The following is a 72,089-nucleotide window of genomic DNA, read 5'->3' on the forward strand; positions in this document are numbered from 1 at the left end:
AGGTTCCAATACACATGGGTTTCCATTATTATGATATCATGCAAAAGGAAGGATTGCTTTATATTAAAAATATTTGGGATCATATGGCCTTTCTGCTCTATATCTCTCAGTTAGTCAATTATCCTTAAGTTTTCAGGATGCTCCCCAAATCTTTCTTGATAGTGTACATAAACAATTTTGCACTAGTTTTATGAACATTCAGAACATTGATAATACCAATAATAAGTGAAGCAACTTAAAATATGCTGATTTTATCATTTTCATAGAATCATTCCACACTCTCAACATGTATTATGTCATTTAATGTTTACAGAACTTTTAGAAGTAGTAACTTTTAGTATGCTCATTATACAGTCAAAGGAAAAGTTTTACTTGCTCATATTCACAGTCCTAGTCGCTGGCAAAATAGACACTTGAAACCACGTTTCACTTCAAAAGCTAAATGCCAGAGCCTTTTTATACAGTTATTGTGATTTCCTCCATGTGGAAATTGCCATGGAAAGCATAAAGCATGAATTTTTAAATCACTTTATCCTAAATTGAATCCCACGTTTGAAATTTACTACCCAATCAAAAAAAAAAGCAGTTAAACTTTTTGAGAGAATTGTTTCTCCTAGTGATTCTCTAAGAAAAGCTTCCAGTATAATGCACATTGCAGTCTAATATTCACTTTTCCCCCTCTTACCCTACAATGAAAAAAATGAATTTTTAAGAATACTTGTGGAAATAATAGATTGAAATCTCCATAATTCAGAAGTGGGAAGTAATTATTGAGTTAACAAGTTCTTTCTTAATGTATTTGTATAGTTTGAAGATATAATTTGAGCTAGGCAGCAAAAGTGTCCTACTAGTAGGAAATTTTTAGATATGCTACCAAATCAGCACAATATTTCCATATAGATAAATCACTCACAGATATGAATAACACTTGGATTTAACTTTTATAGTGGAGATGATTAATATTCTACATGTATTATACAGTTGTTTATTATATACTGTTCTTCAACAGTCTACAGGTAAAGCATATCTAAGTTCTTTAACTATTTTTAAAAGTACATGAAATTCCAGTACATTACTTTTTCTATAAAAGAAATATAATGTTGATCTCTGTATCTTCAATTCATTAATCCTTCTATGTGCTAAATTGTACACAGGATATAGAAAATATAATGTTTTCATGTTAGAAGCATTTATACTTATGGTGTAGAAATCAATCTTTTGTTAATCAAGTAATTCTGCTTGGTAACAAAGATTATTACTGAATGGCTAATGTATCTCTGGGAACATCACAATGAATTTGAATAGGTTTCTGTATCTCAGATCCTAAGTGGGGAAAATGGTCAATTTTGTGGGAGAAACAGGTATTTTCAAAAAATGTAGTAGATTTATGAGAGTTACAACAGCAAAAAGAATTCTTTAAGGCCCAGAGCAGAGTCATTTCCTTCAGGAAGATCAGATTATTGAGGGATATTTATGTCTATGTTTTAAGCCAAAGACTATGGAACAAGGGGTTCCATCCAGAATTAGATAGTCCCATTGCTGCTGAAGCCTGATGTGGACTCTTAGAATATGAAACAAAAGTATTTGAAAACAATATTTACATTATAATCAAGTAAACTAAATTAATTGTACATAAATGCAGGGGTTATCTCTGGAAGGCATGGCTTGTCACTGCCTCCTGCTGTTTAACGTTTGCAGTTTTTCTCCTGGCAGCTTTTCTTTTTACAATTTTTCTTCACTCTGTGCTGCGGGACGCTTGGTGCTGTTAGCATGCTCCCTTCTTCCTTTGGATTATATTCTAAGTCCTACAATGTACAGTCTTTCTCTTCTTTCTAGATCCCATTTTATCATTTTCCCTATTTCCCATTTCTGACTCCCTATCTCCACTGACTCACTTTGGTCTAGGCAAAGTGTTATGAGCAATAGCTTCTTTTCTAAACTTCCAGTTTCTATTCTAAACCATTTTAGTATCATCATCCATACTTTTTTCCAAAATGTAATTCCATTCACACTGTTTCCTCATTAAAATTGTTCAGTGGCTCTTCAGGGCTTTCAGGGATGAAGCTCAAACATCTTTTTTTGTTAATTCCAAACATTCTATGTAACCAATTCCTATTTTAACTCCTCTTTATTTATCTCTTCTATTTTGCTCAATCATTTATGGACAAAACTGGCTCCTTACGCTTCCCTCAGTAAGTGCACTTTTGTGCCTGTGTGGTTTTCTTCAAGTTATTTCTTATGCCTGGACTGACCTCAATCACCTTGCTTTCATTATTCACTTGAATACCTTCTCTTTCAATCTACATCTCAAGTATCTTTTTTTCTAAGAAAGCTTTATCATCCCAAGTCTTATTTGGATGCTTCACACCAGTCTTTGTTATCAGATGCATGAGGCACTGCTGTGACTAAGAATATCCACATGTTACTAAAAGATATGAGACATTTGAAGGTCCATTGTATGTATGTATGTATGCGTGTGTGTGTGTGTGTGTGTGTGTATGTATGTATGTATTTATTTTTTTAATGTGTATTTCTTCTTGATAAAGGGACAGCTCTTGTGAAGGATAGAGAGGGAAACAAAGGTTCAGAAACAGGCTCTGTGCTGATAGCAGAGGGCCCAATGTGGGGCTAGACTTCATGAACTGTAAGAGATCGTGACTTGATTCCAGGATGGAATGCCCAACCAACTGAGCCACCCAGGTGCCCCATCAACTTCTTTATGATTAATTAATCATTTTACTCTGAAATAACTGAAGATCCACGGGGTGTTGCAAAAATTAATATGGAGAGATCCCATGTACAGTTTTTCAAATACCTTTGATGATAAGTTCTTGCAAATGATAAGAGAATATAACAATTAGGAAACTGACATTGATCTTGTTCACATTTCTGCAATTTTACAAGTACTTTTCTAAGGGTGTGTGCACAAGAACAGATGTATGTATTTAATTCTGAGTAATTTTATTACATCTTTACATTTGTGTATCCACCACCACAGAAAATAATTCCATCACCATAAAAGATCCCTCATGTTATCTTTTCTTAAGTGCATCCACTTCCTCCCCCATTCCTAGCTCTAGCTCTAGCAATTAAAAACAAATAGGGTGCCTGAGTGGCTCAGTTGGTTAAGTGTCTGACTCTTGATTTTGGTTCAAATCAGATCTCATGGTTTGTGAATTCAAGCTCTGCATCAGTCTATGTGCTGATGGCATGGAACCTGCTTAGGATTTTACGCATATATATAATATATATATATATTATTATTATATATTATATATATTATATTATTATATGTATATATATAATATATATACATATATGTATGTATTTATATATATAATATATATAAATATGTGTATATATATGTAGAATATAATATATATAAATATATGTATATGTGTAGAATATAATATATATATATATACATGTATATATATATTATATTTTCTTTTTTATTTCCATAGTTTTCTCTCTTTTAAATTGAGGTATAATGGACATACAACCTTATATTAGTTTCAGGTACACAAAATAACATTTTGATATTTGCATATATTATGAAATAATCACAATAAGTCTAGTTAACTAGACTTATGCACCATCATAAGCAGATAAGAATTTCTTTCTTGTGATGAGAACTTTTCAGATTATATTCTTTGCAACTTTCAGCTATGCAATACTGTATTACCAACTATAGTTGCCAGGCTGTATCTCATATCCCCATGACTTATTTAGTTTATAACTAGAAGCTTGTTCTTTGTGACCCCTTTCACTGATTTTGTTTACTACCACCTCATTGCTCCTGCTGCTGACAACCACTGTTCTCTGTACCTATGAGCTTGTTTTTCTTTTTTCTATTTTAGAATCTATACATAAGTAAGTTCATATGGTAGTTGCCTTTCTCTAACTTATTTACTTAACATACTGCCCTCAAGGTCCCTGCTATCACAAATGGCAAGATTTCATTCCTTTTATGGCTGAATAATATTCCACTGAATAATATTCCATATATATATACACATATATCCATTGCATATATATGTGTGTGTGTGTGTGTGTGTGTGTGTGTGTGTGTATACTATATTGTATTCATCCATTTATTCATTGATGAACATTTAGCTTGTTTCCATATATTGGATATTACAAATAATGTTGCAACTACAATAAACATGAGGGTGCATATATCTTCTTGAATTAATGTTTTCATTGTCTTCAGATGAATACCCAGAAGTGAATTGCTACATCATATGGTAGTTCTATTTTTAATTTTTTGAAGAACATCCATACTGTTTTCCATAGTGGCCATACCAATTTATACTCTCACCAACAGTGCACAAAGGTTCTCTTCTCTTCACATCTTTGCCAACATTTATTTCCTATCAAAAAGATAGTCATTCTAATAGGTGTGAGGTCATATTTCATTGTGGTTTTGATTTGCCTTTTCTGGATGAATGACGATGTTAAACACCTTTTCCTATACCCCTTGGACATGTATATGTCTTCTTTGGAAAATTTCTATTTAGATCTTCTACCCATGTTTTAATCAGATCTTTTTTTTTTTTTTTCTGGCTACTGAACTGTATGCATTCTTTATACATTTTGAATATTGACCTTTTTTCATATACATGATTTGCAAGTATTTTCTCCCATTCTGTAGGTTGCCTTTTCATTTTACTGATGATTTCCTTTGCTTCCCAAATTTTTAATTTGGTTAAATTAAAACCAAATTATGCTATTTTTAATTTGGCTAAATTAAAACCAAATTAGATGCTGTCGGTTGAGCATCTAACTTTGGCTCAGGTCATGATCCCACTGTTTGTGAGTTCGAGCTCTGCATCAGGCTCTGTGCTGACAGCTCAGAGCCTAGAGTTTGCTTCAGATTCTGTGTCTCCTTCTCTCTCTGCTTCTCCCTGCTCAAAGTCTCTCTCTCAAAAATAAATAAAGATTTTAAAAAATTAAAAAAAATTGAAGTAGTCCAACTTTTTCTTTTTTTTAATTTTTCCTTTCAGGGGCAAATTTTTAAAACTTAGGGCCATGAGCAATGTTAAGGATCTTATTGCCTTAGTTGTCTTCAAGGAGTTTTATTGTTTCAGGTCTTACAATTAAGTCTTTAATTCATTTGGAGTTATTATTTACTTATAGTTTAAGATAATGGTACAGCTTCATTCTTTTGCATATTGAAGCCCAGTTTTTCCAACCCATTTATTGAAGAAACTGTCCTTTTACCATTGTATATTTTTCATCCCTTTGTTATAAATTAATTAACCATACATTTGGGGGTTTATTTCTGGGGTCTCTATTCTATTCTATTGATTTATGTATCTGTTTTTATACCACTGTCATATTGTTTTGATTATTATAGTTTTTTTGGAATTTTTTTAATGTTTATTTATTTTTGAGACAAAGAGAGACAGAGTGTAAGCGGGGGAGGGTCAGAGAGAGAGGGAGACACAGAATCCAAAGCAGTATCCAGGCTCTGAACTGTCAGCACAGAGTCCAACACAGGGCTCAAACTCATGAACCATGAGATCATGACCTGAACCAAAGTCAGACGCTTAACTGACTGAGCGACCCAAAAACTTCTGATTACTATAGCTTTTTAATATAGTTTGAGTCATGCACAGAGGCCTGTCTTCTACCTTTTCTGATGTGATGGAGTGGATTGGCCTGTCCAGGTGCTGCTGTTGCTTCTTCCATGGGAAGATTGTGTCACTGCAACCAGAAGCTGTAGAACAAAGAATGATTTTGTCCCCTGAGCTCTGTTGATCACATTGCTGCAGGTACGTTGGATCTATTGTTTTCACAGAGAATGGGTCTTCTCCCTAAGTTCAGCTGAGATGTACCTTTCCTAGTTCTCTAGCCAGATAAACCATACTCTTTTTTTTCTTTTTTCTTTAATTTCTCCATCTCTTTCTCTCTCCCTTCCTCTCTCTCGCTCTCTTTGTCTCTCTCTGTCTGTGTCTCTGTGGATGTGTGTGTGTGTGTGTGTGTTGGCATTTCTAAGTTGTACAGCATACGTCCACCCAACCTAGAATTACCCTTGCATTTCTCTTTAAGTCTTGATGTCTCTACCTAGTTCGTCTCCATCTTTTCAACCTTCAGGGTCCTTTTATGGTTGTGTTAGATTATTTCTAGTGTGTTTAATTGTATATAGAGGGGAGGAAAAAGGAAAAACGAATCTCTGCCATCTTTTCTTAGGACCAGAAGTTATTAATTGCCTTTAATAAGCTCAAAGTGATAGAGGGTTATTTATTTTTCAAAGGAATTGGCTTCTGGACTGAGTGTCGAAAGAAAAACTATTCAAAAGGTGTTCTTACATTTTTACTTTTGATCCTCATCTGGTTAAAAAAAAAGTCTCAGGACAACAAACCATATAGGACTTAATAGTTATGATAGCTTTTGAAGTATTTAATCTTTTTTCTATTTTAAGTTGCACAGTTTTGACAAAAGTGAAATTGTTATAGATAGGATCAGATTGCAAAGCAACATAGAAATAGATACTGTGGAGAAATGGGCACAAAACATGAATAGACACTTCTCTAAAGAAGACATCCAGATGGCCAACAGGCACATGAAACGACGCTCAACGTCGCTCCTCATCAGGGAAATATAAATCAAAACCACACTCAGATACCACCTCATGCCAGTCAGAGTGGCTAAAATGAACAAATCAGGAGACTATAGATGCTGGTGAGGATGTGGAGAAACAGGAACCCTCTTGCACTGTTGGTGGGAATGGAAACTGTTGCAGCCACTCTGGAAAACAGTGTGGAGGTTCCTCAAAAAATGAAAAATAGATCTACCCTATGACCCAGCAATAACACTGCTAGGAATTGACCCAAGGGATACAGGAGTGCTGATGCACAGGGCTCTTGTACCCCAATGTTTATAGCAACACTTTCAACAATAGCTAAATTATGGAAAGAGCCTAAATGTCCATCAACTGATGAATGGATAAAGAAATTGTGGTTTATATACACAATGGAATACTACCTGGCAATAAGAAAGAATGAAATATGGGCTTTTGTAGCAACATGGATGGAAATGGAGAGTTTTATACTAAGTGAAATAAGTCATACAGAGAAATACAGATACCATATGATTTTACTCCTATGTGGATCCTGAGAAACTTAACAGAAGACGATGGGGGAGGGGAAGGAAAAAAAAAGTTAGGGAGGGAGGGATCCAAACCATAAAAGACCCTTAAAAACTGAGAACAATCTGAGGGTTGATGGGGAGTGGGAGGGAGGAGAGGGAGGGTGATGGGTATTGAGGAGGGCACCTGTTGGGATGAGCACTGGGTGTTGTATGGAAACCAATTTGACAATAAATTTCATATTTAAAAAAAAAGGAATAGATACTGTGAGACAAGCTCTGTGAACTGTGTTTGTTCCAGATTTTACCAAAATTGAACAAACATAGATACGCATTGATGGTGGATGAACACAGAAGTGGAAAATCTGTTTTTCATGGTAAGGAATTCACTCATTCTGTGGCCACCACTGGAATTTTGAGAGTGGGAACACTGGAATTTTGAGAGTGGGAATTATGTGATTGAATCTGTTTCTTCTTATAAATGTGATAATGCAGTTAGTATCATCCAGGCAACAAGTGGGCTGTCTTATACAAAATAGGTCAATAAATATTTGGTGACCTGCCACAGTTATGGAAGAAGTACAGAATATAGAAGACTAGGAGACTAGAAAGTTGTAGTGATCAATATTATGCTGTGATGTTCCTCTGATACCAAAAATACTTTTATGTATTTATATTTTTCCCTATAATTGAACATCACATTAAAAAGTGTTTATTCTTGTCAGAATTTAAGCATGAAGGAAGAATGTGTTTATTTAGGTGGAGCTGTGAGTAGTGGCCTGGGTAACATTTTCAGTTTTATTTGTTGTCACTTTGTGCCCTCAATTTATATGGAGTCTTTCATCTTCTCTTGGAAACTTTTTTCCCTTGAATTGTGAGCCAGGTTTTATTGTGCTCGATATAATGTCTGTCTTTCATGCAGACATCATGGAAATTAGTAAAGAAATACAACAGAAAAAATATTCTTTCGACATATGCAAAGTCTTCTGAAGTACAGTGAAAATTTGAATTTTAAAGAATATTAAAATAAGATAAATAAACACAGACAAATTCTAATAGAACTTGCATCAACTAAATTCAATGCAAAATCCTGTTTGTAATGCATGTTGAATTAACCCAATCAAAATGTGATTCCTTCTTGTCTTCTGACCCCATTGCAGCAACATTTATGAAACTAGAGTGCATTATGCTGAGCGAAGTAAGTCAGTGAGAGAAAGACAAATATTGTATGATTTCACTCATAGGTGGAATTTAAGAAACAAAACCGATGAACATAGAAGGAAAACTAAGATAAAAATGGAGAGAGAGGCAAACCATAAGAGACTCTTAAATACAGAGAAAAAACTGAGGGTTGCTGGAGGAGAGGTGGGTGGGGGGTTGGGCTAAATGGTGATGAGCATTAAGGAGGGCACTTGTTGGGAAGGAGCCCTGGGTGTTATATGTAAGTGATGAATCACTGGGCTCTACTCCTGAAGCCAATACTATACCGTATGTTAACTAATTTGAATTTAAATAAATGTTTTTTTAAATGCAATTCCTTCTGAATAGTGTAAAATTAAGTATAGATAAACTATACTGTATGATTTTGAATAAATGTACTTTCCCAGTTTTCAAACAGATAGGTCTTTTTTTTAAGTGTGAATATGTTATTTTTATGTTCCTCCTTTTAAAGGATATTTATTACATTATTTTTACTAGTTACTAGTAGAGTTATTAGTAGCTTTAACAGTGATTTCAGACACTTCTGAAATCAATGATGCCTCTTAAAATTTGTGTCTTAAAAATGTTACACGTTTTGTGTACAATATTTATATCAAAATTATAGTATATAGCTAAATAAATAACTGACCTATTGTCTAATCTATGCCTTCTATGTGGTCACTGCCCTCAGAGCTTCTCACTCCCACTGTTGTATACTAGGATTCTATGGAGTTGCCAATTGAGAAATCTTATCATTCTTCCCAGAAGGAAGTGTAAAGGTCTTACCAAATCTGAGACTACTCACCTCTACCAAAGACAACAATCTCTCCCCTTCCAGTTCATAAACCATCTGATTCAGTCATTCTAGACATTTTGAATAAAAGCAGCTCTTGCTACTAAAGATAGCCAAAGATGTATGCAGGCTGCATACCTACAAAACTTATCATCACACAAGAACATAATGTTTTGATTGGTATCATATTATAGTCACTCAAAATATACCTTCAGTCCTCATACCTGCTCATCTTCCTAATATATTCCAACTCATTTTGGTCTGGATATAAGCTCTGCTCTATCAGTCAATGCTTACATTCTTTTACTCTTCTATTTTTTAATGTTGTTCAGCTAGTTACTAGATTTTTTTGAGGCTATAGTACAATTGAATTGCTAATAAGTTTACTTTCTGCATCAAGCCTGTGCTTTGTTGTTTCTCATTTGAATTAGCTAGAGTCTACCAGACTATATTGCTATACGGTGTATAATGCATTTAGTACTGCTTTTGTGCAAACATCAATTATGAAACCAAATTACTTTTGTTTTTAATTTGGTTTCAAAGAACAGAATATCAATATGTAGATCATGAAATCATTATTTTATGAATATCAATATGTAGATCATAAAATCCTTATTATCCTTTGATTTTAGATGCTTATAATATATTTATTATAATTAAACTTATATTACCCCAATGATATCAAAGCAGAACTTGTTGAAAAACAAAATTTTGATAAATACCTTGTAGGAAGAGAAAGTAACTAATTATACGAAGCAATTTGGATCTATGAATGAAATGCATAATCCCAGAAATCCCCATAGCATCTTCACAATAAAATAAGCAAATTGTAGCCAAAATATATCTACATTAATTCTTGACCAAATGACTAATTAAAATTAATGAAAGTGGGAGGAAATAATTTATTCTTCCTTGTAAGCAAACTCTTTGATATTGTTTCCAAACCAAGCTGGGATATATTCCATCATAACATGTTGTTACTAATAGCTATAAACAGTAAAATAATATTTCAAGATTTTGAGGATCAAAGATGATTCACACAAATATAGTAATGGCTAAAAATTAGTATTAATAAGAACAAATTTATAGTAAGTTAATTTTTAATGCATGCTTTATCAAATAGTTATTAATCATCCATTACCTCATAACAAATTACCCCATAGCTTTGTTGCTTAAAAAAATATACATTTATTATTTCAGAGATTCTGTGAGCCCATAAACTGAGTATAGTTTAGTTAGATGCCCCTAACTCGGTGTCTCTACCATTCACTAAAAGAAAGGGAGAGACATAGAAACAGAGCAGAGACAGGGCAGGAGAGGAGACAAACAAGACGAAGGTTGCAGTCTTTTTGCAGTCTAATCTCAAAGGTGACATTCAATCACTTTTATCATATTTAGTTCCTTAGAAGAGAGATAGGTGGTTAGCTCACGGTCTAACGGAAGGGAATACTGAAGGGCGTGAATACCAGGAGGCAGAGACCCGTGGGGGCCACTTTAGATGCCATCTACCACAACCTATTTGTGTATGTACATGTGCATAATTATCTATCGTTAAAAATTACTATTGAAAAATCTCTCCTTAAAGCCACATGCATTTGGTTGTTTTATATATAGAAAATAACTTCTCAGGATGGATATGGTTTCATTTCACAGTAAAATAATGTTGTGGACAAAATGATCACCTAATAAATGTCCACTAAAGTTAAATTAATTAAATCTCAACTCATACCTAAGGTGACCCAAAATCTTTCAGAAGTTTGCCTAAGTGGCAAAATAGTGTCTTTTTTTTCTCTTCATGCTTTACCAACTGGCTTGACTTTCATAGTCAACCAGGGAAAAACTAACACCACAAGTAATCGCTGTGTGTGACTTATTCTTTAATAAAAGGTTTCTATACACACACTTGAAAATTTTTCGAAAAGTTTCTAATTATGCTATTTTGCCACTTATGTTGCCACTTATGTTCCCTTATGGGCAAGAAAAACTTCAGAGTGCCAACTGTGCATATTTAAATGCTCCTACTAACTTACTAAAATGAGAAGCATCCACACTGATGCCCTAAACATGGGAATTTGACCCAGATTGCATCAGTTAGTGTTGAAGTATCTTTTCTGGATATAGTACATGTTTGTCTGGAGTTCGGCCCACATTAAGAAAAAAAAAAACCCACCAAATTAAAAGAGGCTATTAGTCAAGTAGAATTAAATACTAATCAAAGATCAATGCAGATAGTCTACATAATGTTAAAACTCCATAGAACCTCAAAATTAAAAATAAAATAAATAATAAATATTCTCCCTTCCACTGAAGGACCAGATAGATATTCTGTGGAGATGACAAGCTGGACACACATTTATGACTCCTCCCTCTCATAACTTCCTCTCGTGAATAATAACCATAAAAACATGTGGATGATGCATTGAATCTGAATCTTGACATGTGAGAGTTATTGACTAATCCGAGAGTTCTACATAAGTTAGCATTCAGCTGGTACTGTGAAATATTTTCAGGTTTCACAGTTGGTAACAATCATTATGGTTATTCAGGGAAATGCTTAGAGTCCATTTAACAATTTGTCAGGTGAATTAGAAAAAAGAACCCAGAATTAGGGTAAAAAATGACAAGAAATAGAATCTTCAATCTTGAAATATATAAGTAGGTTGAGGATGACATAACTGAAAATCAATAATGTAAATATTCAGGAAAGCTGTTACAATAGGAATAATATGTAAGACAAAAGAAAATATTAACCTGGATCTAAAATTACCTATAGAGAGGGATGCCTGGGTGGTTCAGTGGGTTAAGCATCCGATTTCCGCTCAGGTTATGGTCTCATACTTCATGAGTTTGAGCCCATTGGGCTCCGTGCTGACAGCTCAGAACCTGGAGTCTGCTTCCAATACTGTGTCTCCCTCTCTCTCTGCCCCTCCCCTGCTCATACTCACTCTCTCTCTCTCTCTCTCTCTCTCAAAAATAAACAAACATTTAAAAAATTAGCATAGAGATAAAAAAAAAAGCTAGAAACAGTTTGGGGAGAAGAAAGAATAATTTCTGAATATTCCAAAGAGTAAACAAGCAAACAAATCTATATTTGTAGAGGCAAGGAATACCATAGATAAGGAGAAAATCATAAAAATTGACTCAAATGTTATTATCTGCAAAGAACTGCACTTAAGCTAATATTTGAATTGTCATCAGCAATGATAGAAAACAGTAGAGTAATTTAATATTAGCTGTTTGAAAAAAAGTAAATTTCAACTTACATTCATGCATTTACTTTTTACCATTCAACTAAATGTTTTTTCCCTTACAAACAAATTTCCATCCAATAAAAAGGACTTAATACAAATAAACCCTTAGTAAGAAAACTACTAAAAGATGTATTTCAGGAAGAAGTTCTGAAATCCAAAAGAAATGATAATATAAGAAGGTTTGATATGCAAGAAAAAAGTGTAAAACAGTTAAATTGATTGCTTAAAATAAAAATGCATTTTAAAAATTTGAATGACTAGTAATCAGCAAAAACAACATTGACCATTTTCAATTTCTCTCATCAGTGTTTTATTCTTTTCAGAGCACAGTTCTTTCACCTCTTTGGCTAAGTTCATTCACGGGTATTTTATTCTTTTTGGTGCAATTGTAACTGGAATTGTCTTCTTAATTTCTCTTTCTGCTACTTTAGTATTAATGTATAGAAATGCTACTGATTTCTGAGTATTAATTTTGTATCCTGTAAGTTCACTAAATTCACTTATTACTTCTAGAGGGTTTTTGGTGGAGTCTTTAGGGTTTTGTTATTTATAGTGTCATGTCATCTGCAAATAGTGACAGTTTAATTTCTTTACCAAAATTGTTATTTCTAATTTCTTTTTCTTACAAAAGTAAAGGTCCATAGATTGGCCTAGAGAATATTATGCTAAATGAAATAAGTGAGACTGAGAAAGACATACACCATATGATTTCACTAATATGTGGAATCTTAAAAAAAAAAAAAGAAGTCAAAAGAATAAAGAAGCAAAAAGTACAATATAAATACAGAGAACTGGTGGTTCCAGAAGGGCAGGGGATGGGAGATGTGCAAAATGGATGAAGATGAGAAGGAGATACAGGTTTTCAGTTAAGAAATGAGTAAGTCATGGGAATAAAAGGCACAACATAGAGAATGCAGTCAATGATATCGTAAGAGTGTTGTATAGTAACAGATGGTAGCTACACCTGTGGTGAGCACAGCATAACGTATAAACTTGTCAAATCACTCTGTTGTACATCTGAAACTAATGTAACATTGTGTATAAACTTCACTCAAACAAAAAATAATAATTTTAAATGAAAACAAAAAAACCCCATAACATTAACCAAAAATCATCTGAATTAAAAAGAGAATATTGGAAATAAAATAATCTAAGATTCTAATTTTACAAAAAATGAATAAATATGTTTAAGTTTGTGCTTTTATGATTTTTGTATTTTAAAATTCTCAAAATAATCACTGAAAAGTGGCATTCTAAATAGTAAAAAAAAAAGTGAAGAAAGAATTAATTCATTTAAAGGCAGGAAAAAAGATAAAAGAAAACATTTTTAATTAAGACTAATAGCAGAAAATATACCAGTAGATACAGTGCAAATAATATTTATATTCAGGTTCAATGTTAGCAGAATAAATTTGCCAACTAAAAGACAACAGATGCCAAACTAGATTAAAACCAAATGGTAAACTTTTGAAAAAGGCCCAAGAAAAATTATAGGAACACTAATAAATGACAAGTCAAAGTCGAAAAATATCCCAGTCAATTAATATATCAGATAAAATAATAGCAGACAAGAAGAGAGTATCCATATTTGTTTCCTGTGACTCCACTATAAAATTACCACAAATAAATGATTTTTTTTAAGTTTATTTATTTTGAGAGAGAGAAAGAGAGCACAGAGGCAGTCAGAGAGAGAGAGAGAGAGAGAGAGAGAGAGAAAGAGAGAGAATTCCAAGCAGGCTCCGCACTGTCAGTGCAGAGCCTGATATGGAGCTTGAACTCACAAACCATGAGATCATGACCTGAGCCGAATCAAAAGACAGATGCTTAACCAACTGAGCCACACAAGTGCCTCCAAATTACCACAGATTTAGTGGCTTAAAATTACAGAAATTCATTATCTCACAGCTCTGGAGGCAAGAAGTCTTTAATGAGTTTGGACTGAAATTAAGGTGACAGGGCCCTCCTTCCTGGAAGCTCTAAGGAAGCATCAGTTCCTGGACTCTTTGAGCTCCTGGTGGCCATCAGGATGCTTTGGCTTGTGGCCATGTCACTCCAATCTTCAAGGCCAACATCTTCAAATCTCTCTCTGCTTTGTCTTCACATCACCATTTCCTCTGCATCTTGTCAAATCATCCACTCCCTCCTACCCAAAAGGATCCATCCAGTTACATTTATGGCTCATACAGATAATCTAGGATAATATCCCCATCTCAATATCTTTAAGTTTATTGCATCTACAAGGATCTTTGTGGGGTGTTGTTGTTGTTGTTGTTAACTTTCATTTTGTTTTCCATATAAGGCAACATTCATAGTTTCTACAGATTGGAACACAGATATTTTTAGAGGATGTCAAAAGCATTTTTCAGGCTAACACAGAATCACTAATTATGAAAAATGAATGCACTTAAAATATAGTCTAAACATGCCTACAAATGACTAGTTGGCTTCAAAATGTCTAAAAGTGCACTTGACAGAATTGCAAAGATGAAAAATCCCCTATAATAGATCTTTATCTAAATACATTGTTCTCAGTAACTGATTAACCTAGCATTCAAAACAAATAAGAAAGTATATACAAGTTTTAATAGCATAATTAACAAGCTTGATTTTACAGAGATAAAGTTTATGCAGATAAATAGGAAAGGAAACACTCTATTTAAACAGAAAATGGAACATTAACCCAGACTTATCATGTATCATGCATAAACCATAGACCACATCTTCAGTCCATAAGATATTTAAGTAAGATATAAATAACAAAAGAACTTTAAAATCTTTTGTACAGATTGGAAAATATGTTATTAATAAAGTGTGTTATGATGTTAAAAGTATTTAACTTGATAAATAAAAAAAACACATTTCAAACCTTGTTGCAATTACAGGAACACAACAGATTTTTGTTTCCTCATTTTATTTTACTTTTCTAAGGCTTATTAAGATAGTTACATATAGTAAAACAGTATACAGTTCTATAGATTTTGACAAATATATGCAATCATATAATCACCACTGAAATCAAAATATAGAAAGTTACCAGTAAACCAAAATGTGAACCACATCCCTCATAACCCCAGCCACATGTATTTGTTGCCCCTATAGTTTTGCTTTTTAGATCTCGTTTGTCCTTTCTATTATTCTGAGCTCTACCCTGAAATTATCCAGAATGCACATTCTATTTATTAGATCTAGTTCATTATTTAGTCTATAACTGTCATAATACTTTGCATATTTTTTATTAAAAAGTGATTACTGAAATGGGAGATTTATAATCTACACTTGAGCCAGCAAATATTTCTTGTGACTTACATTAATCACTATTTATTAACATTTTATTCACTATGTTATTTTTGTACCCTTCCATGATCACTAATCAATACTCATTCATTCACTCAACAAATCTATGCAGAGCTCTTAGGAGACATAGTTACCTTGATAAACAAAGGAAATTTCCCTCATATATTTAATAGGTTTATGGGAGAAGCTGATGTGATTTTTGAATTACAACAGAAATGAATGCATCAAATAAGGTGTACAGAGTTCTTTGAATGGGAAGTAAGATTAATATTGTTGACCATTGTGTGCCTATTCATTGTACTTGGGTTTTGATGAGCTACTTGCCTCTGTGAGTTGGTTTTCATTAAACTTAGAAAATTTTCCTTTTCTCCCCAATTTTTCCTACACATACTCTCTCTCCTCCTGGGAGTCCAATTACATGTATGTTAGACTGTTTGATATTACCCATCAAATCCTTCATGTTAATTTTGTTTACCTACTTTTAATCCCTCTGCTCTTAAACTTCATGATAGCATCATGAGAAGAACCCCTTCTTGAATTTGAGATATTAGGTGTTATTTGAGGAATGTGCCTGGGAATTTGCTGCTTCTGCTTCTTCTTCTTCTTCTTCTTCTTCTTCTTCTTCTTCTTCTTCTTCTTCTTTTAGCAATTACCAAATGATTTTGTAAATTATCAAAAACTCTGAAATGATTCCTCTTAAATTTACACTACTTATAGCAGATTCAGTTTTTCTGGAGCTAAATATTGATCCGTATATAAAAGTGACTGAACCATAATTACGTGTGTGTGTGTGTGGGTGTGTGTGGGTGTGTGTGCATATGAATGCATGATTATTCTGGAGATCTGATTTTGACTTAAATATAAAATGCTTTAAGGAGTTAAAGAAATATTTTGCAGGTTGTATGCTTAAAATATGTTCTTCTTTAAAAAAAATATTTGATGTTCATAGTGATTGTTGATAAGACCCAATCAGGCATCATAATATCCAAACACCCCATTAATAATTTTTTTTCTATATGCTCTCAAAAGGGAGTCATCACAACAGAAAAAATGTACCATTTTTTAAATAAAAATCAGTAATTAAAAAATATGCTTACAATAAAAATGTCTTGCTTTGAAAATTAAATATAAATTTTATCAGGTTGGATTTTATTTTAAACTCTTCTTACTTAAATAGAGTTTTGGTGATAATGCATTAAGTTAGACAAATGTGCAATCTCAACCTTTGAAGTTTAACCATGTGTAAAAAAATATGGTATTGTTGATAATACTCTAACATTGTTTCTGTGGTCTTTAGAAGTAAAAAAAAAAGGTATTTATAAAATTTCATTAAGCAATGTTTGGTATAACAGAAACATTTTATTATTCACAAATAATTAGGGGAAATTTGAATTTTTCATTTGAAGTATCTCCTTTCAATGGCTAGATGATATATATATATATATGTATATATGTATACATATATATGTATGTATGTATGTGTACATATACATGTATACATATATGTATGTATGTATACATATATATACATATATATGTATATATATGTATATGTATATATATATATATATATATATATATGGGTAGATACATAGATAATGATAACAGATGATAGATAGTTCATACATAAATAGATCACTGGATGGAGCATGGTAAATATTAAAATTGGAGTTAATACTGAATTTAGAATCATACACATTGATGTAATATTTAGTATGTTTGTTTTTTGCAGTATTGGTGATGGAGTTAGTATAAAATAGGGAAAGAAATCACAGTTTTTATTAACATCACTAAGAATGAGATCACTCCACTGACATAACTATAAAATAAAGATTAAAAAAATAAGCATATCTAATTTATACATATATTTCTTGGACAGAGTAATCTTGAATAGATGGGTATTCTCCATATAACTATTAAAGAGTCTTAAAGATTATTTAAGTAATAATAGAAACTTGGATTTATTTTGTTGAATATGATAATGTTTGAAGCCATTTAAAATGATTGACATTGATTTATATATTTATAAGCTACTCTGCTTTGTCACTGTCAGATAATGAGAAAACTAAGCATCAGAAATACTCCAGTACAAACAAAAACACAGGTTTTACAATGAGAATCAGTGAATCTCCAAGTTCTGACCTCCTGCTGCCTTTATGAAAGATTCAAGTGAGGTTAACAAGGGGTAGTCTAAGTAGGCTAATTAATATCACACCCTGCAGAAGGAAACTTAAACAAAGCATTTCCTCGAGAATAGGACTAGACAAAAAGGGATAGTGGCACATTCCTGCAACTAATTCTTCCTTTTTTTCTGTTTGTTTACTAGTTGTAATAAATAAGCCAAGTTGCTATACATCCTCATCTTCAGCATATGAGCTCAGGTTTTCAATTTGGAATTATTACATTTTCTTTACTTCTTATTTCTGACATTTTAAACTTTAATATAAATTAGTATAACTTAAAATTCTTAGTGGTCCTTACTGAAATATAAAGCAAGGAGAAGAGATGGCTCCATTTTAGATTTTCTTTTTTTGTATTTTCAAATTTGTTTATATTAAATTAACAATGCATATGGATTATTTTGGTTATTAAAACAAAATCTTGACAGTTAAATTTCACCATTGATATAACTAAGTACACATACAGAAAATTTCTTACATTTTAATATTAAATATTAATCTGCATTTCCATTTATAATTGATTACTCACAGAGTTATATTTGATTGAAGTAAACAGTTTGAGGGGAACCTGGGTGGCTCAGTCATTTAAGCATCTGACTCTTGATTTCAGCTCAGGTCATGATCTCATGGTTCATGAGTTCGAGCCCTGCATTGGGCTCTGTGCTGACTGCAGAGCCTACTTTAGAATCTCTCTCTCTCTCTCTCTCTCTCTCTCTCTCTCTCTCTCTCTTTCTCTCTCTCTCCTCCCCCCTCCACTACCTGCTCATGCACTCTCTCTTTCAAAATAAATAAACTTCTAAAAAATAAAAAATAAAAGTTTGAATCAATTTCTAAATCTCCTGTAAGATTATTGTCTTCTTGAATATATCTAGACTTCTCAAGACAAGTATTTTTTCCAAGTTTTTATTTAAAGTCCAGCTGGTTAGGGGCGCCTGGGTGGCTCAGTCGGTTAAGCGTCCGACTTCAACTCAGGTCACCATCTCGCAGTCCGTGAGTTCGAGCCCCGCGTCAGGCTCTGGGCTGATGGCTCAGAGCCTGGAGACTGCTTCCGATTCTGTGTCTCCCTCTCTCTCTGCCCCTCCCCCGTTCATGCTCTGTCTCTCTCTGTCTCAAAAATAAATAAATGTTAAAAAAAAATTTAAATTCCAGCTGGTTAACATACAGTGCAACATTAGTTTCAGGTGTAGAATTTAGTGAGTCATCGCTTTGTATGTAAGTTGTATGTAACAACTGGGTGTTGTATGTACACCCGGTGCTCTTCACAAGTACCCTCCTTAATGCCCATCACCTGTTTAACCCATCCCGATACCTACCTCCCCCCAGTAGCCATCAGTTTGTTCTCTATAGTTAAGAGTCTGTTTCAGGACAAGTATTTTAGTCATAACTACGTAATATGATTAGGTTAACAAAGGTGATTTTATGATTATTGACAGAGTAACTGATTAAATCCACCATTTTATGATCCAGGTTTTATTTTTTCCAACACATTTCAGGAAAAAAATTCTCCTTTTGTAATCTTTGGGTTATTTTATGGTATTACATATTGCATCAGTTGGGTAGTAAGCATTAGTCAACAAAACGAATGATTCTGGATATTCTGAAAAGAGAGCATTTAACTGGATAAAAAAGTGTTGAGATAATTAAGTGGATAAAAAAGAAATGAAGTCACCCAGAGCTTAGTAAAAGCAGGAAAATCGACTCCCCTTTCTTCTGGTGAGTGTCTCACTTGTCGCTGCTCTTCTAATATCATGTGGGATGATTTAATATCAAGGTGAGCAAGGCAGGAACTTGTCAGACATGTGTTCCCTAGAACTGTGATGCAAACACAGAAGAAACATCATTTGAATGATGCTGGAGCAAACAGGGACACACTAATGCCTGGTAAAATGTTTTAAGCTGGGGATGCTAGAACTGACCAGTCTCCTAGACTCCATTGTTGTCCGATGTTGCTGGACAGACACTGCCAGACAATAAATTGAAACAGAAAGAACACTATTTCTCCTTCCTCTTAACTTTCAGCACTCCAAGACTACCTCCCTTAGGCAAAGCTAGCCAGAAGCCAAATGGAAAGAGTGTGTGAATAGAAGATTATAAGGGTTATTGTTTCCATAAATCATACAGTATTAAAGAAGAACAGAAATGGGGTTTCTGAATTCACAATCATAAGAAATATCTGCTCAAACATTACACAAAACATTTGGAGAACATGGTGTTTCTTAACAGCTTCACAAACTAGAATTCCAACTGTATACTTTTCCATTTGTTATTGTTACAGAAATCCAAGGCACTTAATACCATTACTTTTTAAAAGTTATAATTTGATTTCTGGCTTGTTATTATACTATTTTTTGAACAATGATGTAATTCTGAAAGCTACTGAAATGTATTTTCTTTGAAAAGTATTTAAATATTGATGGGAAATTAGGAAAATTGCTTTCACAAACATTTTATGAAATCCTACTTCATAATCTATAAAATCCTGCTCTATATGATACTTTGTGACAGGATCTATAAAGACATGCTTTTAACTGTAATGCTTCAGGCTATTACTACCCAAGAAAAATGTAGTAACATTTACAGTAAAACATATTTTATTCTTTTTTACTTGCTCATGAAAAATTAAATGTGTCATTCTTTAAATTATTGATACAAATAATATTGGATATTTTGTACTAATTTATTTATTTCTGCATTCTTAGGAAAAAAAGTACCAAAATACCAGTTGAAATTGAGCAATATTAATAGAATAAATAAACCATAAATTCACTTTAATTTGTATATGTATTGAATGGACTAGATGTTCATGTAAATCTATCTTGTAGGACTATTGTTCTCAGTAAATGTTAGTTACACACAGAACATGAAAACTCTGACGAGCACTGTTTGAAGAAAGTTTAATGATGCTGGTCAATAGGGGACCCTTTTTTCAAATATGAGTACATGAAGGAGATGACCTACTCAGTTTTCTAATGTTTTCCTCATTGTTCAACATACAAAACACAGACACAGCACAGTTAGGCTACAGAGATCCAGAAGGCAGTAGCATCATGGGGCTATGGTCATTAACCAGTAACATGGGCAGCCAGAATTTCAGAATGCATGCTGGAGAGAACAATTTCCTATAGAAGTCAATGAGTGAAAACATTGAGCATCAAGATTCTGTTTGTTATCATTACAAAATATCAGTGACTTCCAGCAATTAGGAAAAAGAGCCAGGCAAAGGGGTACCAAGTAAATATCATTCAAAATAGAAAAAACCCAAGACTTCACTGTAAGAGGATATTTTTCCTGGGCTACTAGGAAAATTCTACTTAGTGTTCCTTAATACAGGAACATTGTAGGAAATACAGATTTGTATCAGAATCAACTGTGTTTTCATTATAGGAACTGATAAAAGAGAATTCACAGTTCTCACGAATGCTACTATTAGATGTAATCCCAAATTAAATAATCATCTAGTTTCCTTACATACGCAGATTTATATTGGCTCTGATATTTTTTTTAACTTGAACTTATTTCTATATAAATGTGTCCAATATATAAATAAAATGGTTAACTTAATTTTTACAGGTATCTACATTTTGTACAGCTTCATGGCAAATGATGGAAACAAAATAGTTTTACTTAACAAATCTTTATCACTTATGCTTAAATTATTCAAGTTTCTGTTGTGTTTTGTATCAACAGTGTTTCTTACTATAAGAATTATAAGGTAAAAATTCAACATGTACTAACAGAGGAGAGATTACAGATGATTTTAAATTAGTATCATTACCAGATATGATTACCCTAATCATACCCAAGTCCTTGAGGGAAGTGAGTCCTTACCTCAACTTAACCTTACCTATTCATAAAATTAAATCCAGTAATATATTCTTTTACAAAAAAATAGACTAAAATGACAATTTTTTGTATCAAACTTATTGAGGAGATGGGGTGAAACATACCAGGAAATGGAAGCAGACACAGGAAGAATAGAGATAATAATAATGTCAGGTGATGAGAGTTTAAATAAAAAACAATAATAAAAATAAAAAGAATATTATATAGCATATTATATATACAATGTATATATAATAAATACAATGATGAGAAAATGTATGATAAAAATATATGATAATAAACCACAATGCTCATAGGGTATGAGTTAACACATAAATTAAAAATAATTAGAAATGTAGGGATATCTTGATAAAATATATATTTATGTAAAGTACATGTCACTATATCTCTCTCAAAACTATGCTGATTTCAAAATGATGGCAAACATACTACTACCAATAATTAGGGTGAAAAATAATTGTGCAAAGCATTTAAGAAAGTGATCAAATGACACACAGAGAACCTTACGATATTTGAATTCAGTATAAACTTAGTATCAAAATGAAACAAAATTTTCACATAAAAGGAATGTTTTCTAGTTTTGATACTAAATTTATACTGAATTCAAATATCATTATTGAGTTTTTCTGGCTAAAACTTCAGTTTTTTGCATTGTTTATTCATGGATGTGATTTATTTTTATATAAGAATTTTATTTTTATGTGAAAAAGTTTCTTGATTATATACTAAATGTACACTGATAGGGTTTCAAATATTGTAATGTCTTGTGTATTTTAATGTCTTGTGTAATGTCTTGAGAGGAATGTCTTATTCCTCTCCTAAATGCTTTGTCCTTGGTTGGAAAGACAATATTATAAATACATACATTCTCAGAAAACTTCTATTCATTAAATTAAACTACAGTGAAGATACCCTAAGAGTTATCATTGTTATTTTTATTTTTCTGAATTCTGTAAAATAATTTTAAATTTCTTCTGAAAGAACTAATTTTTTAAAGTAGTCAAGAAAAGAATGCTAAAATATAACAATGATGGGGGAATAGCTCATCAGAGGAACATTCTATGGACTCACTGTAATTAAATCAATGTAGTGCTGGAATGGCATAGAAGGAGATTAATAATGTAGTAGATACCAATATATAGGAGATTAATTAAAATATGATAAATTGAAGTGAGATATATTATTTAATTAATGTTTCTAGCATATTTTGGTATCCATTTGAGTGTTTAAAAAGAGAGACAGTCACCTATGTAATGAACAAAAGTCAGATAGGATTAGTCTTAAAAATATATGCATACCTTAACGAATATGAATAAAAGTACATATACATTCTAGAATTAGAAGATACATACCTTATAAAGATTTTAAACTCAGGAACTCTAAAAGAAGAGCCATTTATGTTTGAATAGGCACCAAAGACTCCATTCATAAATGTAATTATAAAAAATAATAAAATATTTAGCAGATGTTATTGAAACATATTTCTAATAGGCAAAGATCTCCTATAATAGGTAAGCATAGAAAGAAATCTCTTGCACTTCAATATAAAAATGACTAAAAATTATGGTACATACAAGGCATGTAGAATTTAATAGACATTAAAAAATATGACAAAGAGTATTAATACATATTATGTAGGGATGTCCATCTTATGCTGTTGTGTGAGAATAAAAAATTTCAAGATGCTTGGAATTATGCAAAATGTGTTATTTTTTAAAAGAAATCATAACAGGGGAGCCTGGGTGGCTCAGTTGGTTAAGCGTCCGACTTCAGCTCAGGTCATGATCTCACGGTATATGAGTTCGAGCCCTGCGTCAGACTCTGCTCTGACAGCTCAGAGCCTGGAGCCTGTTTCAGTCCTGTGTTTCCCTCTCTTTCTACCCCTTTCTTGCTCATGCTCTGTCTCTCTTTCAAAAGTAGACATTTAAAAAATTTAAAGTAAATAAAAGAAATCATAACAGAAATTTGTTTCATATATACCTATGCCTGTATACCTATTTATAAGAGTTTATGTATCGGGGCGCCTGGGTGGCTCAGTCGGTTGAGCATCCGACATCGGCTCAGGTCATGATCTCATGGCTGGTGAGTTCCAGCCCTGAGTCGGGCTCTGTGATGACAGCTCAGAGCCTGGAGCCTGCTTCCGATTCTGTGTCTCCCTCTCTCTCTGCCCCTAACACACTTGCATTCTGTCTCTGTCTCTCTCAAAAATAAATAAAACATTTTAAAAAAAGAGTTTATGTATCTATAGGGTTATTTGAGTATAAAAATAAAATACCAAAAGATATACATTATGTTGTTAGAATAGGTGAGATGCTGTGATATTAAGTAATAATGAGGATGGAGAGGGGCCAAGAGAAAAATGAAAGTGGGGATGTAGAAATAAAAAAAAAATCATTAAAAATAAATAACTGTTTAAAGAAAGAATACAATTACACATAGGTAGATTCTTTATGTAAAACTAATTACAATGTAGATCATTGGAAAAAAAGACAAGGAGGCTATGCTTTAAGAGATATGTATATCGATATTCACACTGATATTGATCTGTTTAACTTTGAAAAAAATCGAGACTTGGATGGGAAATGCATGGTGATCATGCCACCGAAATCACCCCTCCACATGCATCATGACTGTCCTCTTCCAGAGAGGTTCTCTGGCCTGCTGAATTCAGAAGTAGCCCCAAATCCTTCTCCGCATAAAGCTTCAGGTAACCATTAACAATCTACAGTTTTCACTCCTCTCAGACCTTTTAGATCCAGGCAGTTCTGCCCCAACTAGCTCAGTTCTCTGAAGCAATCTGATATGATGAGTGTCAAGAGATAAATTGGCACAAAACCTAAGTTTACATCTCAAATCTATGATTTTTATGATTATTGTTAAATTTTAATAAAAATGGTACATCTAACCTTGGAAGCAATATTCCTCTTCCATATACTTTGTTACTCAGATCTGTACTATCTCACTCTGCCTTACAGATGTAAAAGTTAACTATTTGACATAGAATATATGCTTATTTATGGCCATTATCTAAGAGCACATTGCAAATACTCGGTGGGATTCTCATATTTAACTAGAGATCTGTAGCACTTTCTCTACCTTGATCATTTTATTTATGTGACTCATCACATCATCTTTTTCCCTCCTAATAGGCGTATTTGTCTTGTAGCCATTCTACAAAATTCACTGTGTGTTCATTATAGCACTTGATTAAAAGTATACAAACCTCCATTAATCCTACTGAGCCCTGTAGAACTGTGCAGTGTTCTACATCATTAGTTTAGGTCACAATCTCAAATTTTTATGACTCAAGGTAAACTCCAGGCTGTGAGAACCTGATGTGAGGAAGACAGTAAAAATTGAAGCAGCAATATAACAAGGAACATTAAAAGCATTAATGAACAAACATAACCCTAGAAACTTTTAAGAACCAGAAGTAGATCTCCATAAAGCAAAATGAAGAACCATTACAGTTAAAGACAAAGAATTTCCAGTGAATCTAGAATAGTATAAGTACCAGTAAACTCCTCTTTCAAAAGATTATTTGAGATTTTTTTTCAGCCTTAATAACTTCATGATAAAAAAGAAAATTATCTCACTTAATACCTCTTAAGGTCAGAAAGCTTTTTATTGTGGTTCATTTAAGTTTCAATATATGTCGTTTTTGAATCTGGATATCTAGGTACATGTGAAATATTTAACAGAACACATTTTAGTATTTGAATAATTTGATAGATAAAAACCAGAACTGCATTTTTGAGTTCTGACTTGATATTTCTTCAACTATAATGTAAACCATGTAAACAGCAGGCAAAGCAAGTAAATACATAATTGTAATCCTACAAAACTGACTAAATCTTGACTTGCTAAACCTTAAGTTGAAACACAAATAAAATGCAGAAGTCTCCAGGATTGAACACCTATAAAACTAGTATTTTCTGAAGAAAAATCAGAATAAGCATAACTTAAAAATCAGAATCAGCATAACTTACTGAGAAGCTGTTAAATTCAAGAGTTTTTGGAGCTTTGTTTTGTTTTGTTTTGTTTTGTGTTATAAGTAAGATGACCTGGGACATTTTATTTTTTGAAATAATTATTTATTGGTCAAAAATTGGTTTTACTAAATTGGCTAACTTTGCTTCCTTTAGAAATACAGTTTTAAAACATATTCTTCTAAAACTAAAATGGCATATATCCCATCATTGAAAGCCAAAAAAATTATTTTTTAATTTTGATTATCTGAACATTGAAAAACAACATCAAACAAGAAGTAATATTTGGAACTATTCATATATCTTATCAGATTCTTAACTATCACTAATACTATCACTGGAGTTTTCTAAGAAATATATATACTTTTTCAATATTGCTTAATTTTTATTTTTGTATAAAAATTGCCTGAAATTTTCTTTGAGAATTGTAAGATAAATCTATTAACTTATGAAGTTAATCTATTAATCCTAATTTATTTAATAATTTATTAAGGTTAATATATTAACTACTAAACTATTTTATTTTTAATTGAAAAAACACACTCTTACACTGAGACACCTAGTAGATTAGCAAATTCAACTAACTCAAGGATTTTTGAGAGAGAGAGAGAGAGAGAGAGAGAGAGAGAGAATCCTAAACAGCCTCAACACTGTCAGCACAGAGCCTGATGTGGGCTAGATCTCACAAACTGTGAGATCATGAACTGAGCCAAAATCAAGAGTTGGATGCTTAAGCAACTGAGCCATCCAAATGCCCCAGATCAAGGATGTTTTAATTATAATTTATTTTATATATTAAAACCTAAATTTATAGGTTTCAGCCCAAGTAGTTTCATTAACCCTGTCTTTAGGCTTCCACTGAAGATATCTGACTTTGATATGCATTTTTATAAGCTACATATAATAAAACAAGTTGATTTCTTTTGAATGAGATAATAAAGCAACTTAGGCTTCTGAATTCCATCTCATTCCATTATTACATAGAAATTTAAATACAACTAAAAGTTGAAATTTCTATCAATAGATTCTTCCTACAATTTAAGATATTTCAAAGTACAATTATGAAATTCAAAAGTAAATCTTGAAGATAATTTTGAAGCTCTCATCTTAGTTTTTTTCTTCCATTTCTCCCTTTCTTTTAAAGAAACATAATTCACTTTCAACCTGCTTATGACTTTATTGTCAGTAAATATTGTCTGTTACATATTGTTTCTTGACTACTCTGGTTGATAGCTTTCAACTGACTTTTTTTTAATCACAATAAGTATTAGAAAGCGTATTTACAAAATTATTTTAGAACTTTGTAGAATATTTAAACTTGTTTTTAAAAGTTTAGAATCTTAAGAATCAAAGATTCTAAAATTTTTTAATTCAATTGGTATCAGGCAAGAAAGAACATGACCACAGAGCTTCTATTTCATTGCTATACATCACAGCTTAGATGGATTTTAAATATATATATTTCATACCAGTTTCAAGAGTATATATTTTTTAATTTAGTAAGAATATTGTTTATATCATGATGTTGTGTTCCACTGAAATTTGTTTTCATATTATGATTATAAGCATAAATAATTCATCTTCACTTTTTTAAATTTAGAATTTACTACAATAGTCATTTGATCTATTAAGAAAGTCATATGTTGATGTTTCTTCAGAAAATTTGCATCTTATGATTTCCATATAGTCAATAAAACTACTATGCCCTCAGATTGGGTGTCAAATGAATAGTTTGCACAAGTTACACAATCATATCTCTCACTTACAAAAGCAGAAATTCAATACTCATGTTTCCACTGACATACAATTTATGTATTTTTTGAGCCTATAGCTGTAAAATGTTTCATTTTAATTTTTGTTAATGTTTATTTATTTTTGAGAGAGAGAGAGAGAGAGAGAGAGAGAGAGAGAGAGAGAGAGAAAAGGGAAGAAAGACAGGGAGACACATAATCTGAAGCAGGCTCTAGGCTATGAGCTGTCAGCACAGAGCCTGATGTGGGCTCGGATTCATAACTACAACATCATGACCTGAGCTGAAGTTAAATGCTCAACTGACTGAGCCACTCAGGACCCCCAGGATGTTTCATTTTAAAATTAAAAAGAAAAAGAACCTCTTGGTTTTGGCTCAGTTCATGGTCTCACGGTTGGTGAGATCGAGTCCCCCATCTGCTCTCAGTGCAGAGTCTGCTTAGGATTCTCTCTCTCCCTCTCAATCTGCCCCTCCTCCACTCATGCTCATGTATGAACATGCACCCTCACTTTCTCTCTTTCTCAAAATAAATAAACATTGGAAAAAAGATTCTCTCTCTCTCCCTCTACCCCTCCCCCACTCACGCTCTCTCAAAAAAAAAGAAAAAGAATATCACAAATGATAAAAATACATTGTATAAATTTATGTGATGCTATAAATTATGCTATTACCATAACGAGAGTATCCAGACCACTCTGTACAATCTAGACTAAGACAACTCATGTTCTATTTCCAATACATGTTTTACATGCACTGGACCTGTAATCTCACCTATTTCCCTCCAACTTCTATATCTGCTGGCCTGGCTTTATATAAGATATGGGTTGTCCTGTGACATGAGCTGTACGACTCAATGGCTGATAGAGCATGTGTCACGCAGAGCAGCATTAAATACTTCCTTGAAAGCGAGATAATTCATTATGTTGCATCTCACAGAATGTGAGTATGCTGAAGTGAAAATGCTGTCACATGCATCTCAGTCACTGCTAAAGGAGAGTCTGACAGAAGCCAAAGTATAAAAAGGAAGCTTAAGAAGCTCATCCCGGCTTTATTCATGCAAATAAAAATTATAATGATAGAGATAATATGAAAAATCTGGGACTGAATATAAAACAAATGGAATTTAAAGACAACATATGTAAAACATAATTGTTCCAGACTAATAAGAATATGTAATCACCCTGATTATAAGCAATATGCTGATAAACACACGAAACAAAAAGTATATTTCCCAACTCCCAGAAGTATGTATCCTACCTTTGGAAACAGCACACTAACTATACAAACTGACCAAAAAACACATAAAACACATAGCAATTAGAATTAAGAATGTAATTAGTAACACCCATCTAACAGAATACACCAGAGTGAAAATCAACTGTTTTTAGAAATTTCACTATATTAAAATTACTTCAAAAACTATCAAATAATTAATAAAAATGTGATAGTTCAGTATGGAAGAAGTACATTTGATGTAATCTGTATTATTGGTGAGATTTTTACAATTTCACGTGTTTCTAAGCACAAAATAACTGTGTCCTCATGGATGTATTTATCCTCTGCAGTGTTACTGACAAAACAGAGTGGGAATCTTAGCTGCAACCAGAAAATCAGTATCATTTTTATATAGAAACTTAAGTGAAAAAAGTGTCTTTAAAATAAAGTGAATGAAAATGTTAAACCATAATTTGATTGTCATCTAAATATTTTCCCTTTTATTTTGAGCCTGAAAGAATTGAACGGGCTTTCTGAGAAGAGAGCCATATATATTTCAGTGATCTTCAATTCTTCTTCCCTTTAGAGGAAATTTAAGTTAAGAACTGAAAACTAGGTCTAAAGAAAAACCCTATCCGTGTATCATTTTTGTCACTTTTACATTTCCTTTATGTCATTATTTAATTTATATGTAACTGAACTCTTCTCACAGTCAGATTTCCAAGCTATAGTGAGGAGAGTACAATCATTTTCATAAAATATACCTACTGGGTCTTTGAGATCGAATCTTGAATGCACGATAAATACAGGTGTTTACAATTTCATTGGGATTGACATTTTCTACATTGAAACTTAATGAATGGAGGAATTTTTACTTCACAATTGCACACTGGCAATCTTATCCAATGAAGCAATTTAATAGCAAAAATATGTATTGAGATTATATACTGTTAAAGGAATCACACTCTGAATAATACTAAAGCTATGTGATTCTCAATGAGATACTTAATGAGGAGGAAAGATTTATATGCACTAGTTAGAAAAACTATAATAAAAATATTCTGTAGAGACTAGAAATGATGAGTAAAGATAAATTAAGAATAAGATAGTAATATTTATTTTTATTCATTAATTATAGGTTACTTGCTTATAACTTCTAGAAATCTTACTATTTAGGGGAGAAAGAACATGTTTTAAATCACATCCATATAATTCAATTGTCTTAATTTCAAAGCTCTTTGGAAAAGATATTATGTTCTCACTATGGGATAACATCAGTGTTTTATGTCAGTTAGACTCCCTACCTCCTCCAACATACATTTTAAGTTAAATTATCTAGGAAATCATAATATGCTACATAAAACAGAATATATGGTAAAATATCATAGTTCCTACAATCTGATAAGAGATCTTCAATGACTACATGAATCCTGAAGTAATAGTGAAATTAAAAAGAATAAACTATTGAAAAAATAAATTCTAAACAATTTTAAAATAACTTTAATAAAGTTGATTCATTTTAATATTCTTGGACTATTTTATTTTGCCCAATAAAAATGAGAACTTTGATCAACTATTAATAAGACACAATCTGTATTTTGTGAAGTAAAGGTGTTGCTACAAGTCAATTTTAAGTCTAAAGCAGGAAAAATAATATACACAGTAAAAAAGATAATAGTTTTTTGAAAATCATATAACCATTACCAAGCTTCTACACTGATTAACTCATGGATAATTATACTTTAACTTCATTCCTACACATTCCTTCTCCTGGATCATTTTGAAGCCTCTTCCAGACATCATATTATTTTATACATAAATAATTTAATATATATCCTTAAAATACAACAGTTCATGTAAAGCAGAAACATACAGCTTTTAAGTCTATAAAAACCTGTAATGAAACTCCTTAATATCATCAAATAAATATCAAATTACCCTGATTGATCCTAATTTCTATTTCTGTCCATTTGCTTGAATTATGATCCAAGCAAAATTTACAAATTGCACTCTTAAGTCACTTAATCTCCTCTTTTGCTTTTATTACCCTTTCAACTTTATTGTTCTAGAAATTGGGTCATTTGTCCTATGGTTCTCACAATCTAGATTTTACTCCTGGTATCCCATTTTAACATTTAATATTCCCCTTGGTTTACTGTGCTTTAGAAAGTTTGCTAGTTATATCTAGAAGCTTATTCAGGTAGACTGGATTTATCAAAACTCCTATAGGTGACTGCGTGTCTCAGTCAGCTAAGCATTCAGCTCTTGGTTTCGACTCAGGTCATGATTTCACAATTTGTGAGTTTGAGCCCCATGTTGGGGGTCTTTGCTGACAGTGTGGAGCCTGCTTGGGATTCTCTCTACCTCTCTCTCTCTCTGTCTCTCAAATAAATAAATAAACATTAAAAAATTAAAAACAAACTATTATAGATGTTGATTATTATCTAATTATTCTGTGTATGATGTTAATTAACCACTATTTATGATTATTCCATAGATCCACTATGTAATTGGGGCTTTGCAAATTCTGATAGTCTATCATTTATTTATTCATTAGTTTGGATATTTCTATGAGACACTTTTCATTCTCTATTGTTGGTGACACTATGGTACATTTTAAAAAGAAAAGGCAAAAAAAAATCCTGAATGTTTTCCTGTTGAATATTCAACCAATATGCAACCAAAGTGAATTGGTTCTCTAACATCCTCCAAATGTGATAAAAAATGTTTTAAAATTATTATTATTATTAACAATTTGTCTATCTTGACATATTTGGTGTGTGTTGATCCAATAAGGTTGTTCTTTCTGGTGATCAAGTATTTCTTCAAGTTCACTTCTGAATCATTTTGATATGACACATGTAGTCATTGATAGATTTCTTGCCTTTGCATAGAAAAGAATATTCTAAGCTCATTTTACACCAAACCAAGAATGGTCCATTTATCCTGGTTCCTTTTAATGGGAGTTTATTTAGAAACTATGATTGGGATACTAGAGTTACTCATTGTTCCTGGTTATTCATTTTTCTACATTATTTTAGTAGAGAGAAGTAAAAAATTTACACTTATCAGATATTCCAGCAATCATACTCCTTGGAATTTACCCAAATTATTTGAAAATTTGTGTTCACACAAAACCTGTATGTAAATGTTTATAACAACTTTATTCATAATTGCCAAAACATAAAAACAACTAAGATGCCCTTCCATATGTGAATGGATAAACTGTAGTATATCCATACATTAAAATATTATTCATTGATAAAAATAAATGAGCTACTGAGGCGTGGAAAGACCCAGAGGAAACTCAAATGCGCATTGTTAAGTGAAAGAAGCCAAACTGAAAAAGGTACATACTGTATGATTTCAACTACATAACATTCTGGAAAGGCAAAGCTATGAAGACAGTAAAAAGATTAGGGGTTGCCAGTGGTTTAAGGGGAAAGAGGATGAGTAGATGAAGCACAGATGATTTTTATGGCAGTGAAACTATTCTGTATGATTCTCTAATGGTAGCTCCATGCATGTCATCATACTTTTGCCAAGAATCATAGCCTGTGCAACAAAGAGTGAACCTTGCTGTGAACTTTTAATGCAAGATGTGAATAGAGCATCTGAGGGGGGGTGGGGAACAGGCATGTAGGCATGTGGGAATGCTCTGTATTGTCTGTTGAGTTTTTCTGTAAACCTAAAACTAAAAATAGTGCTTTATTTTAAAATATATGTGTACATACACACACACACAAATATATTTAATTTTTGTATGATATGGGAATAGATTTGAATTAGTGGTCTGCCTTTATGCCTGGACACTTGGAAGTCTTACATTTTAAAATACATGGGAACTGTATTAGGGCCATCAAAATTAGCTCTCATTAGTAAAATGGTTATATGTAAAGGGTGAGATTAACTATTAAGAATCTTTTAAAGCAAAATGTTAGAGAAAGTCCACATGATGGCATTGTTATATTTCTGTTTTAAAAATAGACCTAAAATACCTGACTATTTCATAAACTAAAAACCTCAGAAATTGAGACCCATGGAAAATAAGTACACTTTTCATCATTTAACACCACTCTCCTGTTTTAAAATTGCAATTAAAGTTAGGCTTTCAGGTTCCAAGTCTAATAAAACTTACCAAATTATGTTAATAGCACTTCATTGAAATGGTATCAGCCCATGTATACAATCTTACAACAGTTCTCCTATATCACCAATGGAATATCATCTCTAGACTTACTTGTTTTGTTTTAGAAGATTTTATAAACATTGTTCTCCATCAGTTGTAACATTTAAGTAACGAGAACAGCCCTTCTAAAGACTTCTACACATTTCAACTATCTGGAGACTTAAATATATTTTCTGAATCACATCCTTAATGATACTGACTTCTTCATTCAAGAGAGAGCCAAGTCCAGCAGTATCTACCAGTCCATAAATGTAAAGATACATCAGTAGAAATCACTTGAAGCATATATAAATAGAAAAAGAAAGATTTAAAATATAATAAAAGAAATAAAAAACAGAGAAAATAGCATCCAAGATCTTTGAGACTACCTCAAATAGTGCACTACACATATAATTAGATTTCATAACAAAATTCTATATACAGAAATATAGACTGGACATAACACCAATCACAGATCCAAGAGACTCAGAGAATAGCAAAGAGTGTAAGTACTAGAATAAAGTAAGAAAACAGGAGCGTCTAGGTGGCTCAGTCGGTGAAGCGTCTGACTCTTGCTTTCGGCTCAGGTCATTTTCCTACGGTTCCTGAGATCGAGCCCCATGTTGGCAAGTCTGCTTGGGATTCTCTCCTTCCCTTTCTGCCAGGTTTCTCTCTCTCTCTCTCTCTCTCTCTCTCTCTCTCTCAAAATAAACATTAAAAAATAAGAAAACAATCATATTCTATTAAACTGTTGAAACCAAACCAAATACGATAGAAAATCTATCAAAAAATCAAAATAAACAAAACACTCTACCTATAAGGGCACAAAAACAAAATTATCAGAAACCATGTGAGCAAGAAAACATTGGACAACATCTTAAAAGTCTTGAAGTGGAAAAGAAGAGGTTAACTCAGAATTCTGTTTCCTATAATCACATCCTTTAAAAATGAAGAGGAAATGGGGTGCCTGGGTGGCTCAGTCGGTTGGGCGTCCAACTTTGGCTCATGTCGTGATCTCATAGTCCATGGGTTCGAGCCCTGCATCTGGCTCTGTGCTGGCAGCTCAGAGCCTGGAGCCTACTTCGGATTCTGTGTCTCCCTCTCTCTCTGCCCCTAACCCACTCACATTCTGTTTCTGTCTCTCTCAAAAATAAACATTAAAAAGAATTTAAATTTAAAAAAATTAAGAGGCAATAACATCTGCTCAGAACAAAAACTTAGGCTCCACACAATGGGATTCTGTACAGTAAAGAACTTAAGCCTAATTCTATCATCTGTAACAACATGGATGAATGATACAGATACTGAGTGATAGAATCCAACAGAAAATAATACTACGATATGATTGCTTACATAGGAAGTTCAAAAAAATCAAAATGAATCTGTGTGTAAAAGTGACAATAGAAGAGGAGCTTACTGGCAGAGGGCATAGGTTAGGCTTCTAGGGTGCTCATCACTTTGTATTTCTTGAATGGGCTTAATTACCCACCAATTGCATGCATGTTCCATACCTTGATTTAATACAGTAACATATATTGTTTTAAACATTTAAAAAATTGTAATAACATTTCAATGTATTTTTTTCCATTTCTGTAATCAACATTGCTTTCTGTATACCAAAAAGCCTTTCTTTACAAAACATGCGCAGGTATGTGCATGCGTGCTTTGAAGAAATGTATATTTCTATCAATATTTCAGTATGGGTTTTTTTCAGTTGTAAAGTCTTTGGCTGTGGGCATGTCAGGAAAAAGTGCTTTTTATTATTCTTGAATGGATCTTCCTTTGTGCATAAAATAGAATGTTGACTGTCATTTTTTTCACAGTAGTTTCAAGTCCTTATTACGTTCACTTCTGTCTCCTGCAGTTACTAATGAACAATATAATAATAATTGGATTTTCATTCTTGTGAAGGTTACCTGTATTTTCAATCTGGTACCTTTTAAATTACTTTGTACTCTTATTTTTGATGTACTGAAGTTACATTTTAATTTGTTTTGAAATGGAAATAGATATCTTAAAAATAATCCTTTTATTTTCTAGGTGAATTGGTAAATTTATCATTAATTCAGTTTTAAAACTAGTGTTTATTTCATATATAGTATTGTAAAATTTTGCTTACCATGTATTTAACATTTTAGATGGTTTTCTTTAACATCACACATTTGTGTTTTGTTTCATTATTGTAAAATTTCTCAGTGTTTATAATGATTTGATCTTCATATTTTTTAAAATCACATCTATGTAAATTTTTATTTGCAGACTCGTTTTCTGTAGGATGTTTGGGAAATTTATGCACTACCCTTCTCCTTTTAAAAAAATTCTCTTTTAGACCATTATGTTTGCACGTATACACACACATCACTTCTGCTTCCGTGTGTGTGTGTGTGTGTGTGTGTGTGTGTTGTCTCATTCATCAGGCGCACACTCTTTAGCAAGAATTGGGGGAAATTAGAAGCTTCCATGTCATGAACATATTTACAACAATACAAAGTCAGACATATAGTCAGCGATTGGCTTAACTGAGTTCTTCATCACTATTAAGAATGTATATACATTCTTCCAACTCACTGGGTAATCAGTTTCTATAAAATACACCTTTAGGTAGAAACTTTGGCTGTTTTTCTCCACCTTCTTTCTTTGAAAGGAAAGGCCCAACACTACTCCTGGTTCCAGTTATCAAACTGATTCTCCCATGTTGAGTTTAGGAGTTTAATTCCTGTGACTGTTGGAGTCAGACTTATCCCTACAGTTGTCAGTTCTCATAGGTAGGATACTGAAGTGGCTTCAACTGGCTTATCATTTGGTGTTTTAGTACTCTTAAGCATAGACAATTTAATTTTTAGTATAATTCATAAACAACATTTCGTACAAGGAAATACATTGTGTGTTTACACCAATCTTCTCATCTTTACTATTCTAGGCCCCTGGCCAACCAGCAATACTCTACTGTTCCTTAATCTGAATATATTTTTACTTGAGTACTTTTATTTCCAAACAAGCTAGACAGCTAGATGTACTGCCCAAAGCTTTGCTCAGTGTGAGGGTTTCTTGTACTCACTACCTTTTAGGGATATCCCTAAAAGGATATTAGTATTAGTAAGTATATAATCCTGGTTTGTACCAGGATATTTGGGTTTGTACCCAAATATCAAGTCAATCCATCATAGACTAGTCTCTGCTTTTTCGTTCATTCCCTAGTTGGTCAAAAGAGACACCCTTATGTGGTCAAAGGTAAAGTTGAAGGAGAAGTGACAATGGAGCTGATAGTCCTAGTGACATAAGTGCCTGCTTGTGTGTTAACTTAAAAGTACTGTTTCCAAACTACAACAGATTGATGCCGGAGGTGCCTGAGATCATGACTTGGTGAGTCAGGTTGAAATTAATGCTTGATGGACACTTTGGACCACATGATCACTCTTAATATCTTAAAGTCAAATGCTTCATTTCTACTAAGACCTAAAAGTACCAACAGAGCTATTTGTCAAATGGCAATTTATTATTGTAGAAATCAAAGCTTTGCTCCAGGTCTCTAATGTACATTTTTATTTTCCTTGGGAGATTTGCACAAATTTCTCATAATATTCTGCACCATCAAGATACTATGAATCCGTTACAGCTGAAAGACATACAGCCCAAGTGGCAGATATGCTTACCCACAGACAAGGACACTTTTGTATTATTGGTTTATTTCAAGATCTAAACCTTTCTGTGTCTCTTGGTAAATAGTAAGGATCTCTTCAAAAATGTGCAATGTGCTACCTCTACCAATGAAAGTTCAGCACCAAAAGTAGGAGGAAGCAAGAGACGTGGACCACACACCAGGGGAGTAGTGTGTTACCTAGCAAAGTGGATATTGCCTATACTGTGTCTAAGAAAAAGAAGGGCACAAGCCTTCAATAGAAAGGAGGAGCATTTTCATAGGTCAAGGAATATTTCATGGAAATCTGAAGTTTCAAAGTCTTTGAATTTATCCACCCAGATGATTCTTATATGTCTCGATTCTGCTGCTCCCAGTGTCAGCCCTGGCCTTGGCGTAGCAAAATTGTTAAGGTTGGAATTAAAACTTACATGAAATTCATCTACCCTTGATTAATTTTCATCCCTGATCCTGGACTCTGCAGCCTTTCTTGCCCTCTACTGCAGATGAAAATCACTTTATATGTTGCTGACGCAATCTCTGGTTTTCTCATTTAGCCTCAAGTGGCTGATTAATCACTGTCAGGCTTTATTGTCTTTCTTGAACCCATCAATTGCTCCCGGTAAGGGCCATACAATCTCATAGTCCTTTCTAATTAATTCCTGCTATGACCAGAAAACACACTTGGTATAATTTAATATTTTTAACTATATAATAGAATACCTGAAATAAAATAATTAGCGGATGTGCCTTCAGCAAACTGGATACTACAGAAGAAAAGATTGTTGAATTTGAAACCAAAGTAATAGAAACAGTATTAACTGAAGCATGGAGAAAAAGAACACAGCAGAAAAAAGTGGACAAAATGACAGTAACTAATAGAACAATTATAAGAAGTTTCATAAACTTTGAAATTGAGTTAGAAAGGGATAAGAAAGAGTAATGAATGCAGAAATAAATACTTGTAGACAATAAAAAGACTCATATTCAAATTAAAAAACAAATATAAAGCTACAGATTCAAGAACCACAACTAAAGCCAAATAAGATAAAGACAAAGGAAAACATACCTAGACATATCAGAATTAAATTCCTCACTTCGCAAAATAAAAGTCTAAATAAGAGATGGCAGAAGGCAGCACCAATTTCATATAATAAAATTGTGAGTGGCACTGTTTCCTTTTAGTCCTTGGACATGTATACAGTAATTCTAATTACAGAACATACAATTATACCACAATTGTAACATATTTATAGATCTTTGACTACTAATTCCAATATATGTGTCAGGTCTAGGTCTGTTTATACTGACTTGAGCTTGTCCCCCATGCAAATCACATTTTCCTCCTTCTCATAGTCTGACAAGTTTTGTTTGTTTGCTGATGTTTGGTGCCACATTGTTGAAAGATTAGATTATGTTTTTGAGTTAATGGATTATGTTGGGTTTTTTTTTTCCCAAAAGTGTTATGCTATGTTTAACAGGCAGTTAATTTACTGGCTTTTTATTTTGATCCTGTCAAGGTTTAGTTTTACAATTCATAAGCATGGGTCTAGCATAGGCCTGATTGTATGGCCAGTACAGCTCTACTTCGAAGAATTGACCCTAGTGTAGTCTTAACTGAGTTTGATGTTCTGTCCAATCCAAATAATCAGAAATCTAACTGTGGAACCTGAGAAATTTCTATTAAATACATAACTTACTTAGTTTAAGGGCAAATGCTTAAGGAACACCCATCCATATTTCTTTGGCTGTAACTTTCTTACCTTAACTGAGTTTAATTTTAAAGATAGCTATTCAATGTTTTCTAAGTCTGAATTGTAATATGGTATAATTTCTTTTAACTACTCTGTTAAATTCAGGTAAGTAGAAATGATCTTGTGAGGAGCCCAAATTGTAATTGGTAAAATGCAACTATATTTTATTGTCTACTTGTCCACAATATGAACCACATTTCTACATGTGTGTAATGTGGTATGTGTTCTGTAATGTGGACTCAAACACTCAGATGCTGTGATAGGCTTAAAAATGGTCCCCTAAAAAATTTCATCCCCAATCCCCAGACTTTTAATTGTTACCTAATATGGCAAAGATATTGCAGGTGTGATTGAGTTAGATGCCATCTTGAGATGGCAATATTATCTTGGATGATTTGTTGGTGCTCTAAATGCCATAAAAAATGTCCTTTTAAGAGAGAGGCAGAGAGATATTTGACACAGACAGAAGAGGAGGAGACAATATGAACACAGAAACAGAGATTAGAGTAATGTAGCCACAAGTCAAGGGTTGCCAGCAGCCACCAGAAGTTGGAAAAGTCAACCTGCACAAGTATTCCCTGGAGTCTCTTGAGGGAGCACAGCTCTGCTGACACTTGATTTTGGCCCAGTGATACTGATTTCCTGACTTCTGACTTTCAGAACTGTGAGAGAAAAAGTTTCTGTTGTTTTATTTTTTTAATCATCTGTTTTATTTATTATTTATTTATTTATTTATTTATTTTTATTTTAGAGAGACAAAGAGAGAAAGTGCGAGAGAGGAGCAGAGGGAAAAGAGAAAATCTTTTTTCTCCATACTCAGCACGGAGCCTGACATGGGCTTAATCCAACAACCCTGGGATCATGACAGGAGCTGAAATCAAGAGTCAGATGCTCAATTGACTGAGCTACCCAGGTGCCTCAATTTTTGTTGTTTCGAATCATGAATCTTATCCTCATTTGTTAGAGCAGAGACAGGAAACTAATGCAGACCCTTTCATTTTACACTTGATTTGAAATTTGGTGTCCATAAGGAACATGGGAATGCTGGTAGTGTTCTCTCCTACCATGAGGCCTCTCATTTTCAAGAACTGCAGAAGCAGAATGGCAGCAATGGTGTATAAATCTCATTCCTACCAATATTGGTATCTCCCCAGGATTTTTTCCTAGTAAGGATTTAAATATGTTTTTGATTCCAACCTGCATTATATTTTTCTAACCATATCTTAGGCCTGTTTTTCCCCCTCAACATTTGTGAACTCCCTAAGTCATTTAATTAAAATTTCTACTGTTTCATTAGCCAATGTTAATTTTTGTTGGCAGGCATAGTGATCTATTCATCTCAAGGCCACTGAAGACAAGCCTCATTTGTAAAGTCTCTTCCTTTGGGGCACCTGGTTGGCTCAGTCAGTTAAGCATCTGACTTCGGCTTAGGTCATGATCTCACAGGTCATGGGTTCAAGCCCCACGTGGGGCTCTGTGCTGACTGCTCAGAGCCTGGAGCCTGTTTCAGATTCTGTGTCTCCCTTTCTCTCTGCCCCTCCCCTGTTCATGCTCTGTGTCTGTCTCAAAAATAAATAAACATTAAAAAATAAATACAAGTAAATCCTCTTGCTTATTAAACCTACCAGCTACCAATTTGGAGTGGTCTGCATCTTTGGTCTCTTTTTGCTCTCCTCATAAGGAGGCCAATTTCAGATTATAGGTTGGCAGCTCCCAAGGAGTTTGCAAATCAATAGTGGGGGAAGCAAAGAAAACAGAACATTCAAGAACGATGGGAATGATGCAAAAGATAAAACAAGTGAAACACAGGGAATTTTTTAGGCTGCTGAAATAAGTTACGGTGGATCCAGGACACTGCATTTGCAAAACAAATGGAAATTTATTGCATAAAGAGTGATCCCTAATGTTTGCAACTGAAAAAAAAAATCCTTTAGAAAGTTGTGGGATTCCAGGAGTGAAGGTAGACTGTGACAACAGAATCTAACTTAATTATAATGTGGGAAATAACCTCACTAAAGTGGGTGGGGGAAATGTGTGGACTTAAGTAACTTGGACAATGAATGGTGATCATAGACTAAAGCAAAAGAACTGAACCTAAGTACCATACTCTTGTTGGTAATTTTTTTTTCTTTTTCATGGAGCTACAGGTTGATAATTCTAAAACTGTTATGCATGAACACTCGAATTGAACAATTAAGTGATCAATGGAGGAGACTAGGGGGGCCAGATTTTTCACTCTTGGAATGAAAGTTTATATATAAGCAAAAAAGCCTGGTAGAATAGTACATGTTTTAATGGGATAGAGATGGAGGTGTCAATATAAACTCACATTTAGCTTAATATAGACAGAAAGGGATACACAGAGGTATATTTACAGATATGTGTATATACACTGTGTACCATGCATATGTGTATTTGCTTCTATTCTCAGTTTAGAGGACTTAGAAGACAGGTCATCCCAGTAGGAATGAATGTATCTAGAATCCAGATCTTCTAATACCATTCTTCAATATAAGTAACCAAGACTTCTTGGAGAAATAGCTGATTCTAGGAGGAAAGCAGGGGAAAAACAAGATGACCCTGAAGTATCTTATAGAGCTAGAGTGTAAATAAATGGCAATTAAAAACACAACACATATGTCAAAGGGATACAGGAAACAAATGAAAGTTCTTTCAGTGGTGAAAGCTGGAATGATTTGAACATAAAAATAAACAAAGTATCATTGGATTATAACCTAAGGTATAAAATAAGTATCTATGATTCCATGCTGATATAAATAAATGATTGAAAAAAATAAGCAAATAGAACATGATAGAGAACTCTCTCATTTAGGGTATTTCCAAATAATTCATGTAGATTATATGCACTCAAAGAGGGAGGATGTAAATTCCTACTCCTTATGTGCAACTTGTGCACAGTGACTTCTTTCTAAAGAGTAAAATATGAAGAGGAGCATGACAGTAAATTTACAGTAGAGAAATCTAGCAACACTATCTCATCCAGGTGATCACGGTTAACATCAACAGTGATAAGTCATGTTGATGGTGTGTACTTTTGATATGATATGATGAGAATTGCACTTTGCCTCTGTGATCTTCCTCCCCAAAAATCCATAACTCTTACTCTAATCATAAAAAAAAAAAACAAACAAACAAAAAAAAACACCTCAGACAAATTCAGAAGGGCATCCAACAAAATACCTGGCCAGTACTCCTCAAACAGTCAACATCGTCAATAACAAGGCAAGTGTGGGAAACTGTCACAGCCAAGAGGGGACCAAGGAAACATGTAATGTAATATCATACATAATACGTATGTAATATCATATTCTGGTTGGGATCTTGGAACATTAAAATGGACATTATATAAAAACTAAAGAAATCTGAATAATAGATGAATTTTAGCCAAAGATCATGTATCAGTTCATTAATTGTGATAAGTATACCATTCTAATGTAAGATGTTAATAAAAGGGCAAACTGGTTACGGGGTATATGAGAACTCTCATTACTATTTTAAAGACTTTTATGTAACTCTAAAACTATTCTAAAATGGAGAGCTTACTTAACATTTAAACTACCAGGGGTGCCTGGGTGGCTTAGTTAGTTAAGCATCTGACTCTTGATTTCAACTCAGGTCGTGATCTCATGATATGGGCTCTGTGCTGATAGTGCATAGCCTACCTGGGATTCTCCTTCTCCTTCTCTCTCTGTCCCTGCCCCTCTCTCTTTCTCTCTCTCAAAACAAATAAATAAACTTAAAACAATGAAACTATGTTTAGGTATATTGGAAAAAAATACAATGATCCCAGGACAGCAAATACATTTTTTTTTTCATTTAGGTTATTTCAGAAAAAAAAAAAAAATGACTACAGCATTAAGGATTTAAATAGGAAGAATAAACACTGAAGGCTAAAAGACATAGGTGATACCAGTTATTTCACTTGAAATAAGAGAAAATGATTATATATGAATGAATCCCTGATACCTCTGTTGGCAGGAGTTGGTACAGCAGGAGGAAACACATTAATTATCTTATATTTTATATTGTTTGTTCTAATTGTTTTTTCAAATAAATTGTGAGTGGTACCTGTAGGTACACTGAAGTGTCTCAAAGCTAGTTGTTTTTTTAAGTTTATTTATTTATTTTAAGAGAGAGAAAGAGAGAGAGAAAGAGCATGAGTGGGAGAGAGACAGAGAGAGAAGGAAGGAGAGAATCTGTGCCTGCAGCCAGGAGCCCTATGTTGGACTCGATCTCACAAACCACGAGATCATGACCTGAGCCAAAATCAAGAGTCGGATGCTTAATGGATTCAGCCACCTAGCCTCTCAAAGCTACTTTTCTATTCCAATACATTTCTACTTATAAGTAGAGTAATTTAATAATTATAAGAATCACATAGAACTTTAATCTACAGGCTGTAAAACAGAAAATTAAAGTATATTCTCTCTTCCCACTCTTAAAATGCTATCCAGAAAAACAAAATACTTGGTTTGTGTGAACGTTGTGGTTCATAAAAATGAATCTGAATATTGTCAGCAAAATATCTATTCAAAGCACTTTAAAATTATCTAAAAATAGGTAAGACCTGTGAACAACAGGTTTTATGTCAAAATAAGTCATTTTTGATGAAATACATATGAATTAAAGTAAAATAATCTCTTTTGTAACTTAGAGCATTGATAAATATTTTAAAACTAGGTATGTGAGTAAAAAGACATAAAGAAAAATGCATATTCATGTGTTGATTCCATTAATATAAATTGCCAAAAGCTTTTTGGAAATTAATTTTGCAATTCATAGTCAGGACCTTAAATACCTTTTATCAGTCAGAGACTAGCCAATAAAACAGGAACCGTACTAATATTTAAAATAATAGATTGATAATAAGGAATTGTTTACAGAGGCAAGAAGTCTAAAAAATAAAAACAAAAAAACACAGAGCCAGAGAATATGAGTGTGGGAAACATTATCAACATAAGGACAGGAAAACAAAAGGGGAGAGGTTGGGTTTCCAGAAATCAGGAGGTTAAAAGGTTGAATAAGGGTTTTTTTGCAATTATAATTCAGATATTTGAGGAATGGATCACCTACATATTCTTGTATCTCAGGACTTCAGAAGAGTACTGTGGAATGCTCTTGCTCAGATCTGTCAAGAATGAATAGTTGATGGGGGGTGGGGGAGAGAGGAAAGTGGGTGATGGGCATTGAGGAGGGCACCTGTTGGGATGATCACTGGGTGTTGTATGGAAACCAATTTGACAATAAATTTCATATATGTGTGTGTGTGTGTGTGTATACACACACACACACGTATGTGTATACACACACACACATATATACACACACACATATATACACACACACACACATATATATATATATATATATATATATATATATATATATATAGGTGTCAATGGAACCGCTTCAGGGACTGTCAGAAGAATCTGGCTCAACCTGCTGGTGCTGGGATGAAATTTTAATTCAGCTAGGTGATTCTGGCAAGAATATAGGGAAAGATGTCATTCTCCTTCCTGTCTTCCTAAGTTTCTTCTAGTGTCTCCTAATGGAAAAATGCAATAAGAATCAAACTGACAAGGATGTATGAGTAATATATTTTGCTGAGTGCCAACTTTACATCACAGAGTATAAGAGGTGGATTTGGTGTTTATAGACAATAATTGTACATAAATTTGTATCTAAAAGTTTATTATTAATGGTATATAAACAGGCAAAATGGGGACCTGTATTTATTATGATAGTTATAATGGAAACAACCCAAATGTTCATCCGCCATAACATGCATAGACAAACATAAAAATGTAAGAATAATATAAAACCAAGTTTCCATACATTAAAGGTTTTTTTTTCTTTAGTTCTCCGGTATTTCCTGTGTGCCATGGTCGTTCCTTCCACAGATCTTTCAGAGTTGGTCTTTTGAAGGGAAACAGAAAGTTGTGTTGAACCCCTTGGAAATAAGATTCCAAATACCATATGAACATATATTACTTAGATTATAAAATGTGTAACACTTGGAAAAGTCAAATATGACTGGGGACAGAATATCTAAGAGACATGCCAAGAGCACAAAATGTCCTAGTAGACAAGATTTATTTATTTATATATTTTTAACTGTATTTATTTATTTTGAGAGAGACAGGGACAGCGTGAGTGGAGAGGGGCAGAGAGAGGGAGGCAGAGAATCCTAAGTAGGCTCATGCTGCCAGTGCAGAGCCCGACCTGGGTTTCAATCTCACGAAACCGCAAGATCTTGACCTGAATAGAAACCAAGAGTCGGATGCTTAACCAACTACAACACGTAGGCACCTCTATTTATTTTTATTTTTAACACTTGATTATAAGACAGATATGTATAAAAATGTAAATTAATTCTGTGGAAGAGATCAGAGATTTTGGTTTGTAAAGTACTTGATCGGAGGTGAATGTATATCACAAGAGTAGAAAAACATGAACAGAAGGGAGGGAAAAAGTAACACAATCCCTGGGTGCTCTCATATCAAGAAAGATAAAGTGATGCCAAAATAACATACTCACGAAATATATTGAAACTCGGATGAAGAACTAATCATATACCAAATTACATTCAAGTTAGTAATATCTTTAATTACATCAACAGATTTGGAAATTAATTAAAGTGGAAACCCAAGTATAACAACAAATTATTATGATCAAATTAAAAAAATACTATTGAATAGATAACCACGTAGGCATACTTATCTAAAACTGTAACACATTTCAGTACATAACAAAGGTCTCAAGGAAATGCTCTCTGAAGATAACACAGAGTGATGTTTCAAGACCTTAAAATGTACTGTTTGAAAGTATGGATAACAACATTCACTAGGAACTGCTCTTAGATTTTACTAATTAGCAAGTATTTTGACAGGTATTATGCTACCAAGTGTTTTGGGACACCCTTTGCTTTATGCTTCAGAAATTCTGTTCAGCATGATGAATTTAAATAGTATCCTTAACTTGCATGTTTTTTTCTTTTTCCTTTAAAGTACATCTCATAAATTAAAAGCAGTGGGTGTATTGTAAAATCTAATTAGTTTTCAAGCTTCCTGTCAGCTTTGTTTTTCTACTAGTAGTGAGAAAATATGCCATATATAAGATATTACTTCTCTTCAACTTTTGTAAAGAACATTACAAAACCCCTAGTATTTAAGCTGGAAAATTTAAAAAGTACATGGACTCTTTCAAGTCATTAGGGGAACATTTAGCGCAGCAGAGCAGTAATTCACTGAATTTCAAGCGCTGGTGGCTGAATGCAGTTAGTACAATATAATTTACACTCAGGGAGTAGCTCATACACCTGGAAGGATCTAAACCATTGACTACTTAATTGACATGATTTTTTAAAGAGAGATGGAGCACCCTAATATTTACGTGAAAGGAAAATTGGAATTAAATTACCTCTTCAAGGTCGGAGAAAAAATTAATTGCTGAAATAAGACTTGAAATTTTGTTTTCATTCTCTATGTTTCACTTAGAAAAAAAATCATTATTGTGGTGTGAACATATGTAAGTGTAATTCTGGACTTTGTTTAGGTTGCACTTTCAAAATATACAGGTTAATATAACATTTAGCCCTAAAATTATACAGTACATTTGTCATTTATAAAAGGGTCAAATAATAAAGTCAGCAAGTTATGCAAATACCACAGTCAAATTACCCTTGAACAAACTCTTTGGAGGTGCTACAAAAGAGACATGTATATTTCCTCTTAAGAATCCAACACCTAATCACGTTTGATATTAGAAAATATTATTCTTCTCTTGAAAACTAGGTAAAACGCTAGGCTTAATTTTAGGAACTGTGAAAAGTGAATCACTTATAACACTAGACTTATGCTCAGTGTGGTATGTTCAACTTTGAGGATCAAGTTAGGGAAGGGTGATCAGAAGAAAGCCATTCCAACTAGATTCCAAGGAGATGCAGGGCAAATGAAAGGTTTCACTTTTATCAGAGTGGCACCAAACTTTGCCATGAAAACAAAGGGGGAAACAATTGAGGTTTTACACATCTTAAAGCCTGAGTGTGTGCTGCAGTGACAGTATAAACTAGCTGGGAGCCACAGACATATATGGAGCCCACACTCACCCAGCAGCTATTTCCACAAGCCTTGACTGTGGACTCGCAAATCAGGTTAAGGAAAAGGTGAGAGACCTGACCGCCATCCTTTGTGGAACACTGAAACAGAACCCTGTCTACTCCTTAGCTTCTTTTCTCATGTGATCAGAAAGCCATATTCTACTGCTGGTGAAACAAGAAACACTCCTGTCCTGGATCACTTACAAAGATACACTGCTGCTGGGGATGGGGGGAGGGTAGAAGCAAAATCCATCTGCTCTTGAAGGAGGGGAAGGAAAGACCCCTACCTCACCACAGGTCATTCAGCAAATAACCAGCTAGTAAGGCACTTGAGAGGGACAGAAAACTCTATTTCAAGGCAAAGGTTCTCTGAGATTAGAAGAAAAAGCTACCTGACCCAATGAGAGAGGCAGAAAAACCAATCAGAACAATCATCCTGTACTGATATAAATCAGAAGATTGTTGCCACTAGGAAAGGGGCAGGACACTCAATCCCACAAAGGGTCTCCACAGACATGAGGCAGATTTAATGTTCCAGGGTTTGAAGGATGTGCAGAAACACTGACAAAGCTCCAAACCAACACACAGGCACACAGGGATTTCCTAAAACTGAGCTGGAGAGGATAATTCAAAAAATTAGAAATATAAGAAAAAAAAAAAAAGTGTGCCGCTGGAGAAAGGACAAATGCATAGAATAGAGAGAAAAGCCCTCTGGGTCGTCAGACCCTGCATAATTCAGAAGTAGCACCCAAGGTTAACCGAGTGTTAGACATATCAGAAAAGCTTTTTAACTTATATAGTCATGATTAAGATGCTAAAAAATCCTGTGAAAAAGTTGGAAATAGATGTGGACAGTTGGGAAATTTTAGTGACACACTGGAAATTCTAACAAGGGGTTAAATATGAATGCCAAATTATATACAATCTATTACATAAAGCAGATTTATAGAAGATAGCACAGGTAAAGAATTCTTTCAAAAGGTTTATCAGTAGACTCAAAGGTTTATCAAAATCCTCAGAGTCAAAAAAATAAAATAAAATAAAATAAATCAACAGAGATTAATGGCAAACTTTAAAACAAAGGCACAAAAGAGTACACAAAGGAGAACAAGAAATCCAGGAACAGTGGGGAAATATTACCTATATTTATCTGCCAAATAGAGAAGGAAAGAAAGGAAATATAGAATTATTTGAAGAAATAATGCCTATCAAGTTTCCAAATTTAGTAAAGGGCAACAGTGCATGGATAAGAATCTCAAGAACCCCAAGCAATGAATATTTTTATTTTATTTATTTATTTATTTTTCAATATATGAAATTTATTGTCAAATTGGTTTCCATACAACACCCAGTGCTCATCCCAAAAGGTGCCCTCCTCAATACCCATCACCCACCCTCCCCTCCCTCCCACCCCCCATCAACCCTCAGTTTGTTCTCAGTTTTTAACAGTCTCTTATGCTTTGGCTCTCTCCCACTCTAACCTCTTTTTTTTTTCCTTCCCCTCCCCCATGGGTTTCTCTTAAGTTTCTCAGGATCCACATAAGAGTGAAACCATATGGTATCTGTCTTTCTCTGTATGGCTTATTTCACTTAGCATAACACTCTCCAGTTCCATCCACATTGCTACAAAGGGCCATATTTCATTCTTTCTCAAGCAATGAATATTTTTTAAAAAAATCACACCGGAGTCAAGCTGCTGAAAACTATAAGAAAAAAAAAATAAAGCAGTCAAAAGAAAAAAAAGAAACTTTATACACAGAGAAACAGACCTGAGTCAACAGCAATTTTTCATATGAAATTTTGGAAGCCAGAAAACAATGGAAGGATTCTTTAATATACTAAAAGCAAAAATTGTGAACCCAGAATTATGTATTCACTTAAAATATCTTTTAAAATCATGACAAAATATGAGTTTTTTCATAGAAAAAAACTTTGGAAGATCCATTGCCAGCAAACCCATAATTGAAACATTTTAAACAATGTTTATTAGGCAGAAGGAAAATTATATTAGATGGAAATGTGGTTGTACATAAATAAAGAAAGCAAGCTGAAAATTTGAAGAAAATAATGGTAGATATAAAAGAGTCCTTTCATTTAGTTCTGATATATTTAAAAGATAATACACTATCTAACCAAAATGGTATAAACATAAAACAGTTAAAAATCTTAGTAACGTAATGTGGGGGTGACAGCATATGTGAGGATGTGAGAGATGAAATCATGGTATAATGTATTCTACTACAAGTTAAAGGGTATACTACTTTTAGACAGACTGATACATTACGGAGAGTATATTGTAATACCTAGAGTAAACAATTGAAAAAAAAAAAACAACTTTAAATAATGACCCACTAGTGGAAATAAAAGGCAACAAAACAAAGATGTGCAGGAGTAAAGTAAAACAAAGAACAAGATGGTATATGTAATCTCAATCATATTTACAACTAAATTAAATGTTAATAGACTAATTGTCACTATTTGGAGGCAGAAATGGCCAAATTGGATTAAAAAAAAAAAACAACAAAAAAACCTCATTCCTCAAGGAAAACTTTTTAACTATCAAGTTATAGATGAAGTAAAAGAAAAATAAAGGAATATATGTACCATATAAATACTAACCAAAAGAAACCATCATTATTTATATGAGAATAGACCTCCAGACAAGGAATATTATCAGGGTGAATGAGGAATGTAACATATTAATCAAATGGTCAATTTGCCAAGTGTACATAACAATTCTCATTCTTGCTTTAAGCTGATACACCACATTGCTGTGTGTATATTTCACCCTCTACCTATTTCAGTTCCATCTTGTTTCTAACTTGCCATTTCTAATCTATTATATTTCTTATTGTTTTATACATGCACACACACACAAGGTGACAATTTAAACAAAAAATGCTTTCATTTAAAGTAGTATTTCTCAAACTTTTCAGTCATTTTCATACCTGTATCTGCTTTAAGATTCCTCATTGCATGATTGAGGGGTGCCTGGGTGGCTCAGTCAGTTAAGCGTCCGACTCTTGATTTGGGCTCAGATCATGAACTCATGGTTCAAGCCCTGCATCATAGGATCAAGTTCCTGCTTGGGACTCTGTCTCTCACTCTCTCTCTGCCCTTCCTGTGTGTGCTCTCACTCTCTCAAAATAAATCAATAAAAACTTAAAAAAAAGATTCTTATTATTAATGGCTCATTGTGGCTGTGGATTTTAGTAATGGGAAAAGTTAGAGGACATTTGTGGTTATAATAATTTTCCTTGGGAATGATATCCTTCACTTCTCACTCATTGTTAGGATTATATACCAAATCCTTAATAAATCACTTGTTAAGTGCTTCTAAATGCTTCTAAAAATTGAGAATGAGTCCTTCCACAATTTGGTTAGTTTTTACTCTAGCTCAGTCCCTTGAACATAGAAACTATTAAATAAATAACCATTTAATAGTAGCTATTAAAAAAACAATAACAAGCAAACGATGAATGCTGTGAAGATGATTATTTTCAAGACTTACTCATAGAAGCACAAGGATTGCCAGGAGAGATATGGCAATGCCTTAAATATTACCTTGGGATTTTGAAGATTATAACTGAAATTATAATTTCAAAGGGATAATAAAATAAAAAAATTAAGCTGGGTATTGAAAACATTATTTCATCATTTCTAATTCAATATTTGATGTAATAAAATTTACTAGACCATTAGAATTTACAACATATCTTTACATATATTAACTCATATCAGTTAATACAAATGCTATGTTATTAATCTTGGCTTATATTCAAAGAACATGAAGTTTAAGATATACATCATAATTCCTAACATCAAACAACAAACTCTGCTGGTGTGATCATAATGCTATTCAGGTAGATATGAGGCCAGTTCTTCATTTTTGTATCTACAACTTGAAAAAAAGGATAGGGCAGTTCTTAAAATATGGGCATGTTAAAATGTTACACATTCTAACACTTTGAAAAGAACATGTGTTTATTAAGACAAAGGCAGCTGTAAGAAGCATGTCAATCATTTGTCTTATGCTCATTAATCTGTCAGGGTTGTACTTACAAAAAGTTATAAAACCTTTTTCAAAAACAATTTACATTGATAAGTCGTTAAGAGTATAAAATAGAACATCAAAAATGTGCCAAAATGATTTTCCACATATGATGTTTTTATAAGTACTATATTTACAAATATATTGATTATCCTCTCTAAACAGCCCTCTGCCCTGCTTTGGGAAATATCTCCTTTTACACACCCTTCTATTAATGACAGCCTCATAGTTACTACCCACATAAACATAACAATCTTTGCCTCTCGTCAGTTGACTTAACCTTCATATAGATTGTGTATCCTTTTTTTTCTAGGGTATCTAATTAGACATTCCAGTCCATGACCACATCTTTTAATGATCTTATTCTTCCCACCACCTCAGTACTTAGTGACCTCATGTTTTACCTAAAATGATCTCTGCTTCAATTGTTCTGCTTATCAGAATCCAAAACCACCTCTTCTGTTATGCTCTGAAAATAAGACTCTCCTAGTTCATTGTAAAACCACTTAGAACGTCATTCTTCACATTCTTCCTTCTATTCATCAACTACTTTCAAATTCCTAACTCATTGCATTCTAGCTTCTGCTTTACTACATTATTGAAATTAATTTTCTCAGGGTACTAATTTATTTCATAATTATCTCTGCATTGTTCATGTCTCAAGGCATTGTGGAAAAAATATCCAGACAAATGGAATGTCATTCATGAATACAGATCTGAAAAGTGGAGTTATATGAAAGATGGATAATCTTTCATTTAAAAAAAAAGCTCATTTAAAATGTTGTTTCCAAATGTGAAACTATATGTTTAAATTACTATAGACTGAATCTTATTTTTTTTATCTTATTGTTTATGAGGAAAGAAAAAAAAAAAAAGGATGGCAGTGAAGATTCAATGATCATTATTTAAGAGGAGTCAAGATATCCTAATACAACAAGAATAAAAAATGATCAAATGTGTGAAACTTAATTCAGAGGGCAAATAATATAGTAACTTAAGCAAATACAAAGATATTTAGAAATGGTTTGAGTTGGCCCAATTTCACTTGGAGAAAGCTGTGTCAACAGAGGAACTAAAAGCACAGTCCAGTTGTTTCTATAAATGTTTAAATATATAGAATGTATACCACATAGGTTAAAGAATGAAATCTTCCAGGAGAATGAAAGATGAATAATATCAATTTTTAATTATGGCTCCAGCTGGAATAGTGGTTTCACCAAATGTGGTTGCATATCCTGAGGGGTGAAAAAGACAATCAGCCCATAGAAGTAGGAAAAAATTTATTTAAATTTCTATTTTTTTCTACATGGGAATTTAAAAAAAGAGCAAGTCCACCTTATTATTAGCTGAACAAGATGCCTAAAATATGTATTTATCTATGCCTATATATCCATTTATGTACTGATATTAATATCTATATGTTTATCATCTAACTTTCTAAAAAATAATTCTTCAGTGAATAGTGGTTGTCATTATCATCCTTATTTTCTCATAGATTTCAGAGATATATGAAAACTTATAGTTTATCTATAAGTGGGCACAAGGGATATGTAGATTATATTATATTGTTGTCCATAAATGTAAAAGGATTTTTTCAAGAAATAATAATTAAGAACAGTAAGATTGGAAACACAGCAAGTAAGTGAAGACCTGAGCTTCTGTACTTATATGTACATTCTCTTTGTCAGCTCATGACAAGGGAAAAATTGTGACTATATATTTAACAATAAAGCAATAAAAATTTAATTTTGGAAGAAAGGCTATTTAAAAACTTGCATTCTTCTTAAGAGTGATAAACTCTTCATTAGCGTGTGTTAGTTTAGTAGGGAAATTTCATTATTTTTTATTCTTGTTTTGTAAGATATACGGCATTTCAATATAAGTACAGGCATATGATTTACAGTCCAGGTATTTCACATGTGTTTCTAAACCTGAAGACATTTCACTGATAAGTGAGTGATATAAATATTGGGGGATATTTTCTAAAGGATTATTTTTATGATTGACAAATGTATAAGATTTTCTGAAAAATTCAAAGCAATGGATGAGAAATTTTAACCTTGCTTTTCATTGCTGAAAGAGGCAGCTGGAAACCAATAACTAACGCAGCTACAGATATAATAGATTTGATTAGTAAAAGATATATAAATATAATGGAGATGTTATAGCACAGTCAAGAATTTTTAAATAATTTAGTTGAAATTGAATGCCTGTTGTTTCAAATTTATAGCCTGGCATTTAGGATGCACACTGAACTGAAGGATGGATGATTCATCAATATTGTTTCTGTCTGTAATAAGATATTTAACTTGAATCCTCTGAATTACAGAGCAGTGAGTCCCACATATTAAGCAAACTGTTGTAATCTATAATTGAAGGTAGAGCCATGAAGTCAAAGGAAGCATTCATTAAAAGACAAGGAAATTGTCTTATTGAGAGAAAATCACTTTTTGGTATTGTCAACAAGCTCATATATTTGTTAGCAAAAATTGAAGTATAGCATGACAATTCGTATCCAATATTCCCTCCTTTCTTCCTATTTTTGGTTGGGGAAGCAGTGCTCAGCTAAATAATGATTTACCAAGGTTCCCTGTAGTTAGCGACATCTATTTTGTTTTAACCAGTGAAATGTAAGTGGAATACTGCCAAGTAACTGGGGGAAATATTTGTAAGATAACTTGGGGTTGAGACAACACTATGGTTCTAAATTAAAGGCAGGGGAGAATAAAAACTATTTTACTGATAATCATATTTTATAAAAGGTTATAGATGTATCTGGTACTGTTCTTATGTTCTTTTTTTCTGTATTTTCTTGGAATAAGAATCTATAGATTTTGGGGTACCTGGGTGGCTCGGTCGGTTAATGGCTGACTTGGGCTCAGGTCATGATCTCATGGCTGGTGAGTTCCAGCCCCGAGTCGGACTCTGTGCTGACAGCTCAGAGCCTGGAACCTGCTTTGGATTCTGTGTCTCCCTGTCTCTCTGCCCCTTCCCCACTCACACTCTGTCTTTCTCTCTCAAAAATAAATAAACATTTTAAAAAATTTAGATAAAAAATAATCTATAGATTTAGCAAACTTCAGTACATTCACAAGACAACACAAATGAAGAATAAAGTCCATATTCTAAGATTGGGAGAATAGAAAGACGGAAATAAACTGGTTTATTAAAAAGATTTTTGACAGCTACCAATTCCAGCTTCCATATATTTATACTGTGATATGAGATACAAAATAAACCTCTTATCACTCTAGTTGACTAAAAGTTTAGCTTCCATTACTTGCAGCTGATTAAATTCATGTATGTAATAAAAATTGGTATCATAGGCACTACATGGGAAATATTTAAATATTCAAAGAATATTTAATTTGGTTTCAGTTCTCCAATTTCTACACATTCCTGTACAACATATGCTCTGAATTGAATTGTCTAACTCTTCTCATTTAATATCTTCTTTCTCACACACAATCTAGGATAAATGTCATATTCAGTATAAATCCGTTCTTGATATTTTCATCCAAGACACAAACATCATTTTTCTTGGTTGATCATTTTTATTGTTGTTATTCTTTAATGTTTATTGTGTTGTGTTCTAATTTGGTCCTTTCTTCTGAAGCTCCTGAAAGATAAGGCTTTGTATTTGCATATAACTTTGTTACAAACTCATAGTAGTTGTAAGAAAATGTTAAATGAATAAAAGAATAGCACTTTCATAATCCTTTTTCCAGGGAGAGCTTTTGGTTATTTTTTTTTTTTTTCTTAACTGTGAATGTGTTTATTGAAAGAAAGAATTAGAAAAGCATCCAGGAAAAATCTGAGATCAAAAGGACAAAGAACAAAAGAAGTCAATTGCTAAAGGGCTTTTATATCCTCTATAAATTTTTGTTTAACAAACAGTTCCCTAGCAATAATATGACAGATAGTTTTATGAGAGCTTTACAAATATTAACTCATCTGGGGCACCTAGATGGCTCAGTCAGTTGAGCATCTGACTTCAGCTCAGGTCATGATCTCACAGTTTATGAGTTGGAGCCCTGCATTGGGCTCTCTGTGCTCAGCACAGAGCCTGCTTGGGATACTCTGTCCCGCTCTCTTTCTGCCCCTCCCCCGCTGGTTCTCTCTCTCTCGCGCGCGCGCGCGCGCTCTCGCTCTCGCTCTACCAAAATAAATAAACTTGAAAAAAAAAACACAAAAATTAACTCATGTAATGTTTGTAATAACCTTATGATATATGAACTAATTTCACCAATTTTCAGAAGGCAGGATAACGGAACAAGAAAGGGGATACATAATTTTAGATGTGGTGCTTTATCAGCATAAGTTCACATACCAAAAATACTAAATCAATATGTAATTTGTCCAGCTCCTTGTTTGATTAGTTGACTACAAACACTCTAATGGGATTCCCTAATGAAGCTGAGGTATCAAACATTACCTATTTTTTTTTAATATATTTTAAATTTTCTGACAGGATCTTTTAATATAAAACAGAGAAAAAACACATCTCAACTCTTCAATCTGCCAGTATGCCTTGATTTGTCCAAGATGCATGCTAGACTGTAAGACTAAGTAGCAGACTCTTTAGATGCATTTGGTTGGGAGAAATGGAAAAAGCAGATGTTAGGTAAGTCCAGGCAAGCCCCAAAGCTAAGATACATCCTTAAACACTAGAGCAGTCCTTGTCTTTTCAGATCCTCATATGTCTTCTTATTCACAATGTTCCACTGTGAATTCTTCCTCAGTGTCAGGCTGCCATCATTCTAATGCCTTCTTCAGTTTCAGTGTGGCCCACAAGGAGACATCGTCTTCAATCTGTGTCACATCAGCAAAGGGGACAATGTTTGGGATGCCCAAGCACCTCATGCCTTGAGCACGACACCAGTCAGCACGGTGCTGCTAGAAGGCCTCAGGACCTCGGTAGGTGTAATTTCCACAAAACTCATGGTTGTAGTTTAGACCATGAACCTAATACAACTGGTAGGAAATGGGTTTGCCATGCCAGCCAAGAGGCAGGTTTTGGGAGCTGGAAATGATCTCATTCTCTTTGTCTTCACTTTCATCCTCACTGATATACTTTTCCTTTTTACTTCTCAATCTTCCCCATCTTTGCCTGTTTGTTATGTATGTTTTCATGAATGAGATGTCACTGTTCCCCAACAATCTCTACGTATTTGTAGATCTGGGCTTCTAGGACAGCAGTCTTTGTCCTTCTCAGTATCTCATTTGGTGCCATTTGACTTGGGATTTTTGCCAAACAGAGGTGTCAAGTGACTCCAAGGGCTTTCGTCTGGTGTGGAATAGCCTCTGGCCATGCTCTTCTTAGGTCCCACCACATTTCAGGCCTAAAGCTTAAAGAGAATGCAGAAAGGTCACAATAGTTTCCAGCATGGGTCAGGGCACGGCTTATCTCTTTTGGCCATTCAGGGAAGGTACCATTCTCTCACTTCTCAAACTTACTCCAAAACTTTGTTCTGATCTTCGAGGGGCTTCACTCAGTCTGTATAATCTTGAAGGTACACAGGCAACATTTCAAAGTATTTCTTATATTCAGTATTCTTCCTTTATTTAGAAATGTCAAACAACTGATCAAAGATTGACAGGTACATGATAATCCAGCTTTTCCGAGGCCTTCAGGTTAATGTCTTTAAGATAACAGTCATGGAAGTCAAGGTAACCACAGCATCCCTTTTCATCTGTGAACTCCACCAACCTTCCTGCTTCTTCACCTGGATTCTCTCCAGCCTTCAGAAGCTCCTCAAACTCCACTGACATTGGCACGCAGATCTCATTTGGGTGTTTCTGGTGAAAATTTTTTATTTGCTTGAGTCTATTATAAAATTTGGCAAATTCATTGGGTCTTGAAATGGCATTGAGTTTCTCCTTTCTTAACCCACCTTGTCATACATTTCCTGCAGGTTCCCACTGACTTCCATATACCTATCTTGCATGGTCCTTGTGTGATGGTCAGAATTCATCTGGTCCTGGACCATGAACTTCTTAGTGAGCATCTGTTTGGCTAGTATGTCCATAAGCTGCTCCTTGTCCTAATAATACCACTACTGCTGCTGCAGAATTGTCTTCATTTTTCATCCAGCCCTGCACCTCCTTTCAGACCACCAACATGGCTCAGACAACTAAACATTACCTATTTTATTTATCATTTTTTTAAGTTTATTTATTTGTTTTGAGAAAGCAAGGCTGAGAGCAAGAGAGAGAGAGAGAGAGAGAGAGAGAGAGGGAGAGAATCCCAAGCAGGCTTCACACTGTTAGTGCAGAGCCCCACTTGGGATCCAAACTATGGCCTAAGTCAAAATTAAGAGTAGGAAGCTTAGCTGACTGAGCCATCCAGGGTGTCCCTAAACATTACTTATTTAGAGAAAATGGCTTATACAATGGGAAGGTGGAGGGAATTTATCATGTGATCTTATCATATACCTGTAAATATCTCCTCAAAGACACCTGGACCATGTTATTGAGAAACTTTTGAGGAAAGCACTAGCAATGAAATTTCTACCTACAGAAGACTGAAATAAGGCAGAAGATGCTACCATTTATATCTACTCCTTGACTTTATTAGAAATGGTATGCTATGAGATTGCAAGAAGCCATATAGTAGCATATAATTTCCAGAGATAAATCAGGTCTCAGGTTTAAAAAACAGAGATTTGTGGCTGTGGTTAAGTGATGCTGAGGTATAAATAACCAAAATAATTAGATAATGCACTTAGGGATCATTTCATTTATACAGAGAAAACTAGATGTCTTTCAAACAGATATAGTTTTGTTGCCATGAGAATTAATAATCCATCCTCCAATTCCCGAACATGAGTAAGCACACAGATTCATCACCTTTTTTTTCAATATTTATTTATTTTTGGGAGAGCACAAGCAGTCAAGGGGCAGAGAGAGGAGGACAGAGGATCTGAAGTGAGCTCTTGCTGACAGGTTGATAACAGTGAGCCTAATGTGAGGCTTGAACTCACTAACCTTGAGATCATGACCTGAACTGAAGTCAGATGCTCAACCAACTGAGCCACCCAGGTGCCTCCAGATTCATCACCTCTTAAGAGAAAGTCATATGATCTCCAGAAAAGATTTTCCAATCACACTACAAATATGCACATATTATAAATCTCATTCCTAACCTTTCCTAAAAGGACCAAAGAATCTTTGGGTAACAGGGCTTTAGAGAAAGAGAAATAAACCAATTTTAGAATTTTTTGGATATTGCTCTAAACTGATAATTTTTTTCTCAAATACATAGTGCCACTGAGGTCTGCTGGTTAGTTTTAGAGGTCATGGGGATCAGGTAGTAGGTGTAATTTTTCTCAAGAGTGTCTTAACAGTGATCTCAGTGCATATAAGTTCATCTTACATATGTATTACAGTCAGTGAATTCAGGTTTAGACCAGATATACTTAGAAACTGTCAGAATCATCCAATCTGATACCTAAAACTTTGAAGGAAATTTATTGTGGAAGAAAAGGCCAAGTACATAGACCAAATGTCAGAGAGTTTTAACTTCACACCAAAGTTTAAATCAAAAGTAATACTATATTCGTAACTGAATGGCAAAGTTTAGTACAACCATTAAAAACCTAAAAGATTCTAACCACAGCCCCTTTGAATTTACTTATTTGGCCTTTACAGAGCACAATTTTGTGTGTGTGTGTATGTGTGTGTGTATGTGTGTGTGTGCGTGTGCGCATGTGCGTATGTGTAGATATACACTCTGCTTTAAAAAAAAGTTTTCAGATCACTTCATGTAAAATGGAGTACATAAATGTAGTAATTTTAAAAAAACTCCTTTTAAGATTGCCTTTCCAAGAAGCTAAGGAAAAAATTATCAAGGTTTCAAAAATAAAAATATATTCCCAAGAAAGAGTTTTAGTAAGAAAATAGCATAAAGATAATATATAAAAATGATACAACACAGAATGGTTTCGAGGTAAGAAATTAATATAAAATCCTGGGATTCCAGACAGAAAATGGATTTTGCTTTAAGTGAAATATGTATGTTTTATATTAAATACTAAAGATACATCTATTCTCCTTATAGAAAGAAAGTAACTAAAGTTTAATGGGGGAAGTAGATATAATGTAAAAATCTTTGGTTAAATAGCAAATACCACATACATTAAACAAAAAGTTAAAGATAAATTTAAGGTGGTTCTAGCATTCTCACTGTGTATAGCATGCACAAAGGATAAGTTGAAAAGAAATATTTTTTTGAACAGGAGAAACAAATGTTACACTCTACAATGCAGAAACATTATCAATCATTGAAAAGATTTAGTATAAGCAATAGATATTCAAGTAATCATCATGTAAAATAGTGTAAGAAATTCATTTTTCTTAACTTTCAGTCATAAATTTACCTTATGCAGCCAAGGGACAATAGTGTCATGAAATTATTTTGAGATCATTGCTCTCTCAAATATGGTAGATAAAATAATAACTTCTTTTCATTTTATAAAATATAGGATTACAATTGCAAAAAATATGCAAATAATTTTTTAAAAAATCATGAAAAAATATTGCAAGATTCCCTGTATTGCATTTGTTGTTCTCTGACTGACTTACTTCACTTAGCATTATACTCTCTAGCTCTATCCATGTTTCTGCAAAAGGTAATATTTCACTCTTTTTAATGGCTGAATAATATTCCATTGTACATGTGTATCAGATTTCTTTATCCATTCACCTATTGACGGACACTTGAAATGCTTCCATAATTTGGCTATTATAAATAATGTTGCTATAAACATAAGGGTGCATGTATCTCCTTGAATTTCTACTTTTGTGCTTTTTGCATAAATACTCATCAGTGCAATTCTTGAATCATAGGGTTATTCTATTTTTAACTTTTTGAGAAACTTCCATACTGTTTTCTGCAGTTGCTGCACCAATTTGCATTCCCACCAACAGTGCAAGAGGATTCCCTTTTCTCCACATCCTTGCCCACACTTGTTTCTTGTCTTTTATTTTAGCCACTGTGACAGGTGTGAGGTGACATGTCATTGTAGTTTTGATTTTCATTTCCCTGAGAATGAGTGATATTGAACATCTTTTAATGTGTCTGTTGGTCATATGCATGTCTTCTTTGGAGAAATGTCTATTTGTGCCATCTGCCCATTTTTTAATTGGAGTATTTGGTTTTTGGGCGTTGAGTTGTAACTGTTCTATATATATCGGATATTAACCCTTTATCAAACATGTCACTTGATAATATCTTCTACTCCATAGTTTGCCTTTTAGTTTTGTTGATTATTCCCTTCACTGTGCACTTTTTTTTTAACATTTATTTATTTTTGAGACAGAGAGAGACAGAGCATGAATGGGGGAGGGTCAGAGAGAGGGAGACACAGAATCCGAAACAGGCTCCGGGCCGAGCTGTCAGCACAGGGGCCTGATGCGGGGCTTGAACTCACAGACCGCGAGATCGTGACCTGAGCCGAAGTCGGCGCTCAACCGACTGAGCCACCCAGGCGCCCCATGTGCACTTTTTATTTTGATGTAGTCTGAATAGTTTATTTTGCTTTTATTTCCCTTGCCTTAGGAGACATATCTAGAAAAATGTTGCTATGGCAACGTCAGGGTGATTCTGCCTATGCTCTCTTCGAGAATTTTTATGGTTTCTGGTCTCACGTGTAAGTCATAATGCATTTTGAGGGTTTTGTGTGTGTGAGTGTCTGTGTGTGTGTGTGTGTGTGTGTGTGTGTGTGTATGCTGAAAGAAAGTGGTTCTTTTACATGTATCTGTATAGTTTTCTCAACACCATTTGTTGAAGAGACTATCTTTTTCCCAATGCATATTCATTCCTCATTTGTTGAAAATTAATGACCATATAATTGTTGATTTATTTCTTGATTTTCTGTTCCATTCCATTGATCCATGTGTTATTTTTATGACAGTACCATACTGTTTTAATTAGTATCACTTTGTAATATAACTTGAAATCTGAAATTATGTCTGAAATCTGATACCTCCAGTTTTGTTTTTATTTTTCAAGATTGCTTTGGCTATTCAAGATCTTTTATGGTTCCATATAAATTTGAGGATTGTTTGTTCCAGTTCTGTAAAAAATACTGCTGGTATTTTGATAAAGATTGCATTACATCTGAGAGTTGCATTGGGTAGTATTGACATTTTAACAATATTTGTTCTTCCAACACATGAGCATGGAATGTCTTTCCAATTCTTTGCATCATCTTCAATTTTTCATTCAGTGTTTTATTGTTTTTGGAGGATGAAAAGGAACATTACAAAACAAATATCTGTCAATGACTAACAGCTTCAATAAAGCAAATAATTTTTTTGAAATATAGAAAATATTCAAACTGATGTAAGAAGTAGAAGCCTTAAGGGGAGCCTGGGTGGCTCAGTCGGTTAAGCATCCGACTTTGGCTCAGGTCATGATCTGGAGGTCTGTGAGTTTGAGCATGGCCTCCAGCTCTGTGCTGATGGCTGAGAGCCTGGAACCTGCCTAGGAATCTGTGTCTCCCTATCTTTCTGTCTTTCCCCTGCTCATGCTCTGTCTCCCTCTCTCTCTTAAAAATAAAATAATAAAAAAAATAATAAAAAGAAGTAGAAGTCTTAAAAGATATAAAAATAAAATAATGAAAAAATAATAAAAAGAAGTAGAAGTCTTAAAATATATATATATATGTATATATATATATATATATATATATATATATATAATTGAAGTGTTTCTAAATCAAAAGATAGTTTATGTTAAATTATAAGAGGAAACTTTCTTTATGTGGGATGATTATGGAATGATCATTTGAAGACATGACCTTGATGATGAGGAAGGAAACAAAAAAGAAAAGAACATTTTATGTTACAGGGGCAATATGTGTAAAGGTTCCTCTGTAGAAAAATCTTTCTTGACTTTGAAGAATTGAAAGAATTTCAGTGATTTTGGAGTGCAATGCGTAAGAGGCCCAGTGAGGTGAGAGGTGATTTCTAGTGGTCAATAGGGCATTATGAAACTCATAGATTAAAAATGCATTTAATAAACTGTTCTCTGTCTTTAATACATTATTTATTACAAATTATAAGTAGGATATATAAATGTAATATTTTGAACCTTCATGTCTTTTTTCAAAAGTCATCTTCTCATCAAAGATCATCCCTGTTGCTATCTGATAATATTTTATTCCCTCAACCTCTGCATTTTGAAACTTCCTATTCATCCTTCTTAGTTGATTTCTCTCCTTTAGATATTAATCTTTATTTTTTTCTTATCTATTCTTCCCTGCTGGAATGTAAACTTCACGAAGACAGTTTGTTAGGACTGTTTCACTTATTGCCCTATTCTCAGTGCTTAGAGAGGTTGCTGGCACAAATAAGCCCTCAATATTTTTTAATGAATAAATGATTAACAGCTAAAACAGTAAATGGTCACTAAATTCAAATGCAAAATTTGTGTATGCCAATTCAAAAAAAGGATACATAATTTCTTATTAACTGAAAGGAAAAAGAATTCAGACCATTCAAGAAGTGAAATTTATTTATCCATGGGATCTTGTGCATGAAAATTCTCATTATGTGCAGTGTGCCTTCCACAATTTTAAGCAAAAGGGAATTTATTTCAAGTATCTTTTTCCCAAGGCATCTGAATGGGATAAATGCTTCATTTCAGGTGCCTAGAGAACATGATCACTTCTTTAATATCAACCCCAATAGCTCACATTATTCAATGCCAATATGCACAGAGGTCAAATTTCTACAGGTAAGTCGTTCCACTTTGAACACTTTGTAATGGACATAAGTAATACTTGTCAAGAACATGTCAAACCCACACACAAAAATAAAGGAAGAATGCATGTAAAATTTCAAAATAAGAACAGCTGTCCCCTTTACATTTAGCTGACATAATGTCTTATGACCTATATAACCAATGACACGTAGGATGAATATTGCTACGTTTGTTATTTGTCCAACCGAGGCATAGGCATATAATTCTGGCAGTTAGACAACTGTGTATTAAAATCTATACCTAAAAGTGGATAGCGTCTAAAGTACATGCTAGGGTGTTTAATGTGAGTGTACACAACAGCAAATTTGACAAATGTAAAATGTTGGAGTCAGTTGTATCCTGACTTAAATATCAGTGTTATCACTTCTTACCTTGGCAAACCTTCTTATTTACTAAGTTTCTCTAAGCTGTGTTCCCTAACTATTGACCAAAAATGCCACAATTCAAATAAGATATTTATGAACAGCGATATAATGTATATACAATGTCAACAGAGTGGCTGGCTTATTATGACCATATGATAATCATTTGTTCTCTATTATGCATCCCCTTTCCAGGCACTGAATTGGAAGATAACACTTGAAAGTGTTACCTTAGTAAATGACAGGGTAAATATTTTCAGTGTGTTAGAGTACCCAGTATGATTGCAATCATAACATAAAATGCTTAAATATTCATTTTAGGATAATACAACATTTAAAAAATACCACAGATGATTTTATTAATAAGGTTGAATCACAGGTTCTTTTTATTCTAATCTTTTTGTATTGAAGCATTGATAAATATGGTGGCACAAAATTATCCAAAATGGAATATTAACAAATATTAACAAAGCAAATCACCTTAAACATTTCTTATCCATACGATTCATTACGGGAAAATTACTTCTCCATATTTCTGACAAAAAATTCTCCTAACCAAAAGAGTAATTTCATATCATGTGTTTCCTGTGGAAATAACTCATACCATTTTTCAGAAAATAAAAAAGCTGGTTATGCCTTTTTCAAAAATTGAATCTCATCTATGTGAGATGATGATAATTATAAATCCTTATTCAGAAGAAATCTCAGAGAAAAGTGCACCAATTGGATTCAGGTAACATGATCCCCACCAAAATTATCACCTTTAGAGATATACAATTTTAGGTTAATAAATAGCTATCTATATTGTAAAGTATATGTATTTTAAGAAGAATACTATAGATAGTTAAATTTTGCTTAATCTGTAAGTGAAAAATAAGGGCTCATATGAGTGAGGGAAACTCTTTTTACCTATCATTAAAGCGAAGACTAAAATAGGCAACTGCACCTCACTCCGCAAATGTATTCTGAATCATAAAGATGTATTTTATATGGAGTATCATTTGTAATGAGAATTGTGGTAATTACCTCATATTTTTCCACCTTACATAAATGATCTTAGAGTTAATTATCTAATAGCATTCTTCTCTTCCTGGGAGGTATTTGCCAAAATGTTATTTCTAATAGGTAAAGGTAGCGTTTCAAAAGAGTGTAGAATAAATCATAGAAAGGTGATATAGCAAATTAAAGATTTAGTGGAATACAATAAACCATAGATGCTATTAGATGGTTTCATACATCCTTTTATTATTTACTCATTCATTAAATACATATTTGGGCACTTATTTGCAAGGTAAATATTCACTGATGCCAGAGATGCATAAATATATAACCACTTTTATTTTAAAGGAAAAGTCTCCAATAGATATAACCCATTTTCTTCAGAGAATAATATACTTTACTTCAGTTAAGTAATTTCAGAAAATAAATGGAATAAAATGTTATAACAAGGGGACTGAAAATATCCTTTAAGCTATTTGAACACTTAAAACATTAATTTACATTAATTTTAGGGGCACCTTGGTGGCTCAGTCCGTTAAGTGTCTGACTTCTGGCAGATCAGGTCATGATCTCCCAGTTTGTATCCGAGCCCTGTATCAGGCTCCTGCTGACAGCTCACAGCCTGGAGCCTGCTTCAGATTCTGTCTCTCTCTTTCTCTCTGCCCCTTCCCTGCTCACTCTCTGTCTCTGTCTCTGTCTCTCTCTCTCAAAAATAAATATTAAAAATGAATTTTAATTAAAAAACATAAAAGACAATAATTTCCATAATTTTCTATCAGTGTGGCATGAAACTTAAATTGGTTTCTCCACTTGCATGATTCTTTCATTTTTTTTTAAAGTTTCTTTTTATTTATTTTTGAGAAAAACAGAGACAGCATGAGTAAAGGAGGGACAGAGAGAGAGGGAAACAGAGAATTCCAAGCAGGCCCTGTGCTGCCAGGGCGGAGCCCAGCATGGGGCTTGAACCCATGAAACACAAGATCATGACCTAAGCCAAAACCAAGAGTTGGAGGCGTAACTGACTGAGTCACACAAGCGCCCCTTCGCTTGTGTGATTCTGAAGGTTAGAAGTATTTTTTCAGTGAATTTTGGTAATTCGATTTTATTCATTAGTTTCTTATATTAGTTTGCATGAAGATGTTTTTATTCGATTTTTTGAATTTTTGGCAGCTTACTTTAGTAGGACTACTCATCATGACAAAAGCATAAATGTCAGCTCTGAAGCTTGTTGCTCCAGTTAGCTTCAACAAGAATGTCAGAAGAAGTGACAAGGCACAGAGTGATTCAGAGTGATGACATTCCTGTTGATGATGGATTGGCTTCCGTGTATGCCATAGCAGCTTTGATCTCTGAAACCTCTCATTTCTTAAAAAAAAAAAAAAAAAGAGAGAACTCCACTAGTCTGTGGCGGGAAATTTTAATCTTTCTACCAAACATTGTCAGAATTATCTCCAGATGATTTAAATGTCACATTCATTTATTTGTTGGGTTATTATTATTATTATTTTTTCTAATATGAGTACAGACAGATTAATTATCTTGTATAGATTTGGGAATTATAGCCAACATCTACTTCTGAATATAATCAGTGGTGTGCAAATAGCAAGTATTCATGACTAGTATGGTATTTTGAACCAAAATGTCATGGAGACAGAAGAGAAACATTTTGTGAATATGCCACAGATTATTTATACATCATAGTGTTGGCTTTCTTGTGCATGACAAGAACAGCTCAGCACTATCCATTTGTGTAAAACGTCTCTTCATTGACTTTTATGATGCAATTTAAAAGAAAGTAAAGGTCATCACTTAAAGCTTGTAGAAATTGCCTTGTCAGTTTTATCAGCATAATATTAATTTAATAAAAAATTTAAAAAACAATATTAACTAGTTCTTTCAAATTCTAATATTAGAGTCAGTCTTTATAACCTATTATGCTTGAAATATTTTTTCATGGATTTAGCAATTAAAGAATTACTTAAGCCTCAAAGAAAATATATTCAATAGCTAGGTTCGACTGTATTTTATAGGTTGTGACAATTTCTTATATGTATTATGTTTATGAGAGTTCAGAATATGATTTAGAGATACAAACTCTAAGAAATATTTATAGCAAATGGACTGCAATATATCAAGTAGATCAATATATCAACCCTATACCAACAGAAGAAATGAGATTAAAAATCTAAAATTATGTGGGAGTACATGGAAATACCTATACTAGTAAACAAGACAGAGCTTGTGTCTCCAGGAAACTTACTGTTAATAAACAACAAATATTACTCTGTTCTTGAAACTCTTAACTTAGTATGACACTCAAAAATAAGATGAAACTCAGGAACGGTACAACCATATTACATAAGTCATTTATTTTTATCTAACTCTTTATCTTTATACTCAATCTTAGGTGAATACCTATCATACAAAGATGATCTCCTCTATTCTCTAAGAAGAGTAAATCCAAACTCTCATTGGGCAACATACCCAAGACAATGTGATGCACAAACTCTCCCCATAAGGTCTAAATTATGTAGTTGAGTATCACACATTAAGGAAAGGAAAGGGCAAAAATAAAATTTTGATTAATATACAAGTAATATGAATACACCTAGCTGCTATAGTTCTTATATCTGTGCTGGCCATGAAGGTGTAGTGGCATTTATTAGATTTTATCTAACTCTTTGTACATAGCCAGTTCCTAAGCTGGCCAGGTTTCTCGACCTTAAGGTTATTCAAACCTTCATTTTGAAGGATCTGAGGTTTCAGTAGTCTTTGATTTATTGGGTTGTTGGATATTCCTAGTAAACTTGGTCATGGAAGTGCTAATTTTTAGCAAAAAACTACTGCTGTAGATCAATTTTATGGTTCAAGGGATTAAATTTCACTCTATTCATGATTTCAGTTCAGATCTCATAGCCTTTGGGTATACCACAGCTATGTGTTTGGTCTTTATCAGGGCCTAGGAGAAAGACAAGAGTTGCCCTTCAAGAAGAGAATAGTTATCATTAGAGGAGGGCATCGTTTTGCTGCAAAATCCTCAGAATATGTGCTATAATTATTATTTAAAACATTTTTTTAATGTTTATTTTTTTGACAGAAAGAGAGTGTGGGGGGGGGAGGGGATGAAAGAGAGAGGGAGACACAGAACCCAAAGGAGGCTCCAGGTTCTGAGCTGACAGCAAAGAGCCCAAAGCGGGGCTTGAAGCCACGGACTGTGAGATCATAATGGGAGCTGAAGTTGGTCGCTTAACAACTGAGCTACCCAGGTGCCCCTGTTCTATAATTATTGTACTGGGACTAACCAGATAAGGATAGTTGAAGCATCCTTTACTTATGATTGGCAGTGACAGCACCATTGTATCTGCTGGCTTATGAGGCATAATTTTCTGGAGACTTTTATTTCCGGCAAACCTGCTACATGTAGAGCTATATTTTTCTCTTGACTCCACTCAAAAAATTTCAGCTAAATGAGTTAATTAAAATGAGTTGGGGCAGGCAGACCAATGTGGTTCATGTTGCCTCTAAAATCTGAAGAGACCCAAGATGAAATTTGCCACTTTCTGTGTTGGTGCAACCTGTCTCTGAATTTAGAGGAGTTTCCCAACATTTTCAAAATGCTGGGCCTCTAGAAACTTTAGTAATTTGACAGAACCCAGAATTTTCATTGGCTTACCTTTTATCACTAGCATGCATATATTTCACTAGAGTATCTGATTAGTAGCTATATTCTGCTTGCCATATCCCATCATTTGGAGTTACCAAAAATGGGACAGAATGACATTCTGCAGAATATTCAGGTAATTGATTTCCTTTAAAACTCTTTTAAGACAGAGATCATGAGAGCTGATATAGCCCTGAGATAAGATAGTCAAGATATACATACTGCTATTCCTCCCCAATGAAAGTGAAGTGCTTCTCCTCATCTCTGGTGATTGCTTTGGAAAAAAATATACCTTGCACTACTTTTCAGGGAGTGAATTGTGAGTTGGATCTAATCAAAGTACAATATGTTAACCAGCAACTGGATTTAGATAACATCTGCTTAAGTTTTAAATAGCAACCAATCCATGTGGGTTCTGCACCAAACAACACATCAGTTAAACGGAAATTTGAAAGAAACCACTACTCTTACACTTTTCATGTCTTAGATATTGCTAGTAAGTTCTGAAATTCCTCCAGGAATGAGGAGGCATTGCTTACATTTTGCTAATTTCTTAAGAAGGGGCAGTTCTGGGGTCTTCTACCTAATTCTTCCTTTTCTTTCATAGCACCTTAGTTACCAGGGAGCCAAATGCAGGCATTCTGCAGTTTACTAATTAGATCTATTCAAACAATACAATGTAATTATGAGAATTACTGTCCTACAGAACTTGGACAAAAGTTTACTTGTCACTTAGCATCCATAAACATATATGGTGGCTCTTCCTTAACTAGATGTGTGTCAGTTTACTGGCTTAATGTAGGAACTATTTTAGCAACTATGATTTCCTATTAGACCAATCAAATCAAACATCTATGCACTATCCAGGCTTTATTTTTAATAAATAAAGTATGATTTTAAAATAATATTTTAGAAGTGTTTGGGTGGCTCAGTTGGTTGAACATCAGACGTCATTCAGCTCAGGTCATGATCTCACAGTTTATAGGTTTGAGCCCTGCATCAGGCTCTGTGCTGACAGCTCAGAGCCTGGAGCCTGCTCCAGATTCTGTGTCTCTGTTTCTCTCTCTGCCCCTTCCCTGATCATACTTTCTCTCTCTCTCTCTCTCTCTCTCTCAAAAATAAATAAACATTAAAAAAATTAAAAATAAAAAAATAAATAATTTTATTGCACTGTCATCTATTTATTCTTAAAGGTGAAGTTGATTAACAACTACAGATTTTTGCATGTCAAACCAATAATTACCATTCCATTCATGTTTCTGATCATGTCATTTCACCTACATTGTCTCTGATATTTAATCACAGTGACCTAACCTCTGTCACTCCAGTATGCTATTATTCCTATTGAAGAGGGACCGCATTTCAATAGTGATATTTCCTATTCTTATTCCCAACCTGAACTTCCCAGGAATACTGGTGTTCCTATCACTAATACATTTTTCAATGTCTTGGAGAAAGGACTATCCTCATGGTCCCTTAAGTGAACACTAATTGGTGGAAGGCACGTGAACTTTTTACATAACAAATACAACACATCATTTGTGCCTTCACATTTTTCTTCTCTAAAATAGACCAAGTGAGCCCAGGAATCTTAACATCATTTGATGTAGATAACAACACTGTTAACCCCAGGCTTCATGCATTGAATCAAACAAAGTGTTAAAGCTACTTCCAGCTGCCAAAGCTACTACATTAAATCCTTAAATACGATGAGCTGTCTGCATGTAGATAATTTCAGCCAAATTCAAACTTATCCTCCAGCCTAATACCCCTAAATACATTCTCATAAGATTCTTGGTATTAAAACTTGCAAAATCTTTTAATTCCTTTAGTGTATAGGCCATGGTTTTCTGCTCAAGATTTTATAATTCTCCTCTTGGGATCGAACTTACTTCATGGGCTTGAAGGCCATAAGAGATGAGTGATTTGTGTTTTCAAAGGTCTCCAATTCATCTAAATCTACATTAATATCCTCAAACCAAGTCTAAGTTACTTCATCATACTGTACTAATGCCACAACCTTAGTTTGGAAATTTGGCAGGCTTGCATATTAAACTTGATTTATAACTTCAACACTGACCACAATCAGATTGAGGCTCGATGCTCAGATATTGTCCTTATCTATTCCAGATCTGTTCCAGAAAATAGCATATATTGGGTAGCTTATAAATAACATGATTTTATTTCTCACAGGTTTGAATGATGGAAGTCCAAGATTAGAGCACAAGCATGGTCAGATTAGGACCCTCTTTCAGGAAACAGACTTTTGGTTGTATTCTCATGTGGCAGAAGGAATGAAGGATCTCTCTATGGCATTAATCTCATGCATGAGGACTCTAACCTCATAGCCTAAGCACACCCAAAAGGTTCATCTCCTAACACCATCACACTAGATACTAAGATTTGAAAAGAAACAAATAGCCTATTAGGAGGTATATATGTCCTGAACTTAGAATAAAATATTGCTTTAATATCTCTAAAAGTCCTGTGTCTCCAGCCAATCTTTTACCTGAGAATTCAAAGTCCTGAGATTATCATTTAATTGCTTAAGAGCTCTCCAATGTCTTCAAGCAGCCAGACCATTCTACAAACTTGTAACCACAATTTGTGCAGTATCAGTTGTATGCAGCTGATAGTGACATTGACTTCATATCCTTAATTCTCACCTACAAACACCACTTCACCCATGTGACAGGAAGTGGTAATTGTACTAATGTATCAGTCATTTCCATCATTTTTCCCCCCACAAAGTAGTCATTAAAATGTTCAGACTCAAAGAGGTGAGTAACCTACCATCAAAATTCTGTTATGCTTTGTTTTTTGGGATCACTCATTGTAACAAGAAAGGTAGGAGTCACAAAAACATTCTGAATGCTTACAACACGTTGAAGAGACAAAGTATAGTTATAGTGTTTCTGTATTCAGAATGTGGGTCACTTGGTGGAAGATTGCGCCATGGTAGGTCTTTCTGATGGGACCTGAGGAATATAGAGTAAGGCATAATAGATCCTGCATATTCTCCTAGAGGCAGAAAAGCAGATGAAAAACACACAGGCTTCTTTTTAGCTACCCTGCTAATGGTTTCAACTGTTTTCAAACCCAGATAAGAGCCAACTTGCATTGGAATAAAGGAAGCTAGAATATGTTACCCAAAAACGTGTCTCTTTGACATATTATTTTGAGCTAAAGGCACTTAAGAAATTGCAGGTACATGAAGATATTCTGAGCTTCCTTTTTATTCCTGAAAGCAGGAGATAAAACTCCCATGTGAAAGTTACTCTTCCTGTACTGGAAGGAAATAAAACATTTTTATCACCACAGATGGGGAATTTGGAGCTGATAAATCTGTACAAACAAACCTTGTTAAACTAACCTTTATCCTTCTGGTTACTTCTTCACCACTTACAACTCCCAGCCCTAACCCCTTTGTCTTGTTTGTTCTCCAAAATTGTTCTTATCTTTGTCTAAAAGGAATGAAAGCTTCCTGCTCTGGTAACTTCTTTGGATCTATATTCTCTTATGAATGAAATATATAAATATTAAACAAAATGTATATCCTTTTCTTCTGTTAATCTGTTTTATGTCAGGTTACTTCTGAGGCCCAGCCAGACACCCTTAAAGGATAGTGGAAAATTTCTTCCTTCTCTACAGGATTCATAGTGTGGCATAAACTTTCCTTCTGATACACAGTAAGTTAACTGAATAATAAAGGAAACAAGGGCAAACAAGTCAAGGACTGACACATGTGGTTTTAAAGATAAATATCAGAAAATATTTTATTATGGATTAAAAATGACATGGCACTTAATATTTTTAGTAAATTAAAATAATAATTTTATAAGTGTTTACATTGTAAAATTTTATTAAATTCTACAAATAAACATAAACTCAAGGCTTCACTTAAATTGTGGTTTTAATCTTTGAGTTATTCTATTTATGATAAGAAATTTGATACATTAGTCAATTTCCTAGAAATTCTATTATTTTAATTATAACTAATGTCAGCCCTTGAAAGTGTTTTTGTGTTAAAAAATGTAGTATTATACTTCTAACCAAAATGGAGTAACATCCAGTTTTTGAACTATCTTTATTTTGGGCTATAGCAATAACAACCACAACCAGTAACATATTGCTTTTCTTCACATTCATTTGGAATTTAGAAAAATTACTGCCTTTGCTCCTTGATAAATAACCTACAGGCAAAAAAACAAAAAACAAACAAACAAACAAAAAACAAAAACAAAAACACTACCTTGCAAAATCTGCAAATTGCAGAAGCCAACATCTTGAAGACAACTCCATAGGAGGCAGGGAAGAAAACAAGTGTCTCAAGAGATGAGACAAGCACATAGAAGAACATCAAGCTGGGGAAATGACCATTTTCAGTGCCAGTGACCCAGACAGTAATTACTCTTTTCCTCCTGGCACCACCTGTCACCACCTCAAAGAGGTGATTTTTGGCCTATGGTCTGAAGAACTTTTTTTTTTCAAATGACATAGAGTTGCTTTGAGGAGAGGTGCAATGACAAACTTTCAAGTATGAATAAGAATTATTCATACTTAATTCATACTTAATTCATAAAATTGAAGATTTACTCTTCTTCACAAGTAGCAACAAAAACAAATGAACAAAAAATTACTATAAAAAAACTCTACATAAGGCAATGATGGGCAATAATCTCTGAAGATGAGAAACAAACAATTCATGTAACTTCTATAATTGTGTCATCTTCCTAATGAGAGCATTTCCAGGCTACAACACAATAAAAAGAAACCAGACCGAGTTTGGTACACTACCTGAACTGAACAGACAGAATTGCAATTGTGGGGAGAACAAGCAACTAGAGTTCTCAGGATAATGTGCGAGAGAGGAAAAAGATGGTCAGGAAGATAACTGTGGAAGTCTGAAAGAAACCCTTTTGTATTCAGCTGAGTACTAATCAGAACATACATGCAAAAAAACT

The 72,089-nt window shown here is 33.6% G+C and overlaps 1 long non-coding RNA gene and 1 pseudogene across 1 annotated transcript; both read right to left on the reverse strand.

Annotated features, from left to right (window-relative positions):
- Positions 1–19,279: 19,279 nt before the first annotated feature.
- On the reverse strand, positions 19,280–46,379 carry LOC132693234 (uncharacterized). The gene is made up of 3 exons (XR_009616669.3): positions 46,295–46,379; positions 24,877–24,985; positions 19,280–19,622 (listed from the first exon to the last, which is right to left on the reverse strand). It is a non-coding gene; the product is annotated as an uncharacterized LOC132693234 (long non-coding RNA).
- An 8,624-nt stretch (positions 46,380–55,003) lies between these two features.
- Positions 55,004–56,419, reverse strand: LOC132693233 (splicing factor 3A subunit 3 pseudogene; annotated as a pseudogene).
- Positions 56,420–72,089: the final 15,670 nt, after the last annotated feature.

The sequence above is a fragment of the Panthera onca genome, chromosome B1 (genome assembly GCF_046562875.1).
Source record: "Panthera onca isolate mPanOnc1 chromosome B1, mPanOnc1 haplotype 2, whole genome shotgun sequence".
NCBI lineage: Eukaryota > Metazoa > Chordata > Mammalia > Carnivora > Felidae > Panthera > Panthera onca.